This window comes from Lygodium microphyllum, chromosome 28, assembly GCF_053477565.2.
Source record: "Lygodium microphyllum isolate KBCC chromosome 28, Lygodium_microphyllum_v1.1.10, whole genome shotgun sequence".
Lineage (NCBI taxonomy): Eukaryota > Viridiplantae > Streptophyta > Polypodiopsida > Schizaeales > Lygodiaceae > Lygodium > Lygodium microphyllum.
In genome coordinates, this window is record NC_141162.1 from 15,794,511 (window position 1) to 15,866,599 (window position 72,089).

The 72,089-nt window shown below is 41.6% G+C and overlaps 1 protein-coding gene across 1 annotated transcript; it reads right to left on the reverse strand.

The window, feature by feature from the left end:
* Positions 1 to 14,312: 14,312 nt before the first annotated feature.
* Positions 14,313 to 49,184, reverse strand: WAV2 (alpha/beta-Hydrolases superfamily protein). The gene is made up of 7 exons (XM_087670170.1): positions 48,661 to 49,184; positions 48,355 to 48,390; positions 48,183 to 48,261; positions 48,026 to 48,080; positions 47,810 to 47,926; positions 15,283 to 15,447; positions 14,313 to 14,754 (listed from the first exon to the last, which is right to left on the reverse strand). Exons 1-7 carry the CDS (start codon positions 48,896 to 48,898, stop codon positions 14,491 to 14,493), a joined length of 954 nt encoding a protein of 317 aa, XP_087526296.1. The 5' UTR covers positions 48,899 to 49,184; the 3' UTR covers positions 14,313 to 14,490.
* Positions 49,185 to 72,089: the final 22,905 nt, after the last annotated feature.

Here is a 72,089-nt window from a genome sequence, read left to right on the forward strand (position 1 = left end):
TACATCTAGTGTCCTGATTGAAGGAATACCAAACTCATCATCCAAAGCTCTCCAAGTCACTATAGTCTCCATCAAGTACTACATGGCTAGTACATGCATTACTATTTGAGACTTTCTTCTTCACTTTGTCGTTACTTGCAACACTAGTAGATGCACCTAAAGATGTGGGGTTGTTCCTTAATCTCCCAAACCATGAGTGGACCAAGGACTCTGACTATAGATCTACTACCAAGGATTGGATTGATTGTAGATCATCAAAGTTATCCAATGCATCAACACTAGATGTATACCAACTACTCATCTCATCAAAAATAATATCCCTATTCACCCAAAACTCAACACTAATAGTAATAATATACCCTTTTTTCTCAATAGAGTGTCCAATGAAAGTATATTTGTCAGTCTTAGGGTCCAATTTCTTCCTTAACTCATTAGGCACATAAACATATATAATACAAACACTTTCAAGAGTGATACATCAAGTTTCTTGCTTGTAAAATATTCTTAGGAGTCATGCCATCAACTGCGACTATATAGGAGGCAAGTTCATAATGTAAACAGTAATATGAACAATCTAAACCAAAAATGCTTGGGCATATTATTTTCAACCACCATCAATGCTCATACAACTTCTATAATATGATTGCTTTTCCTTTCAACAACCCCATTTTGTTGTGAACTATACATGCATGTAAACCCTCACTTTATCCCATGAGATCTCAAAAAGTTAGTGAACTCATTATAGATGTATTTTTCCCCTGCATCTGATTGTTGAGAAGTAAGCATGTGAACTCTCCTTTTACAGGAGAGGATAAGGGTAGCTAGGTGTAAATGAACTGGAGGACAGGGGAGCAAGGGGAAACCCTAACCCTAACTCCTCTAAAGGCTATATAAATTGCCTAAAATACACCCTCACAATTGAGGAGAGTGTACTAGTTGTACCTTGAACAACTAACTAAGCAAGATCTTCTTCTTGTACTTGGGCTCTCTCTCTCCCTCTTGTGCACACTCTTGGGCTTCCAACTATGATTTGTCACATGGTATTAGAGCCATCTTTGATCCCTCAACTTCCCTTAGCCTCTCTACACACCTAAGTGCACAAGAAGAAATCTTGTCTTCTCATTTACTCTCATTTCCACCTTAACCAGCTTGACCCACCTCTATTAGAGGACCCAAAGAGAGCAAAGAAGAGCATTTCAGCTCCTGACTTCTTTTGAAGACTTCTTCCCTAACGCAAGGCGCAGCAGTGTGGCACAAAAAACGCTAACATTGGGCGTCGTGGAGAGCAACATTGAAGAAAATGCAAAAATCAGCATAGATCTGCAGGCAGCCTAATTCCAGCTAGGACCACGACCAATAGAGGGCACGATTGAGGAGGCTATCATGGGGCTTAGTTAGCCCCCCTAGTGGGCCATCTCCTCTAAGAGGGTTTAGAGAAATTCCTCATGTGCTGGTCGCTATGAGCAAAACCCTAACTGTGGGTTTCTGGCAACCATAACCAGAAAGCTTCAAGCTTTCCCATTTTTCAATTTTTTCAATATGTAATCATTAACAATTATTCTTATCACTGAAGCATATGCTCTAAAGTGTATTCCTGGTCTGTGACTAGCTCCAACACTTGGGGGACATCATAAGTTCACTGAGAAGCATGGCTTCAATACCGGTAATAAGTCAAGTGCCTCACCAAGATTAACAATGTAATACATTAATATCTCAATCTTGAGATGAGTGATTCTAAGCACTGAAAATTCATTTAATGACATCAGTACTACTGCCCTATGAATATTGATGTGATTGAAATCTCCTTAGACTCTTCATCAAGTATCGAGGTCGTTAATCGACCTTGCTCAATCAAATGCTCATATACTAAACTGCAAGGAGGGGAAGAACCTAAAGTCCACAGTCAAAGTTCACCTCATTGAAACCTAGGAAAATAGTAAAACTTAAATCAAGGGTTGTTCGTGGAATAGGACCACCAAAATCTTATCTTGAGATACTACATATGTATTATTTCCAAACTTTTTCATCTTTACAATTTTAAAGTTGGGCTATCAATTATGTTGTTAGGTTGTACTTGGCCACCTGTAAAGAGCTAGACACTGCCATTGCTTAAGGAAATAGGTAAAAACCTTCCTAATAATACCCATGGCCTATGCAGATGTAAGGCCTCAAATTTGCAAGTTCAATGGAAAATATTTCCATCCCTTGCAAGTCTTGGTAAAATATAAAATGATGGAACAAGGCTACTGGCCCTTCATAAAAGGGACCAAAGTTTTCACCCATCCAATCCCCTTGATGTAGAAGATGATGAAAGAGCTTAGGCCATCATCATGCTTCATTTGGATGAATCTTTAATTCATCATATTGAGACCAGCTCTCCACTGCCAAGGAGAAGTGGGATGAGCTTGAAAGGCTCTATGGTGCTACAAGGAAGAACTCCAAGATCTTTCTAAAGATTGAGTTTTTTAGCTTGGAGTATAAATAGGGAGAAGGTCTAAGCAAGTTTATTTCACATATGAAGGGGCTTATGGCATAGCTGGCCTTTGTTCAAGCACCAATTCATGATGAAGTTTCCATTGCCATCCTTTTAAAGTCTGTGAAGAAGGTCTTTCCAATTCTTGTGACTACCCTAACTAATATCCCAAACCCAACCTTGGCAAGTACCATCCAATCATGCTTGGATGAAGAGAAGAGGAACCATAACGAAGGGACTTCAACATTTACTTCCCATGAGCAAGTGTTAGTCCATACAGCTTCTATTAAGTGCTTCTTCCGTCACAAAAAATGGCATATTGTAAGCAATTGCTAGAAGAAATATCATGACAAAATGAAGTGCAATAAATGCAAAAAGACTGGGCATATCACTAGTAAGTGTCCTAGTGTTCTAGAAGTACCTAAGGAATTGGAGGCCAATTTCACCTCCCAATCCACATATGATCAACTTTTTTTAGTCTTGTAATACTCTCTACCTATAACCATCTTTTGTAGCCTGATTTATAAAGGCATCTCATTGTGGATTAAGTGGGGACATCTTATCATGCTTTATCCAATGCCACCTGGCATTGAGGGGGGGTTTTGAGAAGTAAGCATGTGAACTCTCCTTATACAGGAGAGGATAAGGGTAGCTAGGTGTAAATGAACTGGAGGACATAGGAGCAAGGGGAAACCCTAACCCTAACTCCTCCAGAGGCTATATAAACTGCCTAAAGTACGCCCTCACAGTTGAGGAGAGTGTACTAGTTGTACCTTGAACAACTAACTAAGCAAGATCTTCTTCTTATACTTGAGCTCTCTCTCTCTCCCTCTTGTGCACACTCTTGAGCTTCCAACTCTGATTTGTCACACTTACCTCAAGCACTTGACTTTCAAGCATATTTCTATTTTAACAATAGCCTTGAAATTTTTGAAGTGCTCAAACACTTCACTCTTTTTCTTTATGAAATATATCTAAAGTTTTCTAGAGAAATCATCAACGAATGTAACAAAATACTTACTACTACCAAGTGAACATTTTGGATAGGTCCTAAAAAATATGTATGCACAGTATCACATATATTTTTTCTTATATCTCTATCATGTGAAAACAGTTGCCTTGCCTGCTTTTCAAACAGATATGCTTCACAAATTTTATGTAATTCTGTGACTCTGGATGTAGGCAAAACTTGTAACCAATCCATCCACTACATTAATTTCAATCTTTGTAGATTTGCATGTCCACTTGTGACATATTTCAATGTCTACAACCACACATTTGCCTTTAGCACACTTAGCAACATTTATAATAAAGATTCCAGCATCCAAGCAAACATATGGCCAACTCTACTTCCTTTTGCAATCAACATACACTTATTGTTAAAGTCTTCAATAAAACAACCTTTTGCATTTAATTTAAATCGTAGCCCTTTCTCTACCATTTGACCAACAAATACCAAATTCTTTGTGATGGATGGCACATGTAAAACATCTAAGAACAAACACTTTGTCTGAACATCATGCAAGAACAATGGAACTTTTTTAATACCTAAAATCAAATGACATGAATCATCATCTGTCTCTACATAGCATTGACTTCGTAAATTCTACATCTGTCCAAACCATTCAGCATGGCTAATCATATGATTAGATGAACCTGAATCAACATAGCATATATCATCACATGTCATCTTTTCTTTAATAACATTCATCATATGCTGCATGATAAATAAATGCTCATTTTTTTCACCATTTTATCTTGAATATGATGCATAATTTCATCGCTACAACTTGCGACTGCAAATTGGATTTTTCTTATCAAAACAATGGGTTGCAATATGACATGTTCTTCCACAGTAATGACAAGCAACTCTAGAATTATTAGAACCTCTGTTCTATCATGCACCTCTTTCTCTAGAGCTCCATTTGCCTCTAGAATTACCATGGACACCCCAAATTTGCATATCACCAAACTATTAATTTAACGTGTTTTGTTAGTTACCAACAGTACATCTCATACCACGACCTCTTGAAGAGGATCTACCATGTCCCCTTCTTGAGCTGGAGTAAAATGCTTGGACTTGTTCACCACTTCTTTCAAATGTTTCACCCTGCATATTGATCTCTTTAGTGATTTTCGTACATACACAGAAGTAACAAAAGATTTTCAAGTCTTCTCATTTTTAAGACCACCCAAAGTAGAGGAAACCAAATCATCATCATCAAGTGTTTGCATCAATAGTTGCTAAGACATCTATAATGTTTCTCACCTTCCAAGCATACTCATTTACTAGCATATTTCCTTTCTTCAAAGTATTTACTTGAGTTGAATCTTTCATGCCTTTATATTTACTGAAAACATATTCTCAAAGGTTGCCCAACTTGCATGTAAACTTTTTGCATTTCTAATATGCCCTAGCATAGTATTATCAATGACTCAAGATATCCAATACATTGCCTTTTTGTCTTTTATATTCCATTATTTTCACACCTTTAATTATTCTGCATAACAAGATCACTTTGCTCTAGTTCCTTTTCTTCACCTAAAACAAACTTATAGAGGCATTTTTCAATAAGTTTGTTGCATAGAATATCCATGATGGGTAGTTGCGCTTGTCTAGATTCTCAATAATTAGATTTATATTGTTCTCAATCATTATGACACAATTAATTGCCAAACAACAAGTGAAACTTCTACAGCCCTTCAGAAAATGTGCATAGTAATAAAATTAAGTAGCCTTCTTTACTGATTACTCACTAATACATACAATTTGCAACTCGTTTGTAGATAAGCCTTGTGTTTGCTTCTTGACAAACACCTCAAAACTTACAAATTTAAAATATGTAACTTGTGCACCTAAAAACGGTCAACACATCTAAAATTATTGTATCCCTTGAAATTGTTATCCACAACCTTACATAGCAAAAACGGGGCCTTCACACCAAATCTCACAATAATTTGAGATTTTTGCTATACCCTACTTGCAATGCTTCCAGAAGCACTATCCACGGCAGGAAAGAGAGAGAAAATGGGAGAGCTTCTTACTGATTGCTTGCTTGCTTGAATCCTTGCTCCTTCTCCTTCACTAAGTGATAAGTCGATGGCCATGTGAGGATCATAATGGCCACCAACATACTAAGTATAGACATTTGAATGTCTTTTATTACTTCATACATTTATTATGAGACTTTCTTACTACACTACAAGAGCCTACTTAAGAGTATAGTGTTTGTGTATAGATTCAGTTTTATATTATCACAATCCATCTATAATGTTCAATTAACAATTGCTACAAGGAAACTAAGCTATAGTGATGCTCGATTGTGATGATTTTTATGGGTATCACTATTAGTGTTACTATATAGCGATGTGATATTATGAAAGGAAAAAGAGCCAAAACAATCGTAACACCAAAAACTCACAATTTTTTCCATTTTGTGTGTGTGTGTGTGTGTGTGTGTGTGTGTGTGTGTGTGTGTGTGTGTGTGTGTGTGTGTGTGTGTGTGTGTGTGTGTGTGTGAGCACACACTTGGACTAGGAGCTTGAGAAGAAGACCAAGGGGAGAACAAAGGAAACCACAAAGGAGAAGGAGAATGTCATAAAGAAGAGCTTCAGGGCGAATGTTATCTCCGAGCCTCAAGGTATGCCATTTCCTTTCTCTCCCTCTTTCCTTTGTACATTCTGTGTGTGTGTGTGTGTGTGTGTGTGTGTGTGTGTGTGTGTGTGTGTGTGTGTGTGTGTGTGTGTGTGTGTGTGTGTGTGTGTGTGTGTGTGTGTGTGTGTGTGTGTGTGTGTGTGTGTGTTGAAAAGAGAGGGAGGGTTTCTTATAAACTAATCTTTTGGTTATAATGCCAAAAAGAATAATGTTTCATCAATCAATTTTTTTCCCTTCCACTTTCTATTGTATCAAGAAATATGTTTTTGTCTATATGTTTTAATACAAAATGTATTATATATTAAAGGTCTCACTATAGGCCCAACATGTTGTAGTGTGTATCATTTATTTGCAATGTATTCTTTACAATGTGTTTTGGAAAGCATCGGCAATGGTTTCTTCCAAAACTATTAAAGTTTCTCATTTGCAAAAATAGGCCATTGTGTTCCTTGAAATTTGTAAATTTAAAGTACATTAGAATATTGCACTAGTTCCTTGACAAGTGTTCACTTTTTGGTACATGTAGCAAGCCATCAAGTAGTTTTTTTGTTGAGAAAAAGGAAGCAATCATACCATAGCATGGTTGCTTCCTTTTGCTCAACAAAATGTGAAGCTAGCGAGCTTCACAATGATACCAAGTATACAAAGCATAGCTAGAGGGCCTAGCCAATAATGCCAATCTCTTAATGAAATCAATGTCATGTTCTTGAACCATTTGTAAATATCCATTGACTCCATCAAGCCAGGATGACATAACTTACTTGTTCTTTCTACCTTTTTAAAAAACAAGATAAGTAAATAAAATTCACAATCTTTATGTCTAATATGCATTATTTTGCAGATTGACTTGTAAAATGTGAACTTCAACTATAAGGAGTGAATCGGTTGTTTATTCACATAGTAAACTCCCTATCAAATCTTAATTTTGAAGTAGTGATTTGCAAGTCAATCTCACATAAATATGATTCACCTTTGTGGATAAGACTTGATAGTAAATCAAATCTTAATTATCCTACTATATTCAAATGAAAGAAGGATTACATTCAATTGAAAAATTACTAACATAGTACACTCCCTATCCAATTTTAATTCTGAAGTAGTGGTTGCAAAGGATTACCTATTAGAAAGTTTACAAGTCGACCTCACATAAATAATATTTCTTATAATCTTGCTTTTTATCAACTTAAGGAAAGTATTCTATTGCATCTTAACTTAGATTTGATAGTAACAACCTATGTGGGTAAGACTTGATAGTGAAGATGTGGCTAGAGACTTGATAGTAACAACCTATGTAACTAAGACTTGATAGTAAATATGTGGCTAGAGACTCAATAGTAACAACCTATGTGCATAGAGACTTCATGGTAAAAATTGGGATTCTTGTACACAATTCAAAGTCAACATTGATATCCCTGAGGATGCACTAATGATTTTTGTGCATTCCAAACACACGCTTAATCCACATCCTACCCTTCGATAGTGGCAACTAAAGAGGTTGAAAACTCCAATGCTTGGAGGGTGGCCCTCCCTAAAGGGATTTATAAGATGTGCACAATCCCCATATCCTAAATGTGCCAATAGGTAAGGGAGCACACCAATACCTCAAAGCATCATTGTTGACTCTTAAACAACTTGCTTGCTCCTGAAACACATGTAAATGGAGAAGGCTTTTCGATGCGCAAGATCATTGATGTACCATTAAGAGCCAAGATGTAAACATCCCATCTATGCTTATGCGTGTCGTATATTGCCTACATAAGAACAGAGTGGAAAAGGTGCCCACACTAGTACTTAGTAGGAATATCTTCAATGTTGGGCTTCATGCAAGCTTAATGTGAGAGAATCAATATCACCACAGACATTGGGCAACATAGTGATGTCTATTAGATATGCTCAATGCCCCACCCTCATAAGGTGCCACCAATGATCCATGGTGCTCAAAGTTGTAAGGCCCCTATTATGAGGAGAAGCCATGTGTGATCATGAACATTGGGTGGGTTCTTTGTATGTCAAATGAGGTCTATGTGACTGGATGGCAAAAAGGTGATATTTGTGGATCTAGCCATTGGGTTAGATAGAGTAGTTATGTTGGTAGCAACTCGAGACACAATGCATTGAGTCGCAAGGCATGGGAGTTATCAAGGGGGCCTATTTTGGGGTCCGAGGAGCCACGGAAGTGGCCCCTGGCTAGGGGGGTCTCAAGGGGACCAAGGGCCCCCCTGATGGTGAGGTCTGGGGGCAGCACCCCCAACCTGACGGTAAAGAAAATATTCCATGGCCGACTAGGGAAGGTTCATAATATGGTTGGACTATCTGACTAGACTACCTTCCCAAGCTATAAAAGAAAGATCCCTCTAAAGCCATCGTCAATCTATCTTTCACTCAGTTAAAGTTCTTCCAGCTACCATAAGCTCTTTGCCTATCATCTATCTAGATCACCATCTAAGCTTCACAGTGGAAGCGCATTGGTGGACAGAACCATCTTTGTATCAGTTCGTTTGAAATTAAAGCAATCTATGTTCTTCTCATATTTGTTGTGTGTTCTCTACTCCTTGCTTAGATTCTATCTATTGTGTTGTGTAATTTCTACAATGGCTTGAAAATTAGCAATGATGTTTCGCATATGCTCACTCGATAAAATAGTAATGAAAGTTTCCCTAAGCTTTGTGGCCAAAACGTCGAGAAAATTATGATAATATTTGTTCGCCATTGCTTGCCAATCCCAAAGGTGTCAACAATATGATGTGTGGAGTCATTGTGAACTGGCTATCATACAAGTGCCTTGTCCAATGAGATTGCAAGACATGCAAAAGACATTGAAAGGATGTATAATCAAATCTATAACTTTTGCAAAACAATTGGTCGTGTGCATTGAGTTCCCAAATCCATATACATTGTCGAACTCTAAGCCAAAACTTGTGATGTCTAGGGAAGACTCGCCAATTTTGAAAGTAAGTGGTCACATGATGAATCATTCCCGCAAGTGTTGGGAACAAAACAAAGAAGTAACAATAGATGCAAAGCATAATTATGAAAGGTAATGAGGGCTCTCTCCTTCCAAAGCATTCAACAAGGTGTGGAGTTGGAACGTGTTGACAAAGTGGTCCATGTAGGCACACTTAGAAGGTAAAAGAGTGACAATAAAATCTAGAATATTGGAGATAATACACTGGAAAAGAAATTTGGTTTTTTTAGGCATATATTCTGCAATAAACAGAGTTGATTTCTGAAAACTTAAGATGGAGACATGTACAACTAACATGGGACACTCTTTCTTAATGCAATGCCTATCCATTTCCATCAGTTGTTGCCATGGCATGATGTATATGAGGTCATTCCCTAGAAGAGACACACCCTTGGCTATCATCTTCTCTCTTCCAACTCGAGATAGATATCAAGTGGGTGTCCTAATCATGTAGTGAAGGGCCTGCACGTGCAAGTGGGTGCTACTTTACACATGGATGTTCACATTGGAAGAACTTTCCAAAGGGATGGTTCGAAAATGTGGAGAACTTAATAACTGCAAATATTTATCTTGTGAGTGCTTCCATTGTCACGATTGTTGGCTAGCTAATTGCATTAGAGTTTGGAGTAGTCATCTCTACGTTTTGCATTCTATACTCATGAAATGCTTGTACCTTGGAAGGAGCATTGATAGTCCTTAAATATCCTCTTGAGATTCTGGTCCTTTAAATCTTTTGTTTTATGTGCAACCATCAATACTTAGGAAAATTCAATAATCCAATCTAAGTCTAGTGATTCGATCCTCAAAAGTGTATTGCAAAAGGAAAGCAATATATATCTATAGAACATATTGTATACATAATATAATAGCAATATATCATATGATAGTAATACATCGCTTTTTAAAAATAAAAAAGCAAGGAAAGAGAATGTGAATAAAGTTAGCTCTATTATATATTCAATCCAACTCTACTGAGTTGTAGTTTATTATATTAAACAAATTAGTTTTAAAAAATAAAAAAGCAATAAAAGAGAACGTGAACAAAGGTTAATGCTAGGATATATCCAATCGAAGCCTGCTGATTCGTAGTTTTTTAATTTAAAAAGCAAAGATAGAAATGTGAACGCAGCTGCATTATAACAGTGGATTGTATAATTTTGTAAGAAGCCGAGAATCGAGCTTGGAACCTACAACAAGATAATCCCTTGTAGAAATGCTACACTAGCCCATCTAGTTGAAGGAAACCTGCTTGAAAAAACATAGAATTAAAGGCAAATCATGAGGCCCGTCAAAAACCACACTAGAAGGCAAATTTGCTTGATATCTATCCGCAACACTCGCTTCCATGCTCCTATTCCTAACTATCTCTTCGTCGACTACATGCTTGGCACGTGTGGATTACAACTAGAGTTAACTATATAATAATAATAATAAAGAGCCATTGACTTTCTCACTCACACTCTTTTCCTAAAGACGTAGCAACTACTTAGAACGCATAACATATTGACTATCTTGGGCTAGATTATTGCAGCCTTTCCATAGGCAGCAACAATGGTGCATTCCTCCATGCGTTGTCAAAACAATTAGATTTATCTACCCTTGCCTAGTTTCCCATTGCTAGTAATAGTACTACAAGGCTAATTGATCATTGTAATAAGAATTTTATCAAGCAATATACTTGTGATTGATCTAACATTTTCTTTTAAAAATTTGGTTTTTAAATACAACCGGATTCCTTGAGTTTCAACCATCACTCTTATAGCCACATTCTAGTTAAACCATAAAGTGTAATGTGAATTGCAAAGGTTTACCCAACTCCTCTGGCATCTAACCTTCCAAATGGATACACATCATGTTGCATCAAGGGTCAAAATCAGCACAAAGTCTATTATGACCACTATCTTTCTTGACACAATATTATTTTGTAATCAAATCACTAAAGGGTTGTTTGATGATGCCTCTTTGTAACATGACCTCAATGCTTGCTAATGTTTTCAACATCTTTTTATTGAGATTCCCTAGGTGCCATCTTGATGGGAGGGTGGTCATGAGTTCAAATTTAGTGATGGACTCCGATAAATTGGTTAATGATGTTTGGGTTGCATGTGGAAGTGATGCTAGAAGTTTTCAACAAAAGTTGTCTCATGTCATATGTGTACTAAGGATTATGAACATGAGGTTTCATCTTATTTGTGTGCATGCAAGATCTAAGGGTGGACATTGATTCAAAGGAATGGGTACAATATTTACTACCGAAATTTGGGTTTGGTGTCTAGAAACTAGTCACATCCTAAGCCTAGGGGTAAGATTTAGCAACGAAGGGTATAGAAGTGGTGTATGAATTACTCATGTGAGAACGTAAAAGGAAGGGTGGCCAAGGTGTTTGAATGGTTGTTATACAAACCACGTTCTTTCTTACCATCAATTTAAAGTTAAATTCTTTTCCTTTGCAGTGAATATTTTTGCCAATCAATAATCAAGGGTCTTTCTTAACATAAATTTCATGGGCAACTATTTAAATAAAAGGTAGCCACAATGCCTTAAAAGTTCTTTATTGTAACTTCAAGGACATCACCATTCTTAACGTGCTAGTAGCAACACAAAATTATAAATGGTTTCGAGTTTAAAATAGTTCAAACTTGGCATTGTTACCTATATGTCTAATTAACAATAACTATTACCTCTCTAATGTAAGCCCACTTAACTTTGTCGAAGGCTTTCTCAACATCCAATTGGAGTAGGATGGCTCTTTCACCCAATGCCTTTGCCCATTCTATAGCTAGCATGGCATTTAGAACATTGTCCGTCATATTTCTACATTGCATGAACCCCAACTAATGCTCATTTATGTGCTTTTGAATCATAGACTTGATCTCCTAGCTAAGACATTGGTGAAAAGTTTGTGAACCACATTCATCAAAGATATTGGATGCCAATGAGCAAGAGTCAAACAATGTTGTTTTTGTAGAAGTATTATGGTGTTTTTAGACCATGAATCAAGAAGATGTCTTTCCTACCAATATTGGTTGCACATGCTCAAGATTTGGTCTTCATGTAGATCCTAATGATGCTTGAGTAATTCAACGATGATCCCATCCTAAATTTAGGGATTTCCAAGACCCCAAACTTGCCAACACATCCTCTACCTCTACTTTAGTAAAAGTAGTAGTCAATGCTAAGTTTTCTTCAAGAGTGATATTTTTATTGCCGCCTACGACAATTTACTAACAACTTTCCAATTGATCTATGGAGTGAGATCCTTGTATAAGATTTCAAAATGCTCCTTGAACATGCTACTGAGTTGTATTTGATTAGTGATTGAATGAACATCAACTTCTAGCATAATCGAACTCCCTTTTCATCTTTTTTGCCTACGACTCTTGATTAAAACTCAAGAAGAACTACATCTTTGAGCTTACATAGAAACATCAACTATTTGAAATGCCTTGCATTATTAATAAGAGACTTATGCAAACCTTAGAATCGTTCCTCCTGAAGACTTCAGTGCAAAATGACTTGTCAATAATATAACAATAGGCAACTAGAGTTGATTTTGAGTGGAATAATGTGCAGAAGACAAAATCCATTGTTAGTATTGTATAGCCTGTCCAATCTGGACCAATAAATGCAATGGCTAATAAAGTTGAAAGTAAATTGATGAATGTCAAGGCTAGTGCATTCATTAAAATCAAGTAGGCCTAAATTGTATTCAACATATAGCCAAGCATCCATTTCACTTCCATCGACATGTACGAATGAAGATGTTGCATCAACTTGAATGAGGAACATGTCGAAGACGACTCCTCACCTAGAGTTTAAGTGGAATAATGTGCACAAGTCACTACATTTCTTGCTGCCATAGCTGCACAGATTCACCCGTCCAAGTCCATTTACCCAGTTTCAACAATTATGGTGAACTGTCAAACTGAGCACTGTGCGAAATGCATCCTAAGTCAGTCTCTGAGACACTCCCCAGTTTCAAAGAAAAAATTGCAAACTTCAACTGACCAAATTAAACTCATTCTAGGAGAGCTGCTGTCTTCGCTCTTGATTTCAGTAAGGAATGACATGCATCTCCAGACCTGCTGAATCAGTCCTCCCTTTTTGATGGACTGACATACATCTCCACACCTGCTGGATCTGTATAAAATTCATATGGCATCGCTATAATACCTGTATTTATCAATTAGTTCTATTGATCTGACAGTAAAAAGATGCGATACAAACAAAATCCTTAATTTGCTGTCCATTTACAGAACAGATCATTCATACATACATACATACATACATAGATATATATATATATATATATATATATATATATATATATATATATATATACATGTACATATATATGCACACACACACACACACACACACACACACACACACACACACACATATATATGTATGTACACACACACACACACACACACACACACACACACACACACACACACATATATATATATGTGTGTGTGTGTGTGTGTGTGTGTGTGTGTATGTATGTATGTACATACATACATACACACACACACACACACACACACACACTTACTAAGTGATTAAAGGTCTCCTGTAAGTCTGGAGCAGGAGCCACTGATTCCAGAGGACCAAGTTGAGGGAGGTTTTATTGAGATTTTGGGCGGACGAGCTCTCCATGGGAAGTTGAAACTCACTCACTTCCCAGGAAATTTCAAGCAGCAATAGCCGGATACCAAAGCTCATGTGAAGTTGCCCTGAGGCCTCCACCTCCTGAGGAACAGGCTTACGTTACAACTCACATATAAAAACACAAAATCTACGCTCCATCTGCTCATGTAATGTCTGAGACAAGCTTGTACTCCAGCAGTTGATGGAATTATCCAAGGGAGCCCCAGAGTGAAGTGCTTAAAAGAATCAGACATAGAAGTGCAAGAGCTTTATTCACAGATCATGAAGAATCAGCAGTTAGTGTGTGGAAGCAATAAGCATACCACCAAAACCACAAACGAGCAGTATTCACACAACCACGTGCCTATCACCTTCAGGACAAAAGCACAACCAGATGCCTGTAATTGCAAAAGCATCATACCAGTAGAGAATTTGATCTACATGAGGAGGACATGGATCCTCTGTGGAAAATTTGTATAATGAAGCAAGAGAAAACTGATGCAAAGGTGGGAGCTTCTCAAATGGTCATTAAAGCACAGGGCATTCTAGAGTGGTTAAGAAGTATGTAAGTATATAAACCAGTTTCAAAATGACCTCTACAAACAATAGGAGTTTTAACTGCACTTAAAGAGGCACAAATGGTCCTCAAGCAAGCACATGGATAATACATTAGATTACACAAATGCTGCTCAACCAACTTGTAGTTGCCTGACACATGCAAGCTTACAGCAAATGTTTCCTGTATTAAGATGCAAGTGAATCTGCACATCTTCCACCACTTTCAGCATCTGCTTGATCACATTTTCCAACATACTTCTCCAGGAATAGCTCAATTGAACTCCAATAACGATCTCCGTCACTCAGCCATGTATCCATATGCATGCCAGTGGGAAATTCCACAAATAAGCATCTTGAGTTTGAAGATGCCGCACCATATAATTGCCTCATATGTGATGGTGGTACCATTTCATCTCGACTACCGGACAGAAACAAAATCGGTGCTGAGATCTGTTAACAGAAGCAGCAAACTGTATGACTGAAGACCAGCAGGAAACTAAAAATCATAGAGGAGTAGCAGGCAGAAACTACAGACACTTTGGAGCAGCAGAGGCAATTTGTTTGGAGAGAACTTACATCCCCACAAATGTAAATGCTTATGAAGACACACAATGAATCTGTGATTGGGAGTGTCTCAACTATCAGTGATGACCCAGTGCCAATCAAGAGTGAATATGCTTCTATGATGCTCATAAAAAATACTGACACAACTTTGCTCATTGAGTATGATATATTGGCTTGATTTTATCATTCAAGGACTTTCAAGGAAGTCCTAGCCCAGAAGAAAGGAGTGAAGTTGCCCAGATGCAGTAACACCAAACACAAACAATTCTAAAAAAGGCTAACTATGGGAAAATATAAATATGGCATAATGAATAATCCTGAGAGCTTCAAAGTCCCAGAAAAATATCTCTACTCCATTTCAGGTAACCTTAAAAATATACTTCTCTGAGAATTTGCTAAGAGTTCAATGGCTACCTTGCTGACGATGTCGATGGTGCTCCACGGTGATCTCACAAGAAAGTTCAGAATTCTAAGACCTTTACTACCTGTGCCTCCAATGAACCATTTTAAAATAGGTAGCATTACTCCTGCCATGTCCAGAACCGATGTGAATGTGTTTTCCAATATCAGTGCAGAAATCTGCACATAAAGCATGTCCCTAAAGTAAGTTGAAATTTACAAGAAATGCATATCTCAGTCGAGCAGCACAAAGGACACAAAAGCAAATTCCATTATGTCAGTACTCTACACAAGATTTATGCAAGTTATTATCAATTTTAAAAAATCAAACCTATGTCAAAAAGTGCGTAAGAATTCTGACCATCAACTATACACTTCAGAACAGGTTTGTGACTTTTTGCAACTCCCTAAGCCCTCAACTCTCCTCAATCTGGGTGCAGTGCCCTTACACTATGTGTGCTGCTTCTACAGCACCTCAAGACTTGTACATGCCATTTTCTGCAGCTTCTACGTTTTTTCAAGCTTTGTGCTAGTAGCAGCCTGTCTCCAGCCTCTTAGGGATTTGCCTTGTGTGTCTTCAGCCATATCAGTAGTTTCAAGCCCTTCGAGACTTTGGGCATCTTGGGTGCCCAAAAATACCAAAAGCCACTAAAATGCTGACACCCAAAATCAGGGCGCCCAGCCTACAAACTCTAGCAATAATACAATAACTGCACAGCAGCCTGTCTCCAGCCTCTTAGGAATTTGCCTTGTGTGTCTTCAGCCATATCAGTAGTTTCAAGCCCTTCAAGACTTTGGGCATCCTGGGTGCCCAAAAATACCAAAAGCCACTAAAATGCTGACAACCAAAATCAGGGCGCCCAGCCTACAAACTCTAGCAATAATACAATAACTGCACAACATAGTATGCTAAAGGATTATAATATTCGCTTGTTTTCAAGACTTAATATTTCAAGCAAATGGAGAAAACAATTGCTTAAAGCTGAACATGACAATTATTCAGAAAATTATAGCCATGGATACATAAAAGTAATAGAGACAAGATTGAGGGTTGAAGATGAGCACATGAAACCAACCTTCCTCCTTGGAGAGGGTGGTAATAACTTGACTAATCAATAATTACAGCAAGCAAATAAAACACAAACTGAAATACACACTTTACCACTTATTCTTGGACGATGGACAGCCTGTTGACCCCAACACTTGGCGCCCTTTGCAATATTTCTTTATCTTTTATTGTGAATGAATGGAGATTCTTTAACCTCCTCCGCATATCCAAGTACCTCTTGCTATCATAAATGACAAGCAAGCTTTCAAACCAATTTGCTCCTTGGTCTCCTTGGGTGACAAATTAAAGCCCAAATGTTTGCTAGCTCAATGGCAACTTCAATATCCTAAAATTGTCCCAATTTAAATGACTGAAATTCAAGTCCCTAGGCCTCCAATTTTCTAAGCATGCTTCGCGAGGTGGCTGTCATACCCTAATTTCTGCTGTAAATTAGGGTTTACATCAGAGATTCGATAAAACCCCCACCTCCAATGGCTAAATCTGCTAGAGATTGCTAAGGAAGGATAAGAATAGGCTGGAGAATGAGAAAGGATACTAAGGAGAGAGAAAATTCAAACTTCCAAATGGAATAAATCAACCGGTGCCCTGTCTAGATAGCCATGAAAGTTGTCTCCACTGATGGAACACATCAAATATGTTGTTGCTTGGCTGTAACAGCCCTCAAACTGCTATCACCTACTCTTATAGTCTCATCTACGCAGACCACCAACTCTTGGAGGGTCTCCTACTGGCTGGAAATAGCCCGTCAACTACTGCAGCATGTCTTTGCCGCCTTTTTCCTCCAAAAACTCCCTCTTTCAAAAATAGTCTTGCTTTTTGTTTCTCACGCCCCCTTTGTCCTCTTCCTAATAAGATCAGCCAAACGCAGCGCCAGTGACAGTAGAAATTCATCATCTGGAGTGTTCACCAACAAAGAACAAACCAAAGCCAGTAAGTCCGCTGCGTGTCGACGCCGCCAACAAAGAGAGGCGTGGTGGATCCCATAATGCTGAGCAATCCGCTACACATTAGAGAGCAATGGTTCAAAGGAAGCAGTGCCCTCAACGGCGAAGTCCAATAAAAATCTATCCATCAATTGCTGCATATAGCCCCGAAAGAGTGAATGCTTCAAATAAGAGGAGTTGAAACGTAAAGGGAGTCTATCCAGCAATTGCATAAAAGGTGCAATGGGTTGTGCAAGTATCTCAAGCCGGAGAGGGAAATGGTCCGACAAGGCATATTGCTGCAAGATTGTCATTTCCAACATCTCAAGAAGAAAATCATCATCCTGCATAATGTACATTCGGTCCAACCGCATCCATGTAGTTGCATACTGCGCCGAATGGAAAGTAAACCCTGTAGAAGAAGGGTGTAGCCAGGACCATAGATCTTGCTTAAGTACAGCAAGAGCAAACACATGCCACACCCGACTTTCCGGAGAGTCCATCACCGAATGCCCTAAAGTGGACTGTGAAGAATCAACACACGTATTAAAATCCCCCATCAAAAAACCCCGTCTGCCAAGTGACAAGGAGGTCTTCAAGGTATTCCAAAGATCCCAACGGGATAAAGGGTCATTCGGAGCATATAGGCCTAGCAACCATAAGATCTCTCCTTCAAATAAAACTTCCACTACCACAAAGCGGCCATGTACATCATTTTTAATAAGAACCGGCTGATATTTCTCATGTACAATCATAAGCACACCAAAATAATGCCCGGTGTGTGTCCCTGCATAAAACAAGCGAAACCCATGGCAATCCACAACTTTTCCTGCTTCACCGTGACTCTTGTGCTCTACCACACACAAGACATCCCATCGATTCTCATGCAATACAGTCCACATGGCATGTTGCTTATGGCGAGAACAAATGCCTCGCACATTCCACGTGGCTATCTTCATGTATATTCAAAAAGAAAATCAGGAACGAGGCTCCACTTGCCTCGATTTAACCTTTTCTACTAGAATATCAAGGACACACTCATCCAAAAAATCAGCTAACATGGCAAAAGAGTTCTGACGGCCAGCTTTAGAGGTAGACGGAATATCCACTGTCTTGGGGATGAAACGGAGATAACGACGATCCCATGGTGTAATCACATTCCCTCGAGTATCAAAAGCCAACTTAGCAAGTGGGCCCTTTGGACCGTCGGTATATACTTTCCGAGTAGACTGATTACGGGGAGCAAAAGGAACCATAGTATGCGCAGCGTGCTCTGAAGACAACATTTCTTTCCTGCACATATACATGCGCATGGAATCTTGTGAAACATTAGGCCCAGTAGCCGACAAGACAGCATCAACTTTTTTGCCTTTTTTGGGACGTGTCTCTACCCAGTCATTGCCACGGGAATCCAAACCCGAAACAAGTTGTTTGTTTACCTTTATCCAGAACTTTAGGTGGTTGGGTTGCATCCTGTGACAGAGCATCAAGCACCATGTCTTCCATAGGCAGCACAACATGCTCATCATCTGAAGATGGTTGCTTCTCTGGGCATTCGGCCATAAAATGCCCCAATTTTCCACACGAAAAGCAGTGTCCTGCAAAGTTGCCCCATTTCAAACGAAAGTGCAAAGGATGCATGCCAGAGCAATTAATACGAAGCCATGCAAGCCTTTTCCTAGCAATGTCCCATAACATACACAAATGGTTGCGATTCATGGTCCTTAGGCTCGGGGGGACCAGAACAGTTCCCACAACGGCCATGGCATCCTTTAACAAAGGCCAATAGACAACCGGGTAATTTTCCACTTCAACCCACACCGGGCATTCACGTTGAAGCAGGCGCTGAAAGTCTGCCATAGGGTGCCATGGCACAACATGGACCAAACGGCGATCAAAGAACAATGGCAGTTTAGACAGAAGATCAGCCCGATGCTTCTCAGATTTCAACAGCACCTCATAGAAGCCTCGGAGCCCAACAAAAATCTCCTCAACACACTCCCCTTGTAGTAAATGGTGCAGCCACTGGCAAATATGGGAAAGCACTGGAATCCTGCCAGTGAAGAAGAGTATAACAGCACGGTCATAAAACACCGAAAAAGAGCGCAAGATATTTTTCGGGTCCACCGGGGCTTCCAGAACATCTTCAGTTTCCAGAGTCAAAAAAAGCTTCATGATTATGTTGGACATACTCGCCAAGCAGAGTGTTGGCAAACTCCAGTAAAGGCTCCCAGTCAATATCCTGCGAATCCACAGAGTCAAAGGCAACTTGAGAATAAGAACGTTCCTGATGACCCATTGTCTCTTCTAACATATGCTTGGAGCGTTTGCCCGCAGGCTAGAAGTCCGGACCAAAGGGCATCTCCTCCGTACAAGGAACCATATCCTCTGGTTCCTCTGTATTAGAATCCGGACCAAGGGCTGCCACCATTTGGTCGATAAAAGCCATATCCAAACCAACCATATTGTATCACTACTTGTGCAGGTAGAATGCAACGCCCGGAGCTCACAGAAGACAGATCTGTCAAAAGATAGAAACAGCACAGGCCTCCCTCTCTCTCTCTCTCTTTCTCTCACTGTGTGTCTGCTGTATCACAGATCTCTGTCTGCTGTGATAGAAATCTGCACCTCTGTCCAGCCAGAAAGTCTCTACACCGGTCAAATGTCCAGTAGCAGAGCAGATATGTTGGTGGTGTAATCCCAAGGCAGATCGAAGGTCGACGTGCAGAAGCAGGGACCTGCGACGACGTGGTTTAAAGGTCGACGTGCAGAAGCAAGGACCCACCATGACGTGGTTTGAAGGTCGACGTGCAAAAGTAGGGACCCGCGATGACGTGGTTCACTCTCTCCCTCTCGCTGTGTGGCTGCCTCAGCCTGCGTCCAAAAGCGGGGCAGAAATAGTGCACTCACAGGCCTGATCGAGCCAGCATACGAGGTCAAGTCGCTGCAGCAGAAGGGTCACGACAAGTCACCGTCCATCTCTCCGCCATCTGTGTGTGTGTGTGTGTGTGTGTGTGTGCTTGCACAAGGCAAGAATGACCCTCTCTCTATTAGAAATTTTGTCCACTCATGAGTGACTCTGGGCATATGCAATAGTGGAACAAACATTATAGTGATTTGAGGTATTTGTTATGAGCCGTTTTTACGTGATTTTAGCATTTATTACTGGCCAGTCTGATCATGTTTATGGCATATTTTTTGCCTATATATTCAAGCTCCCTCCTCCATAGTCATCATTCATCACTTGCAGATTCCAATGCAAGCCATGTTGAAAAGAGAGGGAGCCAATGCCAATACCCACACAACTAGTGACTTGTTGTGCGCAATTGTCTCGTGCTTTGTTGTCTATGTTTCGACTTGCAACTACTACGTTTTGTGCATTCACTGCTTGTGCAAGTTGGGTGACAATGATTTCAACCTTCTACTAGTGTTTTTAATTCATTCTCACCTTGATTACCTCGGATTTTGCAAACATGTTGTGATCAGCTTCCTTGAACACTGCATGTGAACACATACTTCGTGTAATCTGTGTTGTGCTTAGGTGTACTCTCGCTCTCTCTTTATCTTCTCTTTATATCCTCTCTAGATGGCTCCTCCCTACTATTCTATTGATGATGAACTTCACGACTCTAATGACCTAACTTGAAGTGCTTATGAAAGCATGGCTTGTGCAAAAGCCATTGTGGTACGTGGTTTCTTGAGCTATTGAGCGTCCCCAACCTCCCACTCTTCCTAATGATTGGGATGTGACAACCACGAGATAGTTGTGCTTACATGGGATTCCAATGATACCCGTACATATTTTGCTCTTCTTTGTTGTACCTCTAAAGAGGTTTACTGTAGGCCACCACTTGCAAGACAACTTCAAAGATAGGGGCAAAACTTCAAATGTTATACAAGGCTCCCTCGACCATGCGTGCAATGACCCCCCTATGAACGGCTACAATAGATGCAGTTCAAGCCGAAGGATAGTATCCAATCATTATATAAGTACAAGGTGAACTTCGTCACATACAGTCGCGCTTCTAGATGCTCATCTTGTGTGGACTATGCTCTATAAGATGAAAATAGAAAAAGGAAAAATCGGCATTTTCCCATTGTTGATCAGCAATACATCAATTTGGCTTGCTTCTTATTCTTGAAATTGAAAAAGAGCTCAAGAATGAGGTGCTATAAAAATCGGCATTTTCCCATTGTTGATCAGCAATACATCAATTTGGCTTGCTTCTTATTCTTGAAATTGAAAAAGAGCTCAAGAATGAGGTGCTATAAAAATCTATAAGTCTACTATCCTACAAAATAGCACTGAAAGAAGAGGAAATTGTTAGCAATCCAAATAGCTCATCTATGAGTCTAACCTATACCGAGCATGGCTAGGTATTTTAGGCACTTTATTAGGGCATTTGTAATGCTTATTTGGGGTATTTTACGTTGGCCGACCTACTCCTATTTTGGTATTATTTTGTCCATTATATATCAAGCTACCTCCTCATTTAATCAAATTATCACTACAAGTTCTATGGAGAGAGGGAGCCAATGCCAATGCCTACGAGCTAATGACTTGTTGTTATATGCGTCATTCTCGTATTTGGTATATGGATTCCATTTCCCGAGCATTCTTCTAAGTTCTCTTCTTTGCAATATTCTTTTGTGTTTTTCTCTTCTGTTCATCAATTTATTACAGCATTTGTTTATGCTTCCATTGCTACATCAACTTCTAACATGAATATGGAGTATTTTACAATGGAGTGGGGATGATGCTTGAGATGGATCGGGCCAACTTTAGGCTATCTTCAGCTACTATACAAGAGTTTATAACTAAGAAAACTAACATAGAAGAAGAAAAAATGAGAATGAGAAAAAAAAAACTCGCTTTATAGGAGAAAGGGGAGAGCTAATACAAAAAGAAAAAGTAAAGTAGCACAAGACAAGTATCCAACCACATATTATGAGATGTGATAGTTGGAAGCTTGTGTAACAAGTGTTCTAACCCTTGTCTCTTCTCTATGGCCTTTCTTTTTTGTCAGATTCACATACAGAAAGGATTAACACCTTGAAGGGTGGGCTAGATCCACCAAAATAGATAGTTATAATTAGTAAAATGACATGATCATGAAATGTTTGTACAATATGCATGTATAGGTTGAAAGCTTGAAATAAAAACATCTTTATATAGAGAACTTGTATGAAGATTCTAGCACCATTTTTGTATTCTATACGTAAAGAGCTTTCTTATAACACCTAATTGAAAGGTCCCTAAATCTTAGGAGCCTCAGATTGGCCTAAAAATGCTAGTCCTAAAAATAGGGATGACATTTCAAAAATAGTGAGTTATGTACCTTAGCTATGCTCACTAAATTCGATTGTTTCTATTCTTGACATGACTCATCAAAGGAGTCATTACCTTTCTTCATTTGTTCCTCCTTTTGCTGTTGTGCCCTTAACATCTTGCAAGCTTTCCAAAGATGTTCTTTTTTGCCACAATGATAGCACCATACAGTCATTTTCTTCAACAAGGCACCCCTCTCTGAAGTTGTCGAAGCTCAAGCATCATGAGCAATAGCTAAAGACAACATCCTCAATTGAACGTGAATCTATGCACATGAAGCTATCAGAGTGAAGCAATGCAAAAGAGAATGACCAAGACAAAGAGTAAACAGAGAGAGAATAGGGATTGTTAGCAATAGAGAGAGACAAAGAGTGAGAGAGAGCAAAGTAGTAAAGAGAGTGAACACAATTTTTGGGTACGATGACGAGTGTATCACTTTAGGTTTATATATATATATATATATATATATATATATATATATATATATATATATATATATATATATATATATATATATGAAAGGACAAGTGCTATAGGTGTGTTCACACCCATGCACATATAAAAGAACACGATAGCCCTTTATTCCCAACAACCTCCCACCAAAAGGCAATGTGCCTTAAGAGGAGAAAAAAATCAACTAAGTATGTATAAAGTTGAAATACATATAACTCCCATCATCTATCGGCAATGAGCAAACCACTCTGTTGGGAGACCCTTCGTGAGAAGGTCTGCACGATTATCATCTGTATGCACTTTGACAAGCTTAATGCTCTTACTGCCAAGTACATCTCTAATGAAGTGATACTTCACTTGTATTTGCTTCGTCTTTGCATGAAAGACGGGATTCCGAGCTAGCATGATAACACTCTAACTATCACAATGGAGAATATGTAACTCTGCGATGTCAAGCTCTCCCACCAAACGTGAAAGCCATAAAGCCTCCTTGCATGCCTCAATGGCAGCCACATACTCTGCCTTTGTAGTAGACAATGCAACATACTTTTGTAGCCTAGAGATTCAAGAGACTACTCCTCCTGTAAAGATAAACACATACCTAGAAGTGGACTTTCTACACTCCGCATGACCAGCATAGTCTACATCCGTAAAGCCAACAACAGATGCCTTCTGCTTTCCAAAGCAGATGAACAACTCCTTTGTGCCTTTGAGGTATCTCATAATACCTTTCATTGCTTCCTAATGCTTTTACTAGGGTTTTCCATATATCAAATAACCACTCCCACTGCAAAGACAATGTCAAGACATGTAGTGACCATAGCATACATCAAACTACCAACAACTGAAACATAAGGTATCTTGGTCATTTCAGCCTTCTCATCATTAGATGTAGGGCTGTCCTTTGCACTGAGTTTCACATATGGAGGCAATGGAACCTCAATAATTTTTCCCCCCTCCATATTGAAACGCTGCAAAACCTTGGAAATATACTCATGTTGAGATAGGTAGAGCAATCCTTTTGACCTATCTCTGAGTATTCGCATGCCAAGAATGTGATTTGAATCACCAAGATCCTTCATGTCAAAGCTGCCATGAAGACTTTGCTTCAGTGAGTCCAAGGCATGAGTATCCCTGCCAGTAATGAGCATGTCATCAACATACCAAACCAAGATAATCAAGCTGCCATCTACTACCTTCTTGGTGTACAAGCAGTGATCCACTTGACTTCTATGGAAACCTTGAGACCGCATGAATGTATCAAACTTATGATACCATTCTCTTGGTGCTTATTTCAGCCCATACAAACTCCTTTTGAGTTTACATACCATCTTCTCTTTCCCTTTTTCCACAAACCCTTCAGGCTGTTGCATATATATGTCTTCATGCAAATCACCATGTAAGAATGTGGTCTTTACATCCATCTATGTAAGCTCCATATCTTCAACTGCAACCAAGCCCAAAATGGTTCTTAAGGTAGTCATCTTGACTACAGGAGAAAAAATCTCATCAAAGTCAATTCCATGTTCCTTTGTACCCCTTCGCAACCAATCTTGCTTTATACTTTAGTAAGGAACCAGAAGTAACCTTCATCTTATAAACCCATTTGCATGGAAGTGTTTTCTGCCCTTTAGGCAACTGCACCAAGTCTTGAGTGCCATTTTTCTCAAGAGATTCCATTTCTGACAACATAGCTTTATACCATTTCTTGTTGTCCTGTTTGTCCATTGTTTCTTTGAAGCAAGACAATTCACCACAGTCTGTCAACATGACATAATCAACCACATTGTTTGCACCGAGAATGAATCTATCAGGTTGTCTAATAGCCCTAGATGATCTCCTAACCCAATGCTCATTGTTTATTGGCTATTGAGCATTTTCAGCTTGCTGTCCTTGCATTTCAACCTGCAAATCAGTATTAACAACTTGATGCCCTAGTTGTTCCTGCACATGTAATGGCTCATTATCATGGGCAATAGCTGGCTGATCATTTCCAACATTATTTTTACACTTACAACTTCATTTACAACAGGTATTTGCTGCTGTACAGCCGGCACATTTTGCTATCCAAAAGGTATTTCTTCCCGAAATACAACCCTACAGATCTCAGTTTTTTCGGGTTGTTTATGCATGCGATCTTCCCGGAAGATAACATCATTGCTACGTACTACTTTCCTTTTCTCGAGATCCCATAATCTATACCCCATTTCACCCTCGTCACCATATCCTAGGAAAATGCATTTACGGGACTTTGGCTCAAGTTTGTTGTGTTTTTCTTTACGAATGTGCACAAAAGCCTCACAGTCAAACACTTTCAGGTGAGCATATGAAGATGGCTTTGCCCGACCACACTTCTTGGGAAACTCTCCCCCCAAAGACCTGTTTGGTGACCGATTTATCAAGTATGTGGCTATCATTATAACCTCTGCCCAAAAACCATGGGGTAATGCAATATGAGACAACATTATACGGACCTTATCCTGTACGCTCCGATTCATACGCTCTGCAATGCCATTTTGGGATGGATTATGAGGAACAGTGAGCTCCCTCTTTATCCCCTTGCTGTCACAAAAAGCCTGAAAGGCCTTGGACACATATTCCCACCATTGTCAACGCAAAGACACTTCAGTATCTTATCAGTCTGATTTTCAACCAAAACCAGTAATTTTTTAAACTTGTCAAGCACTTCATCCTTGCTAAAAATAGGATAAACCTATACCTTTCGTGTAGCATCATCGACAAAGATAACAAAATATTTATTTCCCCCTAAAGATAATCCTAGCATCTGACATACATCAGAATGTACTAACGCTAGAGGAGAAGATTTCAACGAAAGAGACTTTTTATGAGACACTTGTGCATCTTTACTGAAACTAGCCTTCCTCCTCGGATAGGGTGGTAAATCTCTGATTACAACTTAATTACAGCAGTAAACAATAAATGCAAATCTAAAAATACAAATTTACCTACTAATCTTAGACAATGCATATCCGATTGGCCCCAAAATCGGCGCAACTTTCACTGTTCCTTTAGCTTTATTAAAGAAAATTTTGATTTACAATGGGATTCTCCCAATTCCTTTCGGTATATTCAACTCCCCTTGCTGTCCAAACTGACCAGCAAGTTTTCAATCTATTTTGCCCCTTGATTCGAGCACTCAATTGGCCTTCACCCACTTCATAGACGATGGAAATGCCCCAAATTCAATGGCTGGCTAGTCCTCCACCTGAATTCAACCGAAATTCATCTTCAGCCTTGTTGAATATAAGACTTGGAGCTTCCAATTTCTGACATGCTTCCCAAGGCTGCTGCTAAACCCTAATTTCTACTGTAAATTAGGGTTTACAGCAGAGAAGTTTGCAATTTGTCGGCCTCCAAGGGTCCAAATGTTGAGATCTTCGAAGCAAGGCTGTGATGACACTTTTGTCTACCACCAATAGAAAATAGACTGAATGATAAAACACTTGTTTCTTAAAAAAATGTATGTTTTCTCATGGCATTTACAATGCTTGTGTGTAAGCTTCTCAATGATCTATATGTGTGTATGTATACATACGTGCATGCATAATGTGTATCTATACATCAATATGCAAATATGCAGCTAAATAGAGTAAGGAAACACCCTTGTTTATGGCTCCAATTGTAGATGTGCAAATTTAATCTTGAGTAGTGCGATGTACACTCACTCATTTTGTAGCAATTGCATTCAATATTTTACCTCCCAACCAGCTTCAAGTGATACAAGTATGTCGAGATTATCTATGTTTCCACTACTGCCCCGCCATAGCAGCATGTAGATACAAAGAGCTGAAAAAAATCAGTCAATTATTGCTATTAACCTGCCTCAAGAGCCTGTAGATCCTATCTGCGTCAAAAGGTCCTCCAATGGCTGCAAATCAAACCAACAACCTCCCCTCTCTCTCTCTTGCAAGCTAAAATTATAAAAATGCCTCTCCCCAACCTCTAAAGACGTTTTTCAGTCTTGCATGGGTATTTTTTACGAGTGGCAACCTTCCCAAATGGTTTTTTCAATCTTTTTTATAATTAAATATTAATTTTTAGTCTTTAAATATTGAAACTTAATCTAATAATTATTTCAGTGCCTTGAAAGATAATCTGATTGGCTAATAATTAAATTGGCTGTACAACTTCCATTCCCGGGTGTCTTTGCGTCATCTTTGACTATCAGATTGGCATTAGATACCATTAAATGCTACTTCTCTAGTGTCACCAACTGACACTTATGGCCAAATGGATGACCTAGGCCAACAACTGGCACCAGATACCACCAAGTATCTATGCAGCATAACTTATAGCAACTTTTGCCTTTGACATCCCGTAATTTCTTCGAGTCTCGAGCTCGTAAATTTACTTTAATCCCAATTGCACCTCATACGTGCATCATTTACTTAATCATGTAATTAAAAATTAATCCATATGTTAAGTGAGGTTTCAAAAATACATGTCCTCATGAGATTTACCATAAACACAATGATCACAATGCTCAAAATTAGCAGAACGAAGACTAGGCAAGTAACCCAAACGAGAGAACACTTTCATTCTAGTTTTACTCATGTGTCCCAACCGGCCATGCCACAAAGAAACCCTTGGCTACTCGATCACTGCAACAACATGGTCACACACACTAGATACATGGAGAGAATACAAGGTATCACTTTTACAATCTCTCACAATCACTCTAGATCCCTTACAGATTTTCCATTTCCCATCACCAAAGGTGGTATTAAATCCATCGTCATCTAACTACCCTGTGCTAATAAAGCTCTTCTTGGGCTAAGGTACATGTCATATATGCTGAAGTGTGAAGACAGAACCATGCTGAAACTGTAGCTGTAGACTGCCAATACGTACAATGTCACATGCATAGTTATCCCCAAGATGGACAACACCATGTCGACCCCCTGTATAGACAGAGAACCACTCACAATAAGAGGTCACATGAAAGGAAGCACTTGAATCGAGAATCCAGGTATGCATGTCATCATCTCTATCAGCAAGTAAAGCATGTTCACCAAAGTGTGAAGAGACAAAGAGTACATCATTCCCACTATCACTGTCACGAGTAACTACATTCACCTCTTCAATTTCGACACTGCTCTTTTTAGGTTGACTCTCTTTCTTCTCTTCCTTGCTATCGTCTATCTTCTTGCCCTTTCCTTTCTCTTTCTTCCATTTGTAGCAATCACGTTTAAAGTAACCCTTCTTGCCACAATGATGGCATTCAACATCTTTGCCACGTGATTTACATCTCTTGCTATCAGATTTGCCTTTCTGCTGTGATATGCTCCTAGCATGCAAAGCACTAGAAGACTTACTGGATGCATTGTTCTGCCGATTCATTTCTTCCATGAGTAGAGCACTCTCTACATCAGCATACGAATAAATCGCATTAGAAGTGCTCATAGCAGTCCTGAATGTATCCCAACTCTCTAAAAGAGTGCAAAGCAAGAATGTAGCCTTAAATTCTTCATCAATCAAGAACTTCAAGGCAACCAGCTGGCTAAAAATGGAATTAAACTCACTCAAGTGAGTAGACATTGCCGTACCCTCTTTCATATGCAAATCGATAAGCTTTTTCAGCCAATACACTTTGCTTGTAGCACTCTTCTATGCATACAGTTCTTCCAATCCAGTCCAAATAGCATATGCAAAATCCCAACCTTCAATGTTAAACAGCAAGGCATCAAAAATCGATAGCTCGATGGTTGAGCCTGCAAGCTCATTTAACTTATCCCAATCGTCTTATTTCATGTCTGCAGGCTTTGCCCCTTTGGTCTTAATCGGCTTTGCATGCTTCTTTTGCAAGAGGATATTGTAGCACTGTTTTTGCCAGACTGCAAAGTTATGTGCTCCTTCAAGCTTCTTAATATGCATGAGATTACTGCTGTCACTGCTGCCAGCCATGATTTTCAGCCCAAATGTGACCAAAAATTTCAGCAAATGCAAGTCCAAACTAGCACACAAGTGACCAAGGTACAAATAAGTACCAACCAGCAATAAATGACCACATAGAAGAAGAAATTTCAGATCTGTAAGGAAATTCTCAAAAGCACCAAACCATGTGCTATAGCATTCCATAACTGATTACAGTTGTTCCAAGGGCAAATACATCACATTACATGAGAATTCCCAAATTTTAGCTGCAATTTCTATTGTACATGTATCCATGGGCATAAAATTTGACACGCACAGTCAAAAGGCCCAAAAAATTTTGTGCTCAAAGCATCAACCATACATTTGCATTGTCTCTAACATGCATAGAATAGGCCAATTTTTCCAAAATAAAGCAATTTCAGCAAAACCTTCAAATTTTTCCAAGTGTTAGGCGTCCAAATTGCATGGAATTAAACCCACATGTACATAAAATGACCAAATGGCGCACAAATTTTGCCCAAACAACAAAAGCCCCAAATTTTACGAGGTCCAATGTGCATCAATGTTGAGAAATTCGGTAAATTTCAGCCCAATTTTGCATGTCTTGTCTTGCATCACAATCCCCAAATCCGGGAAAAGCCCCAAATTTTCGGGCCAATATTGCACAAATTTCAGTGAAATTGACTCATCTAAGCAAAATTTTCACTTGCATTTGAGAATGCCCAAAAAAAATTTTGAGGCCTATGCATTTAATGTCTACAATTTATGGTCCACAATCATTGCAATATGGACCTCACAACATGCTCGCCTTTTGCAATCCGGCTCACTTCTGACGTCTCAAGAAGCGTGTACTCCTTGCCCGCTCTAATACCAATTTGTAGTGACGTGGAGCGTAAGGATCGAGACATAGGGACTGTTAGTACCAAAGAGAAACAAAGAGTGAGAGAGAGCAAAGTAGTGGAGAGAGTGAACACAATTTTTGGGTACAATGACAAGTGTACCACTTTAGGTTTTTAGATAGATATATATATATATATATATATGAAAGTACAAGTGCTACGGGTGTACCCGTGCACGTATAAAAGAGCACGATGGCCCTTTATTCCTAACAGAACTAAAGTCGAGAGGTTGCTCAACATAGATCTCCTCCTTCAACTCCCTGTTCAAGAAGGCAGACTTCACATCCTGCTGATAGACCGGTCATCTCCTATGGCTAGCCAAGGCAAGAACTACGCAAATAGTGGCCATCCAAGCTGTGGGGGCAAAAGTATCATGGAAATCAATGTCTAGGCGATGTGCAAAACCTTTAGCAACAAGACAGGCCTTGTGCTTGTTGTCCGATGTGCCATCATTGCGGTACTTGGTCTTGAAGACCCATTTGACTCCAATGATCTTCTGAGGAGGCTTTGACATGAGATACCAAGTGTCATTCCTCTCAATCGACTCTAGCTTTTGCTCTGTCGCTTTCCGCCAATGATCATGCTGTAAAACCTCCTTCACAGAAGTGGGCTCTCGATCCCACATGACACGAGTCATCAAATAGTAATTAGTGTAAACAAACTCGGTATGGGGTGCTTGGTTCCTTTGAGAACACTGCGGGTCATCCTATGGATGCCACTCCTCAAGGACTGCCTCAATCCCTGCATCACGAAGAGTATCATGAGCCCAACAAGGAGGCTGGATCTCGCCTCATCACTCTCCATTGTCTGAAGTTTCTCGAAGGTCCACTGACAGCGAGGGAGCAATCAATGATCCGTGGCTGAGAACTAAGCTTCTCATCTGAAAAAGAGTCCTCAAAAGGCACAAGCTCCAAAGAAACAATCGCTGGCGCCCAGCTATCACCGGGATCTCCAAGAACAAGGTGTTCCTCACCCCCCTCTGAGGCTGAAACTTCCACAAACCTAACATCACAGCTCGTATAGACATTCTGCTTAACAGGATCATATAATCAGTAGCCTTGAGACTGCGAGATATAGCCCACAAACACCTATCTTTTGGAAGCCGCTTCAAATTTGCCACACTGTGCCTTCGGAATGTGAACATAGGCATCACACCCAGAAACCCTAAAATAAAAACCATCTAGCTTAGACCCAAAGTACGCCTTATATGGAGTCATACCAACAACAGCAGAAGTGGGAGCACAATTAAGGATGTGAACTGCACTAGCCATAGCCTCAGCCCATAGACACTGAGGTGTCTAACGGTACAAGCCATCTCGATCACACTGTAATTCTTCCACTCCAAGATTTCATTCTCCTGAGGGGTGTTTGCATTTGCAAACTCCTGGTAAATACCACGATCTGCACAAAAAATGAGCAAGCTCATTAGAAACAAATTCTTCGCCCTTATCTGATCATAAGGCCTCCAGCTTCTAGTCCAGTTAGTTCTCCTCAAAGAGCAACCAATCCTTAAAGTTGGAGAAAGCTTCTAACTTTAGCTTCAAGAAATAAGCCCGTGTCATCCTATTGTAATCATTCACAATTAGCATGAAATACAAGCTCCCTCAAAGAGACTCCATCCTCATCGGTCCACAAATATCGGTAGAAACAAGCTCCAAGGGTGCTAAAGACTACCTCAATGCCTTGCTAGAAACAGCATCACGAGTTTGCTTCCCACGGATGCAAGATACATAAGGCTGCTGGCCCACCACAATATCCGGCAAACCTTGAACAAGCTATCCCTTGGACGCCCTACGAAGGTAATCATAATTGAGGTGGCCAAACCGAGCATACCAAAGCTCGGACTGAGTTTGTGAGGTAAGAAGAAGAGAAGTCAAGGCATAAGAGGACCACAACTTGTAGACTCCATTCTCCTCATAACTCGAAGAAAGAACCTGTCTTGATCCACGATCAAGAATCCGAAAAGAATCCATATCAAATTCAACCAAGAGACTAAGGACACAAATCTTGTGCACCGAAAGTAAATGGTATCCCAAGGCTGGCACATAAAGCACCTCAGATGTATAGGCACCACCTCGTCCATCTAGAATAAGATGCATGTCACCCCATCCCTGCATTGGAATAGATAAATTGTCACCGATGAGAATCTGGCCATGCGAAGGCCGCAAATGAGCAATACCTGCAAAGGAGTCATGTGCCGTGAGGCACCACTGTCAACAATCCACTCCCGAGTATATGGGGCCATCAACGCAGCATTAGAAGCCGTCAGGGTCGAATCCTCAACCACCTCCAAGTAGAGGAATGCAATTGATGAGAGAGTAGCCACCGATCCGGATCTCCCCTCCTTGTCGGGACGATCCTTCTTCTAGTGACCTATTTTGCCACAAATGTGACAAGTAGTCTCTTTTTCTTTGTCCTTGGATTTGTCCTCCTCCTTCTTTTGGTCCTTCCCCTTCTTCTAAGAGGACTGACCGACCAAGGCTTGTTAATATGCTCCTATATAAAAGATGACTTGTTGACACTCATGGTGCATATCTGCACTTTCAAAGAAACTCACTTCATGACGATCATCCGATTGTACATTTGATCAAGCTCCGACCATATCTACCGAGCCACCGTCAAATGCTCAATATGAGAGAGAACAACTATAGTACATGAGAGAAATAAAATGAGCGAATGCGAGCATTGAGTTTATTCCAATGTGCATGAGCCTTTGCCCAACTCCACCTTATCACTGAAGAGAGTCGAGACTCATCTCGCGAAGAAGGACAATGAATAGCCTTCGTAACAAGCTCTACCAAATCATAAGACTCCAAAATGGCAAGCATCATGACCTACCAGATGCGATAATTCTCACCATCAAACTTTTGATCTAATGAAAGAGCCGGTAAGACACACATCTTCTGGTCCATGATCACCTAAAACTCTCTCTCGACCTCGCAAGTCATCTTCACCTACAATGCCTGCACAAAACACAAAAAGCAACCCCCTCTGATTGTGAGAATACAGCCTACTAGGGCTCGTGTCTGCTCAACCTGCTCCTTCTTCACCCGCCGGAGGTAATAAAAAGGTAAAATCTACACTTGAAGGCCCAAAACGCAGACTTCTTCCTTTCTAACAACAAAAACCAATAGTAGCTTCAGCAAATCTTCTCCTTTCTCGCACACCCACACTCGTCTCAACCTTGTTCTGATGCGCAGCCCTCCTGTCGCCCTTGAACGCTAAAAACATAGTCTTGTGTTGCGTTGAAATCTCCTCTTCAAATAGGTCCACCCTAGGTCAGTCCTTGAATGCTTTGATACCATGTCAAAGTAAAGCAATGCGGAAGCGAATGACCAAGACAAAGAGTGAACAAAGAGAGAAGAGAGAGAAAGAGAGCGAAACGTAGAAAATCTGCAGTGTAGAATGTTGTATAAGGATGCAGAAATATACATGGGTGCAGAGAGAATGTTTGTGTATGTCTCCACCTCGAAGATCTTAGTCTACGTCAGCCCCGAGGGCAGTCTCCACGGTATGCAATCTAAAATCTGTGAAAACAATTGTGAAAGATTGCTGAAATCAGGGCCAATAAATAGGCCAGCAAGAAAACTCAAAAATAGCAGCTGCATTAAATGCAACCGATTGGTTAGCAAACTAGCCAACAAATTGTCCGACCTGCAAACTGTTGTTGCCTAACACGTGGCAGCTGCCATGTGGCACTCCTGCGCCAATCCCTGCCTGGAAAACCTGCTGTACGTGCTGCATGTCCAAGAAATGACCAGCTATCCAGCTCTAACAAAAGCTTCCAAGAGAACACTAGATGAGTAGACAATGTCATGAAGCTTGTCGCCAATAGCAGAAGCCAAAGGAACCATTGTGAGGTAGATGCAAAGAAGATAAAACAAGGCAAGGGATATAGGAGAGAGAAATGTCTACCAAGGCTTCATCACAAAACACAAGTTCAAGAGTTCAAGCATAGAAAGCACAAAGAGAAGGGGCCAAGAATAAACAATGTAGTGTGAAAACACAACCACCAATTACACGTGAACCCTCTCTAAAGCAAAAGTGGAAATCAAAGATTTATCCAGCCCAAAGAATACGAGCCAACAGCTGCAAAACTGCCAAAAAAGGTTAGACATTGCGCAAAAAGATTAGACAAGAGATAAAGCAAACCATGGTGCAAGTAACTCGCGAGAAAACCAGCAGTTGGAAGACTAGAAAGCAGTCATGCAGCCCAAAGGATGGTCACCCAGCCCTACAAGTGGTTAGAACCTGAAAATGCAGGGTGTCTGGTGCAAAACCAGCAGTCACCTACCAGTTTGGCTGTCGCCCACGCCAGTAGGAGGGGATAGGTTGAAAACACACGATGCTGCAGCCAAAACACGGACATATGAAGGCAGAGACAGGCAGTTTCTGCAGCAGGAAGGGTCACCCAGGCTGGAAAATCAGTCAAGCAATCGAGCAGATCAAATCAGCACCAAATCAAGCAAACACAGACCTGCACCAGCAGAAAACAGCACCACAACACCTAGCAAAGTGGGAGCAGCGATAGAAGCATAAGAAACTGTTGTAAGAAACTGCGCAAACACAAGAACAAAGAGAAACGCTACAAAGAACAAAAGGAGTCAAGAAGTGAATGATCGGGAAATGGGATCCATGCACCAAGGCACAAGATAGTACCAGCTCGAAACATGAGTCACTGGCAGTGGACACTAGCTACCTCTCTCCACCACAGAAGCAACTGAGTGAGATGTGATGATTGAAAGAGGAGGAAGCCTGCCTATAAATAGACAACAGAAATACCAAAGTGGGTGACCATTTTGGCACCCCAAAAACTACACACCCACAAAAACCAAGTTGGCCACTAATGCCAGCACCCAAAATCAAGGCGACCAGTCTACAAACTCTAGCAATAAAATACAATAACTGCCCTTTGTCATGCGCATGGTCACACAAGATGTCCAGTCTGCTAACAAAGGGGAACTAAAAAAAATTGCACACAAACAGCAAAACCAAACAGTGAAAGACAACAAAAAACACTACAGGTACTGTTTCTTTTACAATGAGCATGCCACAACCAAGAAGCTGATAGAGACAAAGGATCCTAAAGCTTTGACATCATGCCAACCATCAAAAAACTTGCACTCAAAAAGAAGTAGGACAAATGAAACGTGAGCAAATCCCAATGATCAACACAAAAGGGCATCAAGCGACCATGTAGAAGGACCCAAAAGAGAGAGTAGGCAGCGCAGCCAGCCAGCCAATTAGCCCAACAAGCTCAAACAACAAGCCCTAACCCATCGAAAGAGCACTGAAATCTTCTTTGCATTAAAAGCTTTTTGTTTAGTTAGATCCATTTTAATGGGTTGTTCAAAAAGCTTTCAGTACGATAAGACAACAACTACAAATCCGCCTTCAGCCAGCCATACAATATAACAACCAACCAACCATAGTACTCCAAAACAGCATTTTGGCAGCCCCGAAACGGAACAGCCATTTCGGACCAAAACAAGGACGGGGAAACATCATTTCGGCATCCGTTAGGTGCACGGGTAGAACAGTTATCCAAAGCAAAAACAAGTTGTCTTTTGCAATTTGCCTTGTCTTTTGCGTATTCGTCTCCTGCACTCCAGCTCTCTACCTCCTACAGCTCCAACCTCTCTCCTCCTCCTCATCTTTCCTTCTTCTTCTTCTTCCCTCCTAAGTTCTTCTCCTTACAAGTTCCCTCTTTCCTTATTCTTCTTCCATCCTTCTTCTTTATTCTTCTTCCAAGTTCCATCCTCCTCTTTCTTCAATCTTCTTCTAAGTTCTAATTACTTAACCTCCTTTCAAATTCCCATTGCCTAATCATAGCGTCGGATCCATTTTGGAGGCACGTCACTCCAATCAAGGGATATGAGGGCTCCAGTGGATTGAAAAAGTGGTGGTGCAAGTGTGCTAGCAGAAGTAACAGTAAGTCTCCATCTTTGGCACCAAGAGCATATGCGTATTGAGCTACAAGAGGATGAATCCTCTCATCCAACATCGCATGGGGCTAATGAAGCACAAGTGGAGCAAGGAGAGGCAAGTGGACCTAGTGGCGCTAGCCAAATTGGGGGTGAAAGTAGCCCATCAAAAGAAAGTGCATCCATATCCGTATCGGGTCCAAGTGCAAAAAGGACCCCATTGCCATCTTCTAATGGTGGTGGGCAAAGGGGCTCCTTGCATGGTGCAAGTGTCCATGTAAGATTTCAAAGGTAGGCAATTGTGAAGGCAACTAGAAAACCCACACGCTTATTTATTCGGTATGCTATCCCTTACAATGTGGCCACTACACATAAATGGAAAAAGACAATCATGGTAGTGAGCCACATAGGATATGAGAGGGAAGGTCCATCCGCGGATGCATTACGCATATGGGCGCTTCGAAAGAAAAAAGCATCCATAGAGACCTAATTGGAGCCCTTGAAGGAAACATGGGCAAAATATGGATGCACGATATTATACGATGGATGGTCAGATATGTGCTGAAGCAATGTATACCATGTTTTGGTCTCTTCATGCAAAGGCACCATGTTCATTTCGGTCATCGAAGCCTCTACCTCTGGTCTTACCATCACAAGAGCTTTCATTTGGAAGTACATGCAACAGGTCATCATGGACATAGGAGTCCAAATTGTGGAGCAAGTGGTGATAGATAATGGAAGCAACTGTGTATCTATGGGGCATATGCTTGAGGAGAAGTTTCCTAGCATAGCATGAACTCCATGTGCATCCCATTGCCTTGACTTGCTTATTGAAGATGCTTGGCAAATATCTTGGGTGGATGACATTTTCAAGATGGCAACAAGTATAGTAAGATTTGTAAAGAAAAGACTATCTGTCACAAGCATATATGAATAAAATCAATGAGGCCTTGCTTCGCAATAGCTTTTTGCTCCAAGACTTAAGTTATTGTTTAACTTTTACAGATGTAATTATTAAGTGTTAACGACTCATTGATGATTGTTCTAACTTCTAAGTTTCTAACTTATTTTATCTACAATCCATTACCCTTCACTCTCGAGGGTTAATGAGAATCGTACAATGTGGAATGCACGATGGGATTGATTCCATAAACCAATCCAAGCCGTCACACATATCTTGCATCCCCTTTGGCACAATGAGGACCAGTACACTAACGAGGAGTTGGAGGAGGGCTTCATAAAGTACATGAGGCATCTCACAAGGGATGACCTAGATATGATAAAAAGAGTAGAGGATGATTTGCTAACATTCCATAATCATTCTCTTCATTTTGACCGACCCCTAGCTAAGCTTCGAGAGACGCAGTTTCAACCTGTCCCTTGATGGGAGAAATACGGCAATTGTGATCCTACTTTGGTATGTGACTCATGACTTTTATGTTATGAATCTTGATAATCTAATGCATTATGCAACCTAGATAACATGTTCTATAATCTATTGCTTACTTAAATGTTGCTTTTGCGGCTTGCCTATTAACAATTACCTAACCTTAATCTCTTAAATTAAAATAGAAGCACGTTGCCATTTGTGTTCTCTAGCAAGATTGTAATTTGGGGCCTGTTAAGAGGAACTGGAGCACATGGGCTCTCTTCCACGCCAAAAAGAGGAACAAGCTCACAGCTACCCAATTGGAGCATTTGGTATTTTGCTATTGCAATCTCTAGCTTCTTGAGAGAACCGCTTTGTCCTCTCAACCTTCACACGTAAATTGATAATGAATAGTATTACCTATAATTAACTTTTTAACCTTAACATTTGTCACTCCTTGGAGGTTGGATTGTAAATTGTGATATCTATGAACATTGAACATGTTCAATCTTCTCTGATATCTTTGTCTCATTCACCTTTACAAGTGAATATCGACAAGATTAATATAAAGAAGATACATGACATCCCAAGAATACCACAAGAGATGCAAGATATCTACTCCATATTCTATGAGAAAATATCAACACCAATGCATAAGACTCGTGCAAAGAGAAGGGCTAAATCCACTAGAGCAAGGGCCACACATGGACAAGCAGAGTCCGCACTAGAGTTTGAGGCTAAAACTAAGGCAAGTTTATCATCTTCTCGATCAAGGTCCTCGAAGTTGGACGAGACGATGATACATGAATCCTTGGAGTCTAGATGAGTTGTAACTGATAATACTTGAGAGTCAATTTAGCATTCCATACTATAATTCCTAGTTGCTTATTTAATGTTGATACTTATTACTTAATAGTTATTTATACCTAGTGCTTAGTACTCACTGGATTTTAAAGTTTTGGACAGATTATTCACATGACATAGTTACATGTATCATTGTATCTTGATTTTACTTATTATGCATCTTGCTTCCTCTGTTCTTGATGTCAATCTTCAAATCATAGAGTTATCTTAAGTTTTAACCATTGAGTCTCGACTCTTCACTCGTGAGTCATGACATGTGTAATAAATCAAGATTTCAATCATATGATATAAAGACTCACAGTTTTGTATAAAATTTAGATACATGTTGTTATAGGCATTGACATATTGACATACCCATGTAACGCCGTTTTTATTTTAGTGTACTATCTTAAACGTCATTTTCTCCATTTCTAAAACTCCCCCATAATATGCAACCAACTCAACTGAAAAATCAAGCATCACAACTAATTCAAATAGGTTATATACAGCATAGGCTTTTTCTTAACTAACAAACCATAAAGGCGAAAATCAAAGTAGCAAAAAACAACTTTTGAAACTCAAATGTATCTGTAACTTTTTCACTTTTAGAATTTGCAAACTAAATTTCTTAAAATTAAAAATTAGAAAAGTTATTCCCTATCAAATAATATAATGCAGCGTGCTCATAACAAGACATGGTCACGATTACAATCAAATGAACCATCTCATATTCTCTTTTCAATTACGTAAAATTATTATAAATAAATTGCATCTCAAAAAAAATCTCTTATTATTAATATGTGACCGACTCAACCGGCACTTCACAATCCACCATGTAGATAACAACCTATTATAGCTTAGGGTTATACCCTCATACATAGAGAAAACGCAAAATCATAGTTCGCAAGAATTACTCAAGGCCATACATAGCCAATATATGAAGTGGTGAAGCAATCTCCACAAAACAATGAATACATCTTTTATAAACAAAAACAAAGTCCTAAGAAACTATAGACCTCATGAATACTCTTGAGATCAAGCTAGTTCCTTATTACTCTATTTTTGTTGGGTCTATCTTCACGTCATCCTTATACACAATGCGCCCCAAAAAATTAATCTCATCCAAACGAATTCACTCTTTTTGCAATTAATGAAAAATATTTTCTTAAAAACACATTATCCAAATGCCTCTCATGCTCCTCTTCCTACTTGATGCACAAAGTCCCCAGAAATACAAACAAGGCCATAATGTAATCAAACCATAAAGTGATGAAGCAAAATCTCCATAAGGTGGCAAATAAATCTCCTGTAATAGAAACAAAGTCATAAAAAACTACAAACTTTGTAAACACCCTTTGAGACCATGTCAATCCCTTATCGCTTCTACCTTTGCTAGATCATCTTCATGATCGCATCTAAACTACTTGAAATTAATAACCAACCTATTCTTGAAACAACTTATCCATATGTTCCTCTTCCAACTTCGAAAGCAAGAGCATATCATCAAAAGAATGTGCCCACAAAGACATGGTAAGGACAAAAAATCCTATCCATCGTCAAGTTAATGACCGTATAAAAGCTCATACCATTGATCCAATGCCTAATTGTTTGCCTTCAAATAAACATCTATATCATATGAGCGCAACTCCCAAGAAATCACGAGTCAATTGAATCAACTTTTACATAAAGTATTGATTCAGCTTTGTTCTTCTACAATGTTGTGCTAAGGAAGAATGGTTCTTGGTGTATGTGTATTGATTATATGGCCTTGCATGATGACCCTACAAGAATCAATTTTCTATTTCTCAATTTGATTGATTTCTTTGATAGGAAAAGTGGATTTTGTGAAACCCACAAGGAACTTGAATACGCACATAAAGATTGCCCTTCCAATAACCTTTGGACTTTAGCAGTTTGATAATTTCTCTCTCTCTTTCTCTCTCTCTCTCTCTCTCTCTCTCTCTCTCTCTCTCTCTCTCCAAAGGAGAACAGTTGCTCCAAGACATCGAGGCCCTTCACAAAGGCAGCTCACAGACTTCTTTGCAAAGGAGACTCAGAAAACTTCAATACAATTACAACCACAGTCCACACACAGACAAGGAGTACTGATTGGTCAAGCCATTCACCTTAGCCGATCCAAACGTCCTAGGCCTCGGCACAGATACCGACGACACCTCCATATGCAGATACAAGGGATTATTGCTCAAGCTATAGCTAGACTCTCCATACCCACATGAGATTGTATCATTTGGAGCTCATTGTTACTAGATAGAGCTCTATGTTTTACACATAGCCATAGTTAGTTTCCTTTCTTATGTTCCTTTGTGCTACATATTTTGCCCAGACAGTTGTACCATCATACACATGATTGTAACTCATGGTCTCATAGGTCATTTTGGCCTTTTGTAGACGTTAATATATCATTTCATTTCATTTCTCTCTCTCTCTCTCACTCTCTCCAAAACGTTTTTTCAACTTACATAGGTAAGATTTGCTAAGTGACAACCTTTCAAAACAATTTTCAAAATTATCTAACTTTATTAAATTAATTTTAAAATATTAATCCTCAAAATTAATTTAGTAATTATCTATGGCTCAAAAGTAATTTGACTAGCCAACAATGAACGAAGCCAATTTATCACCCAAGTGACCCTAAGCACTCATTAGGTTGAAACTAATATTAATTAGTTAATAAATGTCAATTCCCTAGTATCACCGCCGACACTAATGGCTATATTCTAGGCCAAGTTTTAACACCATGTATGGTGCTAGTGCCTATCAGGCATTGTTGGGATGTAAAGGTCCTTTATTCACCTCCGTGTATTTTACACGTGTATTGTTATGTTATACATGTGAATGCACCCTTACGGGCCCTAAGTATAAATACATTTTATTCTTTGTGTACCAACACATTGTTGGTACATCCAAATCTGTTCGTCACTCTTACTCTCACTCTCACTCACCTGTTCACTTCCTCTGCTGCAAATCTTCACGCTTCCGCTACCCGCGTGCTCCAACAACTGGTATCAGAGCCAAGGTTAAGGTGCTTGCACTCCTCGAAGTCCGTGTGAGACAAGACCAGCTCTTCGCTCGCGAAAAATCAGTAAGTCGTCACTCATACAAGTCAGGTCGTCACTGTTTCCAGGCACGTGTATGTGCTGGACAGTCAGGCGACAGTGTTGCAGATCACGTCTTGTGCAAGCGACAGCCTGATAGACAGGCAACAGGTCGTTTTTGACCTGGCAAGCAGGGACAAGTCGTTTTTTGATCAGGCGGCAGTCAAACAGGTCACGAGCAACCAGGACAAGTCGTTTTTTTATCAGGCGGCAATCGAACAGGTCACCAGTATCAGGCGCAGGCTGGACAGGTCACGAGCATCAGGCGCAGGCTGGACAGGTCACGCGATGCTGTTTTCGTCACGTTTTTTAGCAGGCGACAGCTCACGCAAGGCTGCCGCAGGCAGCGCAGGTCAATGGCTGCAGTTCGACACGTTTTTTCTTCCAGAAATTTTTAAAAATTTTTCTAAGGTTAACTGCAAGCAACCTCTTTGCCACTGACGGGAGTTTGCGCACGCAAGCACAGTTCTCAGATTTGGTCAAATTTGAACCTAGAAATTTGGGGCTTTTCCCAGATTTGATACTGTTTATGCTTGACAATGACATCTGTGTCAAAAATTGCAGACAGTGTGCGCATTGACCTCAATTAATTTGGGGATTTTTCAAAATTTGTTGGAATTTTGCTCATCCGAGTAAAATTTCTTGGCATTGGACCGAGGAAAATTGGGGCTTTTCATGTATTGATGCAATTTTGCTCAGCTGAGTCAGTTTGGGTGACATTTGCGCACATTTGGACCTGGAAATTTGGGATTTTGTGCAGAATTTGATAAATTTCTGCATTATTTGCTTATGCAGTGGCTGGTTTATGTCAAAACAGCAGAGGATTATTGCTGGTTATGCAAGAACAGCAGTGTATTTGCTGATTTAGCTTGTGCTCTTGCAGTTCAGTGCTTTTACACTTTTACTTGTGAAAAATGGCTGCAACTTCTTCCAGTTCTAACATTAAAAGTTTGATGGAAATCAAGCGATTTGGTGGTCAGGGCTTTGATCTTTGGAAATATCGTATGCAAGGCATACTGTTCTTAAAGGATTGTGAGGATGCTTTGCAAATGGATAAACCCGCACAAATGTCTGAGGCGGATTGGGCCAAAGTCAATAAAAGGGCTGTGGCTTATATAAAGATGGATGTCACTGATGACATTTTGACAGACATTAAGGGTTTAGACACTGGTCATACAATATGGGAGAAGTTGAAGACTACCTATGAGATCACCACACCTGTTAATCAGGTGCATTTAATGCGTAAGTTGGTGAATATGCGGCTGGATGAGTCCAAGCCTGCAGGTGAGCACTTGAGTGCATTTGCTGGCATTTTAAATCAGCTCAAGGATGCAAGTTTGGATTTTGATGATAAGTTGAGGGCGATCTTTTTGATCATGACATTGCCTGACTCTTGGGAGACTTTGGTTGTTTCTCTCAGCAATAACCCCAATCTCACATATGATGGTGTGAGGGGTTCCATCTTGAATGAAGAAATTAGACATAAGTCTAGTGGAGAAGGCAACAACTCAGCTTATAATGTTAGAGGCAAGGCTGAAAAGAAAAATGCAAATGCTGGACAGAGAAGCATGAGCAAGAGCAAAGGAAAAGAAAAGAGTGATGTTACATGCTATCAGTGTGATCAGAAGGGCCACAAGAAGCCTGATTGCAGGTATTACAAGAAGGAACAAGAGAGAGAAGAATACAGGAGACAAAAAGAAGAAAGAGGAAAAGACAGATGCATCTGAGGCAGGTAAAGGCAAGGAAAAGGCCAATGTGGCCTCTAGTGTTGTCATAGAGGAGCTCTCAGATGCAGAGGCTGATGTATTATGTGCAGTGGATTATGATGCCCTTGTATGTCACATGCAGGATATGCAAATCACCAAGGCTGATGTGGTTGATGCATTTTTGTCAGTTGATGATGGTGTCACTCAGACTTGGATTGTAGACTCTGGTGCCTCTTTCCATGTGACTCCATGCTTGGAGTGTTTTGCTACTTTTGATGCAGGCTATTATGGCAAGGTTTACCTTGGTAATAATCATGCTTGCAGCATTGATGGGATTGGCACCATACACTTGTCTTTGGATAATGGGCAAGAACTTGTGTTGAAAGATGTCAGATATGTGCCTGGTATCAAGTTACTATCTGTTGGACAGCTTGACTTGCATGGTTACACCACACTGTTTGGTGGTGGTTTATGGAAATTAAAAAGGGGTTCCATGCTGATTGCTAAAGGAACCAAGAAGGGCACTTTGTATTGTCTGCACTGTAAAGCTTTGAATGGCAAGTTTCTTGCAGTTGCTGAAATTGGCTGTCATTTGGAGTTATGGCATAAGAGATTAGGCCATATGAGCCAGAAAGGTCTTGATGTTCTTACCTCTTTGAAGAGGGTTGATGGAAAAGGCTCTAAACTTGATTTTTGTAATGACTGTCAGTTTGGAAAGCAAATGAAAAATTCCTTTTACTCTGGTGTCTCCCGTAAGTCAAATGTATTGAACTTGGTGCATTCTGATGTATGTAGCATGCCTTTGAAATCGTTGGGTGGTGCTGCATACTTTGCCTCTTTTATTGATGATTATTCCAGGAAGATTTGGGTTTATTTGTTGAAAAAGAAAAATGAAGTGTTTGCTGTTTTTAAAACATTTCATGCATTCATGACCACACAGACAGGTAGAAAGTTGAAATGCTTGAGAACTCATAATAGGGGTGAGTTCACGTCTAATGAATTTAAGTCCTTTTGTGACTTGCATGGGATCAAGAGGGAGCTTACAACCCCTTACAGCCCTTCTTCAAATGGTGTGGCTAAAAGATACAATAGGACTCTATGTGAGAGAGTGCGGTGCATGTTGTCCACTGCTAATCTCCCTCGTGAATTTTGGGAAGAGGCACTTAAAACCGCAATTCACATTTGCAACCGCTCTCCAAACAGGTCCCTAAATAATGGCATTCCTGAGGAGGTTTGGTCTGGCAAACCGGCCTCATATGACCATTTACGAATATTTGGCTGTGATGCTTTTGTGCATGTTAGAAATGAGCTGAGGAATAAACTTGACCCGAAATCCACCAAAGGCATTTTCATGGGCTATGGTGATGAGGGTGAATTTGGCTATAGAGTGTGGCTACCTCAGTCCAAGAAAATTGTTCGCAGCCGTAATGTTGTGTTTAATGAGGCAAAGTTGCTGAAAGGCACTTTAGCCTCTGATGAAGACGTGAAAAAGGTCAAATTTCAGAATTTGCAGCCACCTATTACTTCAAATGATGAGCCTAATGGTGCTGTACCACAGGCTGAAACTGATGATCAGCCGGTTATCTTTGAGCCAGATGATGATGGACAGCAAATAGAAGCACAAGGAGGCTATGGACAGCAAGATAGACTTGCTGATTATGAAAATGCAGGTGCTGGAAATGAAAATGAAGGTGCTGTACAGCATGAACAGCATGCTGAAAATGGCTTACAGCAGCCAATAAATGCTGAAAATAACATGCCTCCAAATATAGATCCGATTCCTGAGAATGTAGATCATTGGGTACGCAGGTCTACATGCCCAAGAAGGCAGCCACATAGGTATGACCCCTCTTTGCATTATGTGATGCTTACTGATGAGGGTGAGCCTCTGACATATAAAGAGACTAAGTCATGCAAATTCAGCAATAAGTGGGAGCTAGCTATGCAGGAAGAGATTAAATCTCTGTATGCCAATGATACTTGGGATCTTGTGTTGTTGCCCAAAGGAAGAAAGCCTCTTCCAAACAAATGGGTTTACAAAATAAAGACAGTTGATGGGAAACCCAAGTACAAGGCAAGATTGGTTGCCAAAGGTTATGCACAGAAGGAAGGGATTGACTTCTAGGAGGTCTTCTCACTTATTGTGAAGATGACCACACTACGTGTGCTTTTTGCTCTCACTGCTGTATTGGATTTAGAGCTGTACCAAATGGATGTGAAAATAGCTTTTCCGCATGGTGACATTGATGAGGAGATCTACATGAAACAACCCGAGGGTTTTGTAGTTCCTGGAAAAGAGCAGTTGGTGTGTAAACTAAAACGCAGCTTATATGGGCTAAAACAAGCACCACGGCAGTGGTACAAAAAGTTTGACACTTTTATGCTCACATGGGTTTACACGCAACCATGTAGATCATTGTTTGTATATAAAAAAGGATACAAATGGCAGCCCTATCATACTTGTTTTGTATGTGGATGATATGTTGTTAGCTAGGAAGAGAAAGACTAGCTTGGATGCTCTCAAAGATCAGCTGAAATCAGCTTTTTCCATGAAAGATTTGGGGAATGCATAGCATATATTGGGCATGAGGATTCGTAGGGATAGAACGCAGAAATTGTTGTTCTTATCTCAAGAAAAGTACATTGAAAAGGTACTGGACAGATTTAGCATGGCTCAAGCTAAGTCTCTCGGAGTACCCTTACCTCCATACCTTAAGCTTAGTAAAGCCAACAGCCCAAAAGATGACATGGAAGCCAATGCTATGAAGGGAGTCCCTTATGCATCAGCTTGTGGCTCTCTTATGTATGCTATGGTGGCTACTCGTCCAGACATTGCTCATGCAGTGGGAGTTGTTAGCAGGTTTATGTCAAATCCTGGCAAACCACATTGGGAGGCTGTCAAGAGTATTCTTAGATACCTCAAGGGTACACAAAGAAAGTGTATTTGCTATGGGCAGGGTGCACTTAATTTGCAGGATTATTGTGATGCAGACATGGCAGGTGACTTAGACACTCGCAAGTCCACTAGCCGGTATGTCTTTACAGTTGCTGGAGGGGCCGTCTCTTGGTGCTCCACGTTGCAGAACATTGTCGCACTGAGTACTATTGAAGCTGAATACATATTAGCTACTGAAGCTTCTAAGGAAGCTATATGGTTGAACAGACTCGTAGAGAATCTCGGCATGTCTGTGAGTACTCCAATGTTGGGATGTGATAGCCAGTGTGCTGTGTATCTAGCTAAAAATGCCATGTATCATTCACGCACAAAGCATATTGATGTGCGATATCACTTTATCAGACAAATTCTGGAGGATGGTCTAATCACATTGACCAAGATCAAAACACAGGACAACCCTGCAGATGTTCTCACTAAAAGTCTAGGCAAGGCTCAGCATGAGCATTGCATACGACTAGTGGGAGTTGGTTAAAGGTTCACTCCGGACCTTTAAGTGGGAGGTTGTTGGGATGTTAAAGGTTCACCCGCTCATCAATCACAAGGGTTACTAAGATCTCATTGTTACTTAACTAACTTGCCTTTCACATCTATACATCACATGTACACAACTTAATAAATGCCAAAGCTAAGCATTAAAAATAGACGTCCTAACGACATACCTTCCCCTTGAAATCCTTGCAATCGTCCTCAAGTGCATAGTCAAGTAACAAAAGTGAACTAATATTAAATTAGAAAAAGCATAGGTATCATAGTCAAAGAACATCGACTACTGCTGTTCTAGCAAAGCACTAATCACAACAAGCATAAAATTCACATAAATTGAAATAATATAAATTTACAACTCAATCTTGGACATTGAACAGCTTATTGGCCCCAAAATCGATGCCCATTTTACTAATTCTTTAACTTGTATTATTAAAGGTTAAAGTACATTGAGATTCAGCTTTATCTCCTTCAATCTTCTATACATCTTGTTGCTCAAACAACAAGCCTTCAAACCAATTTGCCTCTTGGTTTGCTTGGGGATTGGCTTTCAATTAGCTCCTTGGATGACAAATTCTATCCCAAACTTGATGTTAGCTGGCTGGCCTCTTGAAATTCTCTAAAATCCCCATATTTCATCTATTGAATTATACTAGGCCTTAAATTCTTGGCACTCTTCCCAATGTGGCTAGTAAACCCTAATTTCTGCTGCAAATTAGGATTTATAGTAAAGACGTTCAAAATCTCAACCTCCAATGGCTAATTTTGCTAGAAATTGTTGAGGATGGATGAGAATAGGCTAAAGGATGAAACAAACTACCAAACCAAGGCAAAATCTACAAAGACAATGTTTCTATTTATACAAAGATAAATTTCAAGTTGAATAAGCATGAAGCTTAATCACACTACGATCCTCCTCCTTGGTGATCCCCAATTGTTTGACTTGGGACAAGGGCCATTTAAACATGGGTATCCAACCTAGGGATGCACCCAATAAGACTCCATGATGAACCTAAGCTTTTGACTACTAAGACATTACGTTTGAGATTGTGACCAATTTATTAACTTCAAAATTCTTGAGAAATGATTGATTCAATAGGATAAGATCCCATTTTGAATGGAACTAGCCATAACAATATAAAAATTCAAATTGGAAGCAGAAAACCACACCCCACACATGTCAATACAGCAATTTGCCTTAATGAACTTAGACTACTCGTCAAATCAAACAATTATCACTATGCATAGGACATTGGTTTTGCCACTTAACACCTCCTTTAGCAAGCTAACCCTCACATCTAATTTAGTGAAATCCTCACTTGGCATGTGCTACAACTGCTTGCACATGTATCATCTTGATCTGCAGCTCACAACATTCACATATAAAGACCAGCCTACCAAGTTTGGTGGAAGCACCACATGAATGAGATAATCCTAGCAGGCATGATTTGCAAAGGAGCTGCTTACAGCAACCAGCTTGGTTTTGCAACATTATTCATGCTCCACAAGCCAAGGCAGTTGATAGATTCATCAAGCCAAAAGCCATTCAAGCAATAGATTGTGAGACTTATACTCACTTTCTCAGGATTGTTTTTTACAAGGGCTGATCCAACCGCTCCACCCAAAGATCTTCCAAACACAACCAGCTTTGCAGAGTCAATATCTGTCCTTTGCAACAGATGGTCCAATGCAGCCTGATAAGCAAAAGCATCAAGCATACAATTGTCAAAAAACAGCTGATCAGGCCATTAAGATGCCTATTAAGACTTTCAATGTCTAGCAGCCATATTCACCTGAGCATCCCTGATCAAACCATGTTGAGACGGCAACCCATCACTAGCACCATAACTACACAAGACCAAATGATAGACAAATATACAGAACCCGGAATCAAATGATTGTACTCACAGAAAAAATTAATTGAAAAACAACTTGTCTAACATGGCATACCCTCTGTAAGAAAGCATGAAAACATTACACCTCAAGCGCCGCATCATTATGTCGATAAATTCAAGCCTATGAGCAATATCTTTAATTATGATGAAGGTGACATTGTAGTTTCTTGAGCATCAAGTCATAATCTCCAAGCTGTTAACAAGCTTTTCTTAATAGGAAAGGATACTGCCTGCATTCTCTTGAAAAAATAGGATTGTGGGACCTGCACAGAATAAATCCGAAACAAAACATCAATATGGCGATGGAAGCAATGAATGCCACTTTTTGCAGTTCTCTTCCCAAACTGTAGCAATTTCAGCAATTTGACCAGCCCCTGGTAGAGTCAGAGTGAGAAGAAACTGGCCAATACCCGAAATAAGTAGTAAAATATTCCCATTGACTGGAAACCTTCATGACAGCATAGTAAAAGTTCAAAGGCTTACATATACAACTAGGTCAAACAAACAGTTCTATCCACATAAAAGATGTGCACCTCTGCACTCGGGGTAAAGCTTAATAAACCAGCTGTGCAGACGAACACCATCGGAGGCAGTGAGCCACACGTCTTCATATTTGAGCCGCAGGCGTGCGGGAGTGATGGGATAGCTCCTAGTCAGGCCAGGAACGACGGGGACATACACGAGCTTCTCTTGAAACGTGACGAGCAGCACTAAGCAAGTGCAGGCAAGCCCCCCGATTCCGTATAAGAGGCCATTCCAGAAACTGACCATGCTTGCCTGCCTAGTATGGGGGGGAAATCTGGAGTGGTTCTTCCCTGCTGCTTCACCCTAGTTCTTCATGCTGTGCAGGTAGATCACTGCTGAGTGCAGAAGAACCTGGTAGCAATGGATGTTCCCAACTCTGATCGAGATGACCGGCCACTGCTCGTCGACACTGCGCGCGTCCGGAGAAAAGAATGGATGAATTACTGTGAGGCCGCAGTGTTCTGTGTTTTGAATGTAGAGTCACATGTGGTAAATATGAGAAGGGGCAGATTCTTTAAAAGATTGTCAATGTGAAGACAGATCATAAGCTTTATAGAGATCAAGGTTCATAGTTACAAACGTTTAGAGTTTTGAAGGGAGGGAGAATCCAATGAAGTAGAAGATCAAGCTTTATTGAGATCAAGGTTCATAGTTACAAACGTTTAGAGTTTTGAAGGGAGGGAGTATCCAATGAAGTAGAAGATTCGACCCTTGTTAAGTAGGTGGGTAGAAAAACGACCCTTCTTACAGAACAATTAATACATTGCTCAAGGACTATTTTGTTAGCATTGCCCTTTAAGGCATAGGCTTATACAAAGGTGCAGTGATAAGGTTGTGCGTGTCCCAAAAAAAATACTCACTATTACTTCAACTAGTGTTTCGTACATGCACTTCGAATGCTAGGCGGCTTCAAGTCACGACAACTTCGCTCAACAATCCATTTCTCATCTTTCTCTCTCCTCTTTTCCCTCTCTCTCTCTCTCTCTCTCTCTCTCTCTCTCTCTGTGCCTTCTATTTTAGTTTGTTTTTTCTCCTCTCTTGGTTCTCTCTTTCTCTTTCTCTATCTCTTTTTTTCTCTCCCCACTTTTCTTCTATCTCTTTCTCTCTCCCCCCTCTCCCCTCTTTTTTCCTTCTCTCTCCCTCTCCTCTTTTTTCCTTTTTTCTTCTTCTTCTTCTTTCTCTTCATTCTCTTTTTAAATTTTATATTTCCTCTCTCTATTATTTTCTCTCTCTCTCTCTCTCTCTCTCTCTCTCTGTGCCTTCTATTTTAGTTTGTTTTTTCTCCTCTCTTGGTTCTCTCTTTCTCTTTCTCTATCTCTTTTTTTCTCTCCCCACTTTTCTTCTATCTCTTTCTCTCTCCCCCCTCTCCCCTCTTTTTTCCTTCTCTCTCCCTCTCCTCTTTTTTCCTTTTTTCTTCTTCTTCTTCTTTCTCTTCATTCTCTTTTTAAATTTTATATTTCCTCTCTCTATTATTTTCTCTCTCTCTCTCTCTCTCTCTCTCTCTCTCTCTCTCTCTCTCTCTCTCTATGTTTGTATTCTCTCTCTTCTTCTTTTTCTCTCTCTCACTTTTCCTTCTCTCCTCTATTTTTTATTCTCTTTCTCTTTTTAAATTTTATCTTTCCTCTCTCTATAATTCTCTCTCCATGTTCCCTCTCTCTCTCTCTCTCTCTCTCTCTCTCTCTCTCTCTCTCTCTCTCCTTACTTTTCTTTTATCTTTCCTCTCCCTGTAATTCTCTCTTTGTACTCAAATTCTCTCTCTTTTTCTTGTTCTTCTTTTCTCTCACTCTCTTCTTTTCTCCTCTTTCCACTTTTCTTCTCTATCTCTCTCCCTCCTTCTTCTACCCCCTCTCTCCTCTCTTTTTCTTTTTTGTTCTCTCTCTCTTAAATTTTATATTCTCTCTCTCTCTCTCTCTCTCTCTCTCTCTCAAAGTGTGTGAAAAACCATGTCCAAAAAACTTCAAATTTTAAGAAAAAACTTTTAAAAATGTTTAATTAAAAGGAGAGTTTCAATCAAAAAGTTTAATTTGAGAGAGAGAGAGAGAGAGAGAGAGAGAACCTAGGCCCTACAAATGTGAGAGAGAGAGAGAGAGAGAGAGAGAGAGAGGGGAAGGGGAAGAATTTAATTAAAAAGAGGAGAGGGAAGAGAAAGGGAGAGATTACACATGAGAGAGAGGGGAGGGGGTTTTAATTTAAAAAAGGGAGGAGAGAGAGATAGAGAGAGAGAGAGAGAGAGAGAGAGAGAGAGCCTAGGCCTTACAATAAGAGAGGGGGGAGGGGGAAGAAAAAAGGAGAGATTACACTTGAGAGAGAGGGAAGGGGAGGGGGTTTCAATTTTAGAAATGGAGGTTTGGAAAAAGGGGTAGGTTTTTGGGAAGTTCTCTAGAGGTTCGAGGCTTCCCGAACCTACAAGCAAAATAATATAGTAGTAAGATTAAGTGGTCCACTTAACCTTGAAATGTGTGGATATCTTGCTTTTCCATAAAGAAGAGTTTGGCTTCTAAAATTCAAGAAAAAGGATTCTCTCTCTCTCTCTCTCTCTCTCTCTCTCTCTCTCTCTCTCTCTCTCTCTCTCTCTCTGTGCACATATTTTGAGTGATCTCCGATTCAAATGTTGCATATTGTTTCCAATCAAAATCAAGTGTACATAAATGCTTGAATTGTACCAAGGCTTCGGTAAGAGCTATTTGAGATAGGGGCACTTGTAAAACAAATTTCTATTAGGTAAGAAACCAAGTAAAAAGAACAATGTGGCAAGAGATGAATGGCTACAAAAGCTTCCTTATCGATTGCTTGACTAAAGATGGTAATATCGTCCATGTGGCATAAAGCGGGGAGAGAGAGAGAGGGGGGTGGAGGAGAGAACTTTGAGAGAGAAAGATGAAGAGAACCCTTAAGAGAGAAGGAGAGCTTAGAGAGAGGGGGGCAAGGGGCCATATCCTTACATTTAAATACCAAAGAGTGGGAAATTTTTGAGATAGGAGGTTCACTAGAAGGTAACAAGCTTGGGAGAAAGATGGAGGTTTGGAAGTTACCTTAGTCACAATTAAAATAATAATATAGTATAGACGACATTCTTCAAATTTTCTAAAGTGATTTATTAAAAAAAGTGCTTTACTACCATCAATCACCTTTAACATAGTTTGCAAAAGTTATCTACCTCCTACGGTATATTAATCACATATACTATATTCCTAGCCCACGATGTCAACATGCTAAGAACATAAAACCTTGGTGATGCCCTTAATACAGTTGTTAATATGTACTAGCTAGCATAGCCTATGTTGTTGGCAAGCATAGTTTTTAAAATTGCTATCAAGGGGGATTAAGTGAAAGGCCCCAATCACAAGGACTCGATAAGAAGAGTCACATAGAAGAGAGATAAGAAATCATTGAAAGAATGAATGTATTCTGCAATACACGAAATATCGAAAACCCAACTCTAGGAGAGTCTTTGATTTGGATCTTATACATCACACATGAATCCAATTCAAACAAGTTTAAGATGAAAGCTCAAGATAATTTCACTAAGATGATAGATTAGCCTAAGATAATAGCTCAAAAATACTCTATATGCATCAATCCAATTATTGTACACTTTATCCCCAAAATCAAGACATAGGCCCCTTTACCAAGAACAAAACCCGTATATGCATAGATTTCATTCAAGGGAAAGTAGCACACATAAATCCAAAAGCTATGTGTTAGAGCTTTCAGAAGACACTTATTTCAACCCAAAATAAACTATTGCATCAAGACCTTCGATAGTAAATCAAAAAATACTCAAATCTATCCATACTATATTTCTTGGTTAGCTATAGATAAGAGAAGGCACTCAGATCAAGAAAACTGTGGCTGTTAGGTATTCATCCCATATAGCACGAATTATAGTAGTGATCTATTGTAAATCAGTCCATAAAATACTTCCAAGAACTCTCTCTCTCTTCAAGCTTTGCTCTTTCTTGGTGTTACCCTGTTACGAGCTACTTCTCTTCACAAACAAAAAACACGAGATATCTGCCTTTTTCTTCGCGTTTTTTATTAGTATATTCCCTACAGATGGTACCCCTATTCTCCTCGAAGTTGCATTCCATTCCCTGTCCTTGTTAACAACCAATTTTAGCACAAAAATCCATTTCCTAAAGTTCTGAAAAGCATACATTAATAGATAAAACTCTTCATATGTAAAGCATCATATAAATATCTAAACTCAAGCATGAACCACATGAACTTGTCGAGTAACATAAAGAAGACTAAAGTTCCACTAAGCATGTAAGCCACTTGTTAAATCTCCATATCCAATCACTAAATTGACCTTCCAAAACATGTACCTTCCGCATACTTACTTAATTGGCTACCAAACTTGGTAGGGATATTCCTTAGGTGTAAACACGCACCTTGGATTTGTTGTGTATCATCGAAGGCTTCCCAATCAATAACGGATTTCAAAACATTAAAGCTATCCAAAACTACAAACTACAATAGCCTACATTGCAACATGTATGTATCGTACTTATAATGCTCTTACCATAGCCACTCTAAACTTGCTCCTCCTTCAGCATGTGATCAACTTCTTATCCTTCAATACGTTAAGAGCCTTCATCTTCATCGTCTTCCTTATTTTCCTCTTGATCATTTTATATACTGTCATTAGTAAGCTCAATATCCTCTTAATCCTCTTCATATGTGCTTGAACCTCTTCTCTTAAATAGTTTGATCCTCTTTCCTGCAAATTGGAATCTCCACATCTGTTGCATCCAACTCGTAATAAAGAGCATAGGAATAATTGTCATACACATGCTTAACAATGTAAGGACCAAACCAACTCTTAGAAACCTTCTCGATGGTACTAGATTGATTGTCCAGACTACTATCATACATGAGTACCCAGTCTCCGTCCTCTATAGCTCTTGGTCTAAGTTTGTGCTTTTGTCAAACCTCTATTTGTTTCAAAGCCTAGCTACCTTCAATATTTTTATTGTGAAATTTATGGCTTCTAGCCTTCTTTCCAACTAATGGATCCTTAGAGCTAGTAGCTCTTCTTTAGTCATGCCATCCTCCCATGGCAAGACACTCCACATAGTAGCCACTTCTTTTATTGGCATAATCATACATCAATTTAGCAGGCATATATATTGTCATGACATTATATATGGTATGATCAACCCATAATGCACATGGAAGCAATCGTGGCCACTCTCTAACTCTACCTCTTCATGCCTTTTCTAATGCCTTGACAATTGGAGGATGCCTTCTCTCACTTTTCCATTGCATTGTAGATTATTAGTTGATGCTAGTGCATATTTGATCCCTGGTATAGAGAAGAATTCCCTAGCCTCATTAGCATTAACTTCTCCTCTATTTGTAGTAATCTTGCCCACACATCCATAGCGATTAAACACTACATCTAGTAGAAACATGTATATAGGATTTGTAGCTTTAGTCCTTAAGGCTCTTCCTTCAACCTAATTAGTAAGGTCCTCATAAGAAAGCACAATATACCTCATTTTCCACATTCCTATAGGTATGGTCACAAGATCAACAACCCATTTGCAATGGGTTGATAAAGGATAGGTAGGTTGTAAATCATATTTATTTCTCATTGATGAATACATTTGGCAAGCGCCACAAGATTCAACAAACTGTGGAACATCCTTTACATAGCTTTTTGCCAATACCTCTCTTTAAACTTCTCAAAAGTAACATATATAGCTTTAGGACCAACCTAAAGACTCTCATGGAATTCTTGCATAATCATCAACTAAGTTGGCCAGCAGTCACAGTCCAGTCACAATGGAGAGCCTTTCTTCCTTTTTGACTATTTCCAAAGAAAGCCATCCTTTAGAAAATATCCATATGCTTTTCTCCTAATTCTCTTGAACTCTTCACCTAATCATCCATCTTTCCTTGTTAATGTACTCAAGTACTGTCCAATATAATAGCCATTCTCCCTTATATAAATTTTCTAGAAACATTTTCAATGCTAAAACATAACATTTGTATTGTCTTTCCTCTACTATACATGTTCTATTGTTGTACACACTTTTCTTGCTACTATACTCACAATTATAGTTGTTGTAATTATTAGCCCTTTTGTTGTACCTATTGTATTAATTGCCAATCATGCATTTGTGAGTGCTATATTTGCATTTATAGTAGCTCTCAATTCATTTTTAGCAGTTGTACATGTACTTTCAACTGTGATTTCACCTCATCATCGTGATTCATCATCTCATCCTCATCTTCAAACTGTGCCATGGATAACATATGTGGGAGCTTTCGCTCAACCGCCAAGACCCACAGACCGCTTATTGTTTCAAGCGTTCCAAGAGAGCTCTAATGGCTATCTCTCACCTAGTCGACGCGTCGTCGATCCTACGAGTGCAGTGAGCTTACCTTAGTGCCGATATGAGTTACCTCCTCTCTCACACACGCCGGTAGCTCCACGATCCTAGATGCTAGCTTAAGCATCCTCAAGCCTCCTCCACCTCCAAGCTCCATCCTCCATAGCCGTGCGCGCAAGAAGAGAGAAGAGAAGAGAAGAAAAGAAGAGGAGATGGTGAAGAGCTTCGCCCTCTTGATCCCTCACTCTCACACACTCACTCCCTCACACTCTCACACTCCCTCTCTCAAGAGTACACACAAGCAAGAAGATGAGAAGGAGAGAAGAAGAAGAAGGAGACTCTTGTTGCCACACACCAAAGAATGATCTCTTATTCACTTTTTGAACTTTATATATACAAACCCTAAAATCTCATGGGCACCCATCCCTTTTTTACATGACTGGCCATTGTGGCAAGGTCCTTTTTCCATTTTCCTCTTCTAGCCTTGTGCCTCTAGCCTACACCCATCTAATATTTTACAATTGGCACAGGAGGGAGCCTGCCGCTCTTTTACAAGAGTTTTCCGAGTTTTTTGAAGCGCCTTTTTATTTACAGTTGTGTTTTTTGCCCCGGTTCATCTGTAGAGGCCGCCTGCGTGTCTTGTTTCTTTAGAGGCCGCCTGTGTGTCTTCGTTCTTTTTCCATCTTCCTTTTTCTTTTTCCTTCATTTTTTCACCGTCTCGACTTGGGGTTAACATTACCCTCCTCCTATACGGGTGCCAGTCCCATGGCACTTCGGCGTTGGTGTAAGGGTGAGGGCCACATGTAAACTCAGGTGCTTGTGGAAGCTCAAGAATGATGTTCATCGGAGTAGCTCACTGAATGCCATGGGTGGGCGAGGGCCTCCGAAGTTGGTGGTTTGGCGCTTTTGGGGTGCTTGAAGAAGAAGGCGCGGTGATCTACCTAAGGGGAGTGCGTTCCTCAGCGTGTTGGTGCATTGTGCTCGTGCTAGTGGAATGGGGAGGTGGGTTTAACCGCAAGCGAGCCCGGGTGATGTTCCACACTTGAGGATCCCATTTGTGCCAAGGGGGTGCGGTACCAGTGGGGCTTAGGGTGACAGGTCTAACCATAGGTGAGTGTTACCTCCCTAGGTGTATCCTGCCCTTGATGTGCCCTAAGTGTGAAGTGGGGGAGCAAAAAGGCTAGGGGGTTAGGAGCGGAGCCAGCCGACCGAAGCCACCGGAGATGCCTAAAGGACCCCTAGGTGCAGTGATCGTGCATTTGTGGTGCTAAGTGGTTCTGCAAGTGAGTTTTTTTGTCCATTCAATGTGGAATGGCGTTCGTGCTTTTCTTTTCTTCTTCTTCTTCTTCTCTTTTTTTTGGTTTTTTTTAAAATACATTTAGGGATAGTATTACATTAGGAGTATGACAGCCAAGTCTAATTTTCATCATCGGAATGGGGGGGGAAGGAGGGTGGATGTATTTGCATAAAAATTGGTGGCTCTGCATGTACCCTTTCAGGTTTATGCGGATGTGGAGAGAGGTGGTGGATAGGAAGGGGTGATTACACATAGTGAATTGGCTCTGTCACTCATATCCTCTAGGAGAGCTAGGCAAAAGGAAGGTAGTATGCTAGCTCTCATCATTAAGCGGGCTATAGCACAACTATCAATAGCATTGGGATCAAAAAAGAGGGGAGGCAAGCCGTTTTCTTGCGGTTCCGGATCTTGCTTGAGTAGGAGGAGCCTAAGGTAATTACATCTAGTTATGAAAGTGGGATCGGGACAGGAGGAGAATTCCGCGAGGAAGCATGTCATGAAGTCGGTTAGGCTTCCTAAATCAAAAAGTAGAGCATCCTCGAAGGAGGTGGCATTGGATTTATAGATGATGGGGAAGTTATGCCTCCCATGGGGTGGCGACAAAATCCACACCTACCCTATGAGGATACGCCATGAATGTGGGGTCGTTCCTCTCGTAGGGTAGGGTATTGCAAAATGCCATCCAGGCGAGCATGTTAGTATTGCATATTTTCCTTCTCCAGAGGGTTGGCAGTCGTAGCCCCTTACGGTGTGTGGCACTTCGTACACTTTGTCTTGCCAAAATTCAGCTTCCTCCATGTCCCATAGAGTGGGGGTTCTTGCCCTGTCATCCAGCCATTTTTGGCCTAGTCGGCTGCCAGCCGCGATCACCTCCTCCATTACTTTGATCAGCAGGACCCTTCTCAGGCTGTTAGACATAAGGAAGCTGAAAGAGAAGGGGTCCTTTTCGATTTCCTGCCGTTCCCAGACCACCAGCTCCACATGGAATTGCGTCGGGAGGTCATCGAAGCATGGTGGGAGGGATGCGGATGGCCGCACGACTGGCTTGGCCTGCAGCTTTTTCCTGGCTTCTTCTACCAATCTTTTCTGTCGCTCCTTGAGCGTGGCTTGTCTGTCTAAGGGCAGGTCAAGTGGTTGTTGTTCTTGATTGTGCGGCGAGGGGGGTTGTGGGATGACATCTTCCACGAATCTATTCACGTCGACTTCGAATTCGGCTTCCTCCCCCTGCCGGTTTCCCTGTGGTGCTCTCTCTTCAAATCCTAGGGCATCCGCTTCCTGGGGGGCTAGGCTGGCCAGTAGTAGGTACTTCCGTTGCTCGTCCAGGCTCAGCCTAACCTCTGCAGGTTGGGGTGGCAATTGTAGTCTTGCATGTAGGGCTCTTCATGCAATGTTGAGCTTTCTTTGTGCCACCTCCAACAGCCCTCCCTCCTCTCATCAGCCTTCCTTCGCCTTTCCTCTTCTACTTTTCTCTGCTCTTCCTTCTTCTTCTCTTTTTCTTCATTTTCCTTTCTTTTTCTCTCCTCTGCCTCCTGCTTTGATGCCTTCTTAGCCTTCTGTAATTGCTCCCTTTCCTTTTCTTCTTCCTGTTTTTTCTTCTTCTCCCTCTCTTTGGCCTCCCTAAGGGACTCTCTCTTGGCCTTCTCCAAGTCTTCTTTCTCTTTCTTGTGGCCCTCATCATCCTTTTTCTTTTTCCTTTGCGCTACCTTCTTCTCGGTCTCCTTGACTTGCTTCTTATTTTTCTGTTCCTCCCCTTCTTCCTCTGTCTCAGTCCTATCACTGGACCTCTCTTGGTGTTGATGAGGAGGTGATCTGTTGGGTGTTTCCCCCTCCCCCTCTTCTGCCTCCTGCGCTTCCTTCACGGCCTCCTAGATAAGCGCCGTTAAGACACCTCCATACCCGATGTAAGAGGCCTTGGATGAAGCTTTTTTCCTCTCTGTAGCCTTGGAGACTGGGGACCCTCCACTTGCTGGCACACTTCCTAAAGCCAATGCCTTAGTTGCCTGGTTGATAGTTTTTCTTACATATCCGTTCCAGTCAACTTCGTCCAAAGTGTGGGCCGCTATATTCTCCAGCATGGGCACGTTGATTTGGTGCATCAGGGAGTTGTAGCGTTGGCTGGAGAAGAGGACATGTACTAGCTTTGCTTGCAGCCTAGTTTCTGCGTCGGGGATGTCTAGGATGCCGATGTCGTCATTGGTGAGTACCTCCTCCTTTTTCATTTTCAGCATCGCATAGACATCCCTCTTTTGTTTTCTCTCCATCTTTGGATCCAATCCCAATGCCTTCTCTACCAAGACTGGGTCTAGACGGACCTGCACCTACTTGGCACTTTCTCCTCTACCCATCGTTACTGTGCCGCATTCTCGGTCTGGATCGTACGATCTGAGAAACTCTACACACTTCAGGTGGTCCAGCTCCTGTGAGAATTTTTCAAGGTACTTGCTGAAGTTACATTGCTCGACCACCCTCCTAGCTGCTTCCTCCCTAGCCACCACAACTTCTATGTTGCGGACACTTCGAAACTTAAGCTAGCCGAAGGTGCGGTTTTCTAGGTGGATGCGATATTGCTCTCTTTCCTCGTCTGTGAATGGAAGTCGGTGGGCGCGGTCTTGCTGCGACATCTTTTGTTCCTGTCATAAACCATAATTTTCATTAGTGCTTGCGACATAATAATTTGCTGGAAAATGAAAACTCTATGCTTTAGAATGACTTCATTAAGATCCAATGTATGTTCTCTTTTTCAGACTTTGACTTTTTGCCATTTACTTCAAAATTTCCATGCCCTTTTTCTACCCCATCCGTTTTTTATAAAATATGTCTATGTGTTTCACTGACTTTGATTTGATTTACTGACTCTGATTTGATTCACCTTACCCCCTCCCCTTCTAGCTTGAGAAGAATCCTTCCTAGGATTTAGGGTGAGAAGGTTAAGGGCTTTCGGCTTGGAGGTGTAGGGGTTACTTGTGAAGGAGCCAAGTATAGAAATTGGGATTGTATTCCAAATGGGCTTCGCGGTCCAGGTCAGAGGGTTTAGTCCCCACTTGGGTGATGTATGTGAGAACATGGATTAGGAAGTCACCCAAGTTGACTCGGCTAGCAATGTGTAACTCCTCCTCGGTCAACAAGCGGTCGAGGTAGGGGTGTCCTTTGATGTGTTCTTCTATAGGTTGGCCCCGCAGAGTGGTTAACACTCGATATGAGGTTGGCGCGACATATATGGGGTCGTACTCTACGGTTTTGATAGCGCGGTGCTGCTCAGCATTGGTCATTATTCGGCATCCTTCAACTTCCCATTACAACCTAAGAGCGTACCAATGCCTTAAGAACTGGGATTCTGTCTCGGCAAGCCTTGATAGCTCTACAATTTCTTGGTCAATGATGATAGAAGTGGCTCGATGATCATACAACGTGATGAGGCGTCGTTTGATTGCTTGCTCTTTGGAGATCTCACTACTGAGCAATTTAGCAGCAGAGGTAGCGGCTTTTGCAAATGAGAATTCAAACGTTTCCCAAGAACAAGGCATCGTTTGAACTTCGGTTGCGAAGGATTCGTCCAATAGGCCTAAGTCGAGGTGATCATAGCTCAGAGCTAGCGACACAAAAGTGGCATCCAGTCGCTTAATGCAATCCACCACCTCATTCCCTGTTTCTTCAGCTAAATCAGCTGCTAGGGAGAGAAAGGATTTCCTCTCATAAGAGGGCCTAAGGCCTGCGGTGGGTGGTTGGGGTTTGGTAGGACTTGAGCCTTTGGCGACGAAAAGTTGCGGTGATGAGTGTTCTTGAGCTTGCGATTGGGTCGCTGGGACGAAGGCTGGGTTAGCAGCAGCCTCGAGTGACGGCCTGCTGCTTTCAGGATGGATTTGGAAAGTCAGATCGACGCTGGGGGGTGATGACTCTTGTGATGACGTTTGTCGCTTGGGTCGATAGGCTTGGGCGACTCTCTTGGGTTCGCGCGTGGATGAACTTGATGGTTGTGGGTTAGGGGAGCTCTGCAGCTTGTGGTTTTGAGGTTCTACGGTTTTTGGGATGATCAAGCTTGAGGCTGGCGTACAAGTGGTGCCTCTGGCCGTGTGGGCCTTAGGTATCCATAGCCAAGCATTGCCCTCATAGTAGCCTTGTGCGTGCAAGAGGGCCTTGGGGACCCATCTTTGACTGATTACATGTCTATTCCTGTAACTGCGTTTGGGTCTCCTAGGTTTAGAGTTTCTGGTTTTATGAGGGTAGGAGCATCGACTCCTAGGCGGCTGTTGCGGCTGTTTAGGCATCCATTGAAGACGAGGCTGTGGGGCCTTAGCTTTGGCTGCTATGGGTTGCGGTCTATGAAACTCGGGGAGTGGCGGCCGCGCACTACCCCCTCCTTAGACTTGACTACATATGTTTCTATCGGTGGCTTTGTGGCCCAGGATGAGGTTATGCAGCCCTTGTTGAAAGCTGTAACAATGCGAACGTTGCCTATTGCAAGGTGGATGCGCTGCGATGCGTAGTTAACATTGCAGTGGGTCTGCTTTTTGAAGGTTCGCCCCAGCAGTGACTCTGTGCCTGTGTTTTTAGCATTTGGCAACACGTAAAAAATCACTGGAACTGTCTTAGACTCGATAGAAACAGCTGCTTTGCACTTACTGAGTAGTGCGTAGGAATGGGCCCCATATGGGCTTAATTTGGCAGTGGTGGGTTGAAGTTGTGGTTTGCCAAGTTGAGTCCAATGATCATGGGTTAAGACATTGAAGTCAGCTCCCTCATCGACTAAGGCGTTGAAAGCGCATGTTTGTTTTGCTGTGACTGTAATATGGAGGTATGCGGGTTCTACAGCTTCCTCATCCTCGTCGTCGATTTCAGTGATTGTGGCTACTCGTACTTTGACAAGCGGTTCTAACATTGGGGGCTCATGTAAAGGGTGCATAGGAGGGTAGTACTTCTTGACACGACTGCCATTGAAGAAGCCTATCCCTTCACCATCTAGGGTCTCAAGTTCGACATTGCCTGTTCGACTGATTGCACGAACTTTGAAGGGTCCAAGACCTCTAAATTTCATTTTTTGCTTATGCCCCCTAACTGAGTAGAGGAGCACTAAGTCGCCCTGTTCGAACTCGCGCTGCTTGATGTGCTGGTCAAACCAGCTCTTGTGTCGAGCTTTCTCACAGATCAACGCATGGGTGGCTAGAAGATGTGAGTCTTCGAGAGGCATTCGAGCTCAACAAGGCATTGCGTCCATGCCTTCTTCCCTTCCCATTGTTCTTGAAACGCTATTCTTAGGCTAGGAACGAAGAATTCTAATGGTAGAATCGCTTCTGTTCCATATGTCAGCCTAAAGGGGGTTTGACCGATAGCCGTTTTATAAACTGTTTAGTAAGCCCACAGAGCTGCCATTAGCTTGTTGTCCCAGTCACTACATGAAGCAGAGACAACCTTGGTTAGGACATTGACAAGAATCTTATTCGTTGATTCGGCCTGGCCGTTTGCTTGAGGGTAGTAAGGCAAGGATTTGCGATGGATGATGAGGAAGGTGGACAGGAGATGCGCGATCACTTCATTGATGAAGTGCGTGCCTTGGCCACTGACCAGTTCGATAGGGCAGCCGAATCGTGAAATCACTTGCTCCCATAAGAACTTAGCCGTCGTTCTAGAGTCGTTTTTCGTGTTGCTCGTGCTTCTGCCCATTTAGTGAGGTAATCCGTGGCCACAATGATGTACTTGGCTTGCGAATACTATGCCACAGGACTGACGGGTCCAATGAAATCAAATTTCCATTTTTTTAAAGGGTTGTCAAGCAATAATTGGGGTTAATTCCATTTGATCCTTGCGAATTGGACCTTTGTCCGCTAGCACTCGTCACAGTGCTTTGATGAATCGTGCTGCGTCGCAGAAAAGTGTGGGCCACCACAATTGAGACTGCAACACTTTCCGTGATGTCGTGTCTCCACTAAAGTGCCCTCCGGCAATGCCGCTGTGCACTTTTGAGAGCACATCGTGCATCTCATATTTGCATACGCATATGCGCAACAATCCGTCTTCCCCCAGCCTATAGAGTTGGTCTACAATCAGCTGATAGGGCTGGATCTTAAGGATTAATCACCTAAGTCAGGCTTTTTCTATCGGTCGGTCGGGCAGTCCGTGCTCAAGCACTTGGACTATGTCATCTGCCCAATATGGCGTTAGATCAGCCTTAAATAGATCTCTCTCACTGGAAAGGTTAAACAGATGGGCGTCAGGTAATTCATCAATAACACCTTGTCCAGCGGCTTTTCCGGTGGGAATGCGTGACATGTGATCAGCCATGTAATGTTGTTTTCCCTTCCATACCACCACAGAGAAGTCAAACTCTAGAAGCAAAAGGAGCCATCAAGCTATGCGTCCTGTAGCACAAGGTTTGTTTACTAGATAGAGCAAGGCTTGATGGTCCACGAAGAAGGTAAAGCGCGTGGCCAAAGATAATGCTGGAATTTCTTCACAGCGAATACCATGGCTAATCTCTCTCTTTCTGTTATCGAGTAGTTTATTTCCGTTTCAGTGAGTTGTCTGCTAGCAAAGCTCACTGGATAGTCTAAATTGTGTTCGCCAGGTTGGCACAACACTGCCCCCACGGCAAACTTAGAAGCATCGATATGCACGTGGAAAGTAATGGTCCAATTTGGGGCTTGTAGGATTGGTGCTATGGTTAGAGCCTTCTTCAACTCTTCGTATGCCCGTTGGCATGCTTCGGTCCATTCGAAGACAATAAGCAGCTTGTACAAGAGTCTGGCGATCAACGCATAATTCAGTACAAACCGTCGATAGTATCGAGTATGGCCTAGGAAGGATTGAACTCCCTTATGGTTGTTTGGGGGTGGAAGGTCAACAATAACCCTGACCTTCGAGAAGTCAATGGCAATGCCGTTCTTCGACACCACATGCCCTAGGATGCACCCATGCTTTACCCAAAACTAGCACTTTAAGGGGTTGAAGGAGAGACAATATAAGCGACACCGCTCGAAGACCGCTCAAAGTTTGTCGAGGTGTTCGATCCAGGTCGAGTGGACACAGAGGTCGTCGACAAAGACTTCTAACTCCTTGCGAAGCATGTCCTTAAAGATGGTGCACATGAGGCGTTGGAAAGTGGTAGGGGCATTACTCAACCCAAAGGGCATGACTATGTAAGCAAAGACGTCCCACTCAGTGGTGAAGGCAGTCTTATGCCTGTCTGCAGGATGCACTTGCACTTGGTTGTACCCTGAGAAGCTGTCCAGAAAACTGTAGGCTTCCTTGCCTGCCACTCTCTCAAGCATGTGCTCGGTGTACGGCAACGGATAGTTGTCCCTCTTGGTGGCAGCGTTTATCTTCTTGTAATTGACGCACACTCGGATTTTTCCATTCTTCTTCATCACGATGACTATGGGCGATATCCAGTTTGTGTGCTCAATTTCGTAAATGAATCCTACTCTCATCAGCTTATTAATCTCTTCCTTGACAACATGAGCATGTTTTGGATTCATAGGGTACGGTCAATGCTTGACCGGCATTGCATCTGGCGTCATGGATATGTTGTGAGTCACGACACTCGGATCTACCCTCTTAAGGTCTTCTAAGGACCAGGTGAACACGTCTATGTACTCTTGTAAGAGAGCGACAAGACTCGTTTCTTCTTCATTAGTCAAGTCATCAACAATGAAGACTAGTCGGGGTGTTTTCCCTTCCTGGATTAGGTCCACCTCTTTGACCTTGGCTGGTCCCTTGATTGGTTCACTCGTTTGCGCTTAACGTTTGGCACCTAACAGAACTACCACCCTATCCCCTTTTTTGAATTTCGTAAATCGTTTAGGGAGGTCCTGCGGTTTTCTCTGTTCTTCCGTTCGTGTATCCCTAGGTTGTTTTGCCTTTTCCTGCCTTAATAGTCTGTGCCTCAAGTGGACGGGTAGTTCCCCTTGGTGTGTCTGGTTTGGGCGGCCTAAGGATTTCTAGATCACTATCCGAACCAACCTCCGATTCAGAGTCGAACCCTCCGTCTTCGCTAGAAGAGGTGGTCTCCCCTGGTGGGCGCAGTTCAGATGGTGATTCAGTCCTAAACACTGATATCATTCCTAGCTGGGCTAGTCCTGCTTGCTCAAAGTCTATGGCTCCTATGTGTTCCAACCAGGCGCGATCACATTCCATGCACATGATTCCTAGTTCCATCCTGAAGATACTCTTTTTTTGCGGGTTGGATTCTGCTCATATTTGCTCTATTTCTTGTCATTCAGTGTCGTATTTCACGGTATCTACCTCACCCTCACTTTCATCACTGAAGGATTGGCAGTCTTCGTATTCGTCGTTAGAATTCTCTTGATCAGATTGCTCGTCGTCTCCTAGGGCTTTGTATATCTCTGGTCGTTGGTTAGGAACCAGGGCCTAGTTATACATGAGGTTTAAGTCATGCACTCTGGTCCATTGCCACTTGGATTCATCTAAGAGGCCCTGGACTGGTTTGAAATTTGCAGCTGGATTGCCAGCTAGCTTGTCGATTAGGTATTCCAGTATCTCCCGGAGTTCCCTTTTGTTGGTTGGGACTTGGGAGTTGATGGGCTTCGGTTTCCCACGAAGGCTTCCTGCTATCATGCAGACTGGTACGGAGGGTGTGTCGTTAGCCTTGCCGATTGTTTTGATGGCTTGCTCATACGCCTCGTGATTAGAGAACGGCAGGTCGATTGTAGCAAGGACATACATCCAATCTCGCTTGTCCTCTGGGCATGGGATATACTCGGTCAAGGGCCCATATGACTTTTTGACCTGAGCATTACCCTTGAGCATAGCAGAGATGGCATCTAAGTCGACTGGTGAGGTCTTCTAGGTGTCCATCTCTACTCTCACGGCGTCCGCCCTATTGCCAAGGAAGATCAAGCCGTTACCCCAATCTTCGATGACTCTAGCGTTGCGCATCCAGGGGCGGCCTAATAGGATGTCGTGGTCCACTCCCTTCATGATATAAAGTCAACAAAGAACTGGACACCTGTGATCTTCACTAGCCAATTCTTAAGCACCCCGAATGGCTTAACTCTCATACCGTTTGCTAGTGTGACATTAAACCTAGTAGTCTCAATAGGAGGGTTTTCCCAAGTCTGAAGCACTGCGTGGCTAAGCACACTAACCCCAGCCCCCGTGTCCACGATTCCCTTTCTCGTTGTATCGCCTAGGGCTAAAACCGGTAAGACCGCATGCATCTCAGAACCTTCCCAGAAGGCATTGATGTGCAAGGATTTAGGCATAGAGTGGAGCATCAAACTCGGTATTTACGTCTCTACATCATGGCGATGAGGGTCTGCCGTGACCTGCTCTTGTGACCCTTCAACCCACTGCTTAAGATCTTGCCATAGGGTGGGGTGCTACCTAAGCAGATCCCCCAAGCTAAGTGTTACAGGGGTAGTCACCAACGTGGTCAGGAGATCGTTGGGTGTTCGTCTCTCCCCTAACCTGGATTGTCATAACCAGTGGCCGTGACTGAACTGCGGCCCTGTAGTAGCATCAAGGCTTAGCCTTAGTGGCACCGCTTGTGGTGCAATTGCTTCTCTTGACTTTGGTTGTGGAGGCGAGGTCGGAGTACTTATGCTAGAGAGATCATCGATCCTGTCCTTTATGATGGGCTCAACATCTTTTAGATGCTCTTGGGCTTCCTTCACCCATTCCTTCACCTTTTCTAGGGTCTCTAACTGTCACTTCGGATGCGGGTATTCCCCTACCTTAGCGCTTTCCTTTTCGGCCATCTTAGGGATTGACGTCTCTGCCTCTGCATTAGAGACTTTCTAGCACAAGCAGAGTTGTAGCACTCTCCGTTTTTAGTGCAATTTTAGCCTCCGACCTCTTCCTCCTCTGTCTATAGCTCTTTTTCCCTATCAAGGCTGCATCGAGATTGCTAGGTCCTGGTAGAGAGATGCCGGCCTGCTTTGTTTGGGCACGTGTCATGACCCGCAATGGGATAGGTGTGGCCTCCCCATCGTGGTTCTCAACACCAAACAACCCCAATGGGACAGATGGCTCGTTGGCTGAGCTAGATGATGGCTTTCGCCTTGGACAATCGACGAAGAGATGGGTGATTCCGCACTCAGTACACCTTTGGTCAGCCTTGTCTCTGTTTTGCTGCTCCCTTTCAGGGCAGCGTGATGAGACATGACCCGGGTGGCCACAAGTCCAACAGGTGATTGGATCTTGCATCTGCCCTCCTAGGCCTTTACCTCGTTCTCTTTCTAACGCCATCACCAGTATGAGGCGATAATCCATGAGGACAGCATTGCCCTCATCGTCATGTGAGACGTAAGGGCATATGTAAGCTTCCTCCTCGTTCGGTTCTTCCACATAGTGGACAGGAGAGTCACTCTGTGGATGGGTTACATAAGGTCCAGGCGGTCTAGGAATGCCTGTAGGATTTATTTCCATCCTAGGGACAGTCGGCTCAATGTCGTCAGGCACAGGGAGGGCCAATGGGGCTCCCCTTCCGAAAAATGGCTGCGGCCTGTTTGCTAGGTAAGGCTGGCCGTATGGTTGTGAGTATGGAAGTCTCCTTGGCAATCTACAATGCGCGATGTCATGACCGAACCTATCGCAGTTAGCGCAAGGTCTTGACCTAGGGTCTTGACACTCGGCTGGCAAGTGGTTTCCGACACTGTACACGCATTGGACGTGGGGGTGCGTTGGTTGTCTCAACATGTCTTGCAACTTGGCTAGTTCCATCTTAATGTTAGCCAAGTCTTGGTTCGTCTCGATGGTTTTCCCCTTATCCTGGGATGATGGGGCTGATCGCTCACTCGAGGCTGATGCTCTCTCTGAGCTTCGCGAGGTGGTCTCTTCTAGGTTTGCGCTTCTAGAGCTCCGCTCCTTCATCTAATCATCGACTCGGATGGCTTCCTCAAAGACCATGGCTAGCGCATCTCGCTGCAAGCTCGAGTTGCCTGCCAAAGCCTTGTATAGTTCCTCGTTCTGAATCCCACTAATGAATACAGTTGATACTGCTCTTTTTGTCGGTCACTCTCCAGTAGGGATTCTCTTGAAGAGACTCCGCACATGGGTCATGTAATCGTGAATGTCCTCCTTCTCTTTTTGCTTGACATTCATCAAGCGTACTAGTAGATTATCGAAGTATCCGGGCTTGGCAAATCTCTTAATGAAAAAATCCTTGAGGCCATCGAAGTTGGCTTGCTCTACGTTATCTAAGCTCGTATACCACGTCCTACCCAGTTCTCGAGAGTGTACTACAATGCAAATATGAAGATGGTTTACAATCTGGCATCCAACCTAAATTGAATTCTCTTAAAACCTAGTTCTCCTCATGAATCTATCTCTGATGCCTACTGAGAAAGGGTTCCAATCTATTGCCTAGATACTTCTCTATCAACAATCCAATACACCCATTGTCGCCCAAGCAAAGCCCGAATGCTTGAGAGCATTGAGTCAGGTCGTTGAGGCCGTTGGCTTCGCAGACTTGCTCGAACTACTCAACAAAGCTGTATGGATCGTCATGGGGTTGGTACTTATCGAGTTGCTTAGCAATAATAGGGATTTTAGATTGGCTCTTTGAGCCCTGGTTTGCTCCTAATCCTGCGAGCAGCAATGTCACTAGAGCCATGGCACTTTGCTCTGTAGAGCCGTGTTATCGAGCAGCCACTTAATGAGAAGCTCGCTCAGCATTAAGTCTCCTTCTAGTGCTCTCTCATGGTCCGTTCGATTTCTGCCAGCCAAGTTCAGCACCCACTGCACCTCTCGCAACTCCATGCTTTGCCTTTGGCTCTTAGCCTGTTGATCCCTATTGTATTCAACCATGCTTTGCAATGCTTTGTGGGCTAGCTTTCTCTCGTCTTCTAGATCTGCGTTGATAGCGTCTGCTGTCCTACCGCGGTGCTCATACTGAGCATGAGCGTCATAACTGTTGACCAGCTGCTGAACAGCATCTAGAAAGGCTCCTAAGTCGAATTCCTTGTTAGATCTGTGGTCTGAACTTTCTTCTGCCATTGTCGAGTTATTGTGCTCCACCAAGCTATCGATCAGGTTCAGTAGACTTGTCAAATCCACTTCGTCGGTGTCCCTTGCTTGGTCCTACTTTTGCGCGTTGATGGTTAGTCTATGTCTTGGGTCCTCTCCTACTGGTGGGTTCCTTGAGTGGTTTATCTGGGTAAGTTCCTTCAGTTATTGAATACAGTCCTCAATTTATGGCCACTCAATGTGTGTGTCTTTCCCTATGCACTTGTGCTCAATCAAGCTTTCAATTTCCTTAAGTGTACTTCAAGTGCGGAAATTCAGGGTGAGTGCAGCAACCAATTTCTAGGCGTCTTATGCACTTTCGCATTGTTTTGGGCCTAATAGGCTTGTTGGTCATTTTCTGGCCGTCTTAGCAGGGTCGAGGTTTTCTCTAATATGTTGCCTCGTTCGTTTTTGGTCCAATAAGGCTTTACAACTCAGCGGTTTTTGTCTAGGTCTCTGGGTCTAGTAACTGCCTACTTCTACCCGCTAAAAAGTGGCTGTGCCCTACGATTTTGCCTATTCCGTGTGCCAGAATCAAGTTCTGAGCATCCTAAGGGCTTTCGATAGTTTGCACTGCTGAGTCCTAGCCGAGTCAGGTCAAATTTTTGAAAATTTGGTAAAAGTCTACACTTGGCCCAACTGGTCCGAATTGCAGGGTCCGAGTGGGTCACTCGGACGAGCCGAGGCGCATGGGCCGAGGGCCGAATTTGGGACTTGGACAGGGTGGACTCGGACGCGGGCCGAGGAGCGGGCTCGGGCGAAGTCACTCGGACGGATTGGCTCGGACGGTCGAGTGGTTGATTCGGACAAGGTTGCTCAAATGGGCTAAGGCAAGTGAGTCGAGGGTCGAGTTTGACACGTGGCAGAGGGCCGAATTTGTCCACAGTCCAAATGGTAGACTCGGATGGGGCGAGTAGGTTTGGGCCGAGTGGGCCGATTAGGGTTTTGGCCGAATGGGCCAAATGGCAAGGGACCGAGGGCCGATTCTGGGACTCGGCCTAGAAGTGACCGTTCGGACGGGCCAAGCGCGGCGCACATCAATATCGCGAGTTTGATTTCGATCGTTTCTTGTGATTCACTCAATCATACCAGGCACAAACCTCCAGATCCTACCTAAGGGGGTAAGAGAAGGGATTCATATACCTGGATAGAGTGGTGGGCTCGTCGTTGGTGTGATCGAATCGAATCGGGCGATAGCTCTCTTTCTCTCTCTCTCTCTCTCTCTCTCTCTCTCTCTCTCTCTCTCTCTCTCTTTCACACTGAAATGGTTGCAAATGAGTCCTCCCTTGGCCTCTTGGCTCTTATACCCCTTCTCGAGTATGGTGTTGATATCTCTAATCACTCACTTGCCGATCTTAGGCATCACAAGAGAGATTTTTGCCATTTTTGCCCTATTTTTCCCTGTTTTGCAACAGTAAACCCTACCCTTCTCCGATGCGATTTCCTAATCCTATCCTACTCTAAATGCAACAAGAATCGAAAGCAAAATACTGAAATGATTTCTCCATGTTTCTTAATCATCAAACAAACAAAATAACCCAAAATACTTACTTGTTTTGAAGATAAAAAACACCCAAACTTCCTACCTATCTCAAGCTCCGTTTTAGGGATGAATCCCTTACTTCGATGCTCGATATGAGGCGCGCAAGTGCTCAAGCTTGAATCCGTTGGTCCCGACAACGGAACCAAAATGTGGGAGCTTTCGCTCAACCGCCAAGACCCACGGACCGCTTATTGTTTCAAGCATTCCAAGCGAGCTCTAATGGCTATCTCTCACCTAGCCGACGCGCCGTCGATCCTACGAGTGTAGTGAGCTTACCTTAGTGCCGATATGAGTTGCCTCCTCTCTCACATATGCCGGTAGCTCCATGATCCTAGATGCTAGCTCAAGCATCCTCAAGCCTCCTCCACCTCCAAACTCCATCCTCCATAGCTGTGCGTGCAAGCAGAGAGAAGAGAAGAGAAGAAGAGAAGAGGAGATGGTGAAGAGCTTCACCCTCTTGATCCCTCACTCTCACACACTCACTCCCTCACACTCTCACACTCCCTCTCTCAAGAGCACACACAAGCAAGAAGATGAGAAGGAGAGAAGAAGAAGAAGACTCTTGTTGCCACACACCAAAGAATGATCTCTTAATTCACTTTTTGAACTTTATATATTCAAACCCTAAAATCTCACGGGCACCCATCTCTTTTTTACATGACTGGCCATTGTGGCAAGGTCCTTTTTCCATTTCCCTCTTCTAGCCTTGTGCCTCTAGCCTACACCCATCTAATATTTTACAATTGGCATAGGAGGGAGCCTTGTGCTCTTTTACAAGAGTTTTTCGAGTTTTTTGAGGCACCTTTTTATTTAAAGTTGCACTTTTTGCCCCAGTTCATTTTTAGAGGCCGCCTACGTGTCTTTGTTCTTTTTCTATCTTTCTTTTGCTTTTTCCTTTATTTTTTCGCCATCTCGACTTGGGATTAACAACATATTAGCCACCATTGGATTGTTTCTCCTTGCAATATGCCAAAACTCAAGATCTAGACACTTGATATAGGCAATCCATCTCAACATGGCATATATTTGGAGTAGCACAGCTTGAGATCATCCCAAGCAAACACAAACCATTAGTTTCAACTATCACACGCCAATAAAATACTTCTTATCAAATTTGAAGGTTGTAATAACACTCCATAATTCCCTCTTAACCCATGGATATCTCCTCTGTCTCTCATTACATATAAATTTTCCTCATCACATCTTCAACAATTACCCAACCAATGCCAATAGGACTGGTATCCACTATAATGGCAATGGATCTCCCAATTGAGTAGTCTGAATTTCTTAAAGTAGGCACAAACTTCAACAACTTCGTCAAATTTCTCATGGTCTTTGTGTGTTTTCTTCCCCAATGGAATTTTTGTCCCTTGCACAATAATTGATAAACATCATCAATAACATGTGTAAAATGCGGTATCCAAATGAGGTAGAATGCGCATGCCCTTAAAAATCTCCTTACCCCTAAAATGAAAGAACAAGTTTCTTGCATCTTGTCGATTGCACCAACCTTCATTGGAGATGGCCTTTTGCCACCATAAGGTCCACATATATGACCAACAATTAGGACTTCATCTACTCCAAATACAAAATTTTGACTAGAAAGAGTAGTCTAGCCAAAATCTTCTCATGGTCAACAATGTGACTAGCAATAAATTTCCTACAACCTTGATCATTCACCTTTATCTTTCTCTTCCTCCATACACCCTTTAATAGGTATATCATCCAAGAATGGCATAGCCAAACGAGGAATATAATCTCACAACACCTTGTTCATAGTATTCATCATATGTACCACTAAATGTGTTGCTCCTTGAGGAAGAGTACACATATGTACTAAACCTAAGGGTGTCTTTATGGTGGTAATGTTCCCACTCTCTATTGCCAAACTAAAATCAATCATACCTTGAATACAAGTACCAAGTAATTATAGATTGCTCTACTGGTGAATGCTTCTACAAATTCATCAACCACATGACCTACACCAATATTCTTGATGGTCACCTTATTAGTTGGCTACATATCTTGAATAAATCTCAAAGTTTCATTGTTCTTTGGTATGGCAAACCGTCTATTTGAATAAGGGAATAATGAAGGCTTCAAAATATTCATTTTAATCTTTTCATTTGGCAAATCCATGACCTTAGGCAAGTAAGCTTTTGACCCACACATTGGTTGCAAGTTCCATGGTATATACAAGATGGTAAAAATTAACCATAGAAGTCACAACATTTGGATCAACAGTGTCTATTTCATATGATTGAAATGCAAAAGCTTTACCATGCCTACATATCATCT

Excerpts from the sequence above, each read along its gene's own strand:
- WAV2 (XM_087670170.1), bottom strand. The coding sequence starts at position 48,898 with ATGGTCAGTTTCTGGAATGGCCTCTTATACGGAATCGGGGGGCTTGCC. Across the intron at positions 48,081-48,182 it reads TTCATGCTTTCTTACAGAGG|TTATGGTGCTAGTGATGGGT; the intron begins GTATGCCATGTT and ends GGTCTTGTGTAG. Across the intron at positions 15,448-47,809 it reads TAAAAAACAATCCTGAGAAA|ATTTCTGCACTGATATTGGA; the intron begins GTGAGTATAAGT and ends CTTTATGTGCAG.